Raw genomic sequence first — 72,089 nt, forward strand, 5'->3', positions numbered from 1 at the left:
ATTATTGACATTGTTACTAATAAAACTTTAGAACATAGCTAGTAAAAATTTAGAACATAGAAAAGAAAAACAACTTTAGAACATAAGTAGACTAAATTTAGAATATAGGCAAAAGAATTTAGAACATAGGTAAAAGAATATTTAGAACATAGGAAAAAAAAAAAACTTTAGAACATAGGTAGAAAAAACTTTAGAACATAGGTGTAGAATATACGAACAACTTTAGAACATAGGAAAAATTTGGAACATAAGAAAATGATTTGCAACATAGTAAAAATTTAGAACATAGGAATATAGAACATTGGAAAAAAAAAAATAGATCATAGGAAAAAAATTGGAAATTTAGAATATTGGGAAAAAAAATAAGAGCATAGAAAATAAGTTTAGAACATATACTAAAAATTTAGAACATACGGTGAAAAAATTTAGAACATAGTGTGAAAAAATTTAGAACATAAGGTGAAAAAATTTAGAACATAGATAGAAAAAATTTAGAACGTACAGAAAAAAAAATATTAGAAAATAGGTAGAAAAGATTTTGAACATAGGATAAAATTTAGAGCATACGGAAAAAATTTAGAACATAGGAAATAAATTTAGAACATAGACAAAAAAATTTGAATATAGGATATATATGTAGAACATGGACAAAAAACTTTAGAACATAAACAATAAAATGTAGAACATGGGAAAATAGTTTAGAACATATATATATTTAGGGCTTAGATTGAAAAATTTAGAGCTTAAGCAATAAATTATAGAACATATGCACATAATATTTAGAACATATGATAAAACCTATTAGCTCAATTGGATGAAAAATTTAGAGCTTAAGCAATAAATTATAGAACATATGCAAATAATATTTAGAACATATGATAAAACCTATTAGCTCAATTGGAAGAGCACTATGCAAATGCATAGAGGATGTAGGTTCAATTCCTACATAGGTTATCTTTATAAATAACTAAAAAAAACTTCAAATGTTTTTTTTTAAAAAAAAAAATCCAATAAAACAAATTAAATTAGCACTAAGTTATATGAGCAGAAAATAAGTAGACTAAATTTAGAATATAGGGAAAAAAAACTTTAGAACATAAGTAGACTAAATTTAGAACATAGGAAAAAAAAAATTAGAACATAGGTAAAAGAATATTTAGAACATAGGAAAAAAAAAACTTTTAAACATAGGTAGTAAAAATTTAGAACATAGGAAAAAAAAACTTTAGAACATAAGTAGACTGAATTTAGAACATAGGCAAAAGGTAAAAGAATATTTAGAACATAGGAAAAAAAAACTTTAGAACATAGGTAGAAAAAATTTAGAACATAGGAAACAAAACTTTAGAACATAAGTAGACTAAATTTAGAACATAGGAAAAAAAAAATTAGAACATAAATAGACTAAATTTAGAAGATAGGAGTAGGCAAAAAAATTTAGAACATAAAAGAAGAATTACAGAAATGCCATTACTAAAGGATTATTTTAGATGGTTAGATCAAAACTAATAAATGGCTGAGATTGGTTCTTATATAGAGGAGGGTTCTTATATGAGCCTTCCTCTATATATATATATATATATATATATATATATATATATATATATATATATATATATATATATAAGTATAAAAGTAATAACGATAATAGTATGAATATATATTATTGTCATGTAGCTTGGCTTAGTTCGTCGTGCATCTCAGTGAACGTAGATACAGAGTTTGAGACCAGCAGTGCACAATTTTTTGATCTTTATTACTATTGGATTAAGGAATTATTTGAACTTAAGGAGTTACGTATAATTAGTTCTTGTCATAGATGTCGAAAGTTAAATAAATTTAAGTTAATTCATAAATAAGTTCTAAAAAAAAAATCATTATAAGGTGACTTATTTCTTTCTAAAGTACTACAGTATATACTATAACCTTTTATGAAATCTCATGAAACTAGAAAAACAATTTATTAACCGTCGAAATATCAAGGAAGGATAGAAACAATGAACAATTAGAAACCGTTGTAAAATACTTCGTATTACCTATAATAGGAAATGAATTAAGTTGGGACATGATTGAAATCTACAAAGTGTAGAGAATAGAGATTGAGAGTGAGAGGGAGAGGGAGAGTGAGGATGAGAGAATTACAAAGTGTAGAGAATAGAGATTGAGAGGGAAAGTGAGAGTGAGGATGAGAGAATTATAATTGCAAGTTTTTTATAGCCTCGGCCTGGCCCCCAAATTCTGTTTCAATGAGCGATTATTTGCACATGAATTTATTAAAGAAAAAAAAATGCACATGAATTTGAGTTACTAAAATGTAAGCAAAGATCCACCAATTTTATATATAAATGTAAAATGACATCCATTTGAACTAAACCTATAAAGTATAAACTAGCTAAAACGCCTTTGAGTTTGAGTGTAACAAATTAACAACCAAGAACAAGCTGTCATGTGAATAAGTATGTAAGCTTGTTCTTGGTTGTTAGTTTGTTACACTCAAACTCAAAGAGGTTTTAGCTAGTTTATACTTTATAGGTTAAGTTCAAAATATCTATACATTTTTCAACCAAAATGAACAACTTGGTAGATGATGTACGTAATACGGAATATATGGGAATTCATAGAGGTGTTGATTATTATTGGGTGGTCACTCGGTCAGTAATGAAACTAGTACGATGTCGATCGATGGCTCATAATTGTAACATGTTAGTATGTGTCCCGAATCACTTTACCCCAATCAATGTATTGACTTATAGTATATGGTATATATCATGTATGATTTTGTTATAGGAGAAGCATATAAACTTTATATACTTCATCTATTTCTGAAAGTTTGTCTCACTTTGCATTTACGCGATCTTCAATAAACATCTTTAACCATAAATATTTTCGGCTATATATAAGTGAAAATTATAAAAAGTAGATATTTGAAATGGGCAAATTTTTCAAAAAAAAACCTTTTAAATGCACCATTTTGCGAAAAAAAAAAACCATTTAAAAGCTTTTTTGTTAAAAAATCCCTAACTTAAAAAATTTTTGTTCAAAGAAACCTAGTATCCCTAATTAACTCAATTAACCTCTAATCTCTTCTAATTACTCTCTAACACTCACTTAACTATTAAATAATTAAATTAATTTATAAATTAAAAAAAATAACAACCACCACCACTTTAACCACCAACCCAACCACCTTCCTTTCTCTCCCCTTCCCCTGGCAGCCACTCCCACCACCGGTGACCCAACTCCACTGCCGCCGACCCCCTTCCCTTTCCCTCTTACCACCTCAGCCACGAATACCACCTCTAAACGTCCTAACCCCCACCTACGACCGACCCCCTCTAAAAGCCTAACCCCGACAACCTTCCTACCCACCACCTCAGCCGCGAAAACCACCCTAACCACACCCACTCGTTTGTAATTCCCGAAATACCACCGCCCACAGACATCTATCTCGAATGGAATTCCCGAACGGACTGTGTTTTCTTCCTCCCTCTTCTACTTCACTTTTTCCCCCTTCTTCAACCACCATCAACATTCAACCATTTACAATTATTCAATTTTGAAAACCCGAAAATGTTGCTTGAAAACCCGAAAATGTTGCTTGAAAACATGGCGCTGAAGATCGGAAATCGCCATTGACGGGGTTGATTTGCTTAATTTGTGGAATTTGTTGTTGATTTGCTCTTTTTTTGCTTTAGGTTTTGATAATCTTAAGGTGGGTTTTCGGGTTTAGGGTTTCGAAAGGGGGTTGGCCGGACATGTAGGTGGGTCACCGGAGGTGGAAGGTTTAAGGCAGCGGCTGAGTTGGGGGAGGGGGCTGCTGCAGGGGAAGGGGAAAGGGAGGAGGGTGGCTGGTGGTTAGATACTTAGAGTGGTGGTGGTGTTTAATTTACTTCCGTTTTCTTTTACTTACAACACTTCCCTAAATAGGAAATGTCACAATACTTGCAACACACTATAAAAGGAAAGTTACTTTAGAGAAAAACTATACTATTTCCCTTATTTAAACCACATGGCCCACTAAATTACACTCCTAACAATCACTCATCCTATTTTAAAGTTTATTATATCATGTAAACCCCACCTTTCTTAATTACCGCACTAAAGGTGTAGGAGTTTATAAGTACTAACCGCGGAATAAACATGAATCATATTCATACAGTACATAATCCCAAGATCTAATGCATAACACATAAAGAACATATAATTGTACCTTTGAAGCGTGATTCCACGTGCGATCGAGCAATAACAATGGGAGATAAAGAACCCCAAGTGTGATTCCTCTAATTGGTCCACGGGCACGGATTAAGACCTCCACTAATGCTAGTTAGTTGCAATTGAACCCTTCAATTGACCTTCTACGGAGAAGAGCGAACAACGAACCAACCATGAACCACCACGAACACTAACGCGCCATTAGGAGTGGCCGGCCGTGAGTCCAAAGGGGAAATGAGAGATAGCCGTGAGTTTGAGAGAGAATTAGGGTTTTTGGGATTGGTTGCCTTGATGTCAATTCTGCTGTAAGTTGATTATGACTACTGTTTTGCAACCCTAGGCATGGATCTTATTTATAGATCTCATCTCTAAATAAGAGCCCATGTCAAAAACCCAAAACCTAATTCTCATCTAACTATGCTAGCCCAATCCATTTCATGATTGGTTAATTGCTCATGAGGCCCATTAATGGGCCACTAACTTGCTTAACCCAATACCCTTGTGTGTGACCTCATAGGATCCATTCTAGCGGGCTTTGGACTATTTGACTAGTTCAAAAATCATCGCTCATACTCTAGCAACAGATGATGACGACCCAAAAGAACGAACTTATTATCTCCATAATAGTGATCCTTGATATATCTAGTAATTGCACTTATCGAAGACATAATTCCTTCAATCTCCCACTTGTCTGAGATAAGTGCGCAATATTCAAATTCCTTAAGTCAATGTGCGTCGATTTCATAATATGATTGCATCTCATGTCGTGATCACATTAATCTACAAATCTTTTCTTGAAAACAGAGTTAGAATTATGATAGGCCGTAGTCGAGCCCTACCAATGATAAAGTCCTATCTTGGTCTCACTAACTAATAGCAAGGGTAAGAAAGGGTCGAACCCAATAGAGGCGTTGAATCAACCACCGAAATACTACCGTATAATTAAATAAGCTAAATGAAGTCGAAAATGGTTTGGTTTTATGAAACAAACACTACTTCAAGTCAACTAAAGCTAGGAGGAGATTAACAATATTTAGAGGATTCTAGGGCTCGGGTTATACCACTCAACTTCATCACAAATCACAATTAGCATTCACAAACAAGGTAAATTAAGGGATAAAATAGGGAAAATCATCTAAAGCACCCAACTACTCTCTCAAGCTAGAGGGATTACTTGAATCATGAATACAACCTACTCTCGTGGTTACAAAGCATAAAGCAAGTGTTAAAGCATAATCACGATGACATAAACATTCCCTTGACTAGAAATTCCTATTCTCATGGCATTTCAAGTCAATTAAGCATAAGGGAGCTAACTCAAGTTCATCTCTCGATCCTTTGTTGAGAAAGCTTGGATAATAGTTCTAGCAATGGCCATATACAAGAACTAAGCAATTAAACCACTTAAGCTCAACTAATTAGAACCCAACAATTACCAAATTAGCACATGCAACAAGTAATTAGTGACTACATTGAGGGTTTTACCCAAACCCTAGAAAATTAGACTACTCACAATCCATGGAGATTAAAACAATTAAGAATTCCAAACAATTCATGAGCAAAATCCAACTAAGAATTAAGCTAATTAACAATCTAAGCATACAAGAATTAAGCAAGAAAATTAACAATCAAAGTAATTAAAATGGAAGAGAAGAGTGAGAAAAATATTATTAGAAGCTTGAACTTGAATAACAATGGTGGAACTTGTCTTCTACAATGATTGAGAATGAAATTTCCAAGCTAATAATTATAATCTAACTAATGATTTGAGAATATTTGTGTTTCTACAATTACAAACTAAGAGGAAGCACTAAAAACTTGGATGTCGTACAAATGAGCAAAGGGGAGTATTTATATGACTCCCAAATAAAAAGGACGGAGAAAACAAGAGTTGGGCACGACTACAGGTCAGCACGGACGTGCCAAGATTGGCACGGACGTGCAGCTAGTTCAGCACGGACGTGTCACCATCTGCTACTGATTTGGCCAGGAAATTCTGCACGGACGTGCAGCTTTGAAGTGCAGAATCAGTTTTGAAACTGATTTGGGCCAAGTGCGGTGCACGGACGTGCTGGATGATTTGCACGGACGTGCTGAAGTCTTGCACGGTCGTGCAAGCTCTGGCAGAAGCGCAGGCTTGCTGGAACACTCCTGCACGGTCGTGCAGGACATGGCACGGCCGTGCAGGGTCTTCTAGGCCCTTTTCTTCACCCTTTTCTTCGGTTTTGCTCCTTTGTTACGACTTTTAACCTTGGTTTATCATCCATATTCTTCAAATGATCGTCTTTGGACCTAAAAACTCAACAAAAACACTAACAACCCGTGAAGCAAGGGATACACAAAAATTGCACGAAAATAGAGTAAAAGTGAACCAAAATGCCAATATACCAAGTAAACAAGGTTCAAAATCACCCTAAAATCATATCGAATAACAAGTTATCAAATTACAAAACAAATGATTACTATGTAATCCATTTGAGCACGGCCATGCTTTTTCTGAATTCTCCCTCTTCAAGGGGCCAAGACACATTCCTAATTAAATAGGTAGACTCAATCCAATCTTGTGGCAACCAAAGCTCCCACTCAGCTTTTGAAATAACCGGGAAGCACCCTTTATAATCTCCAGTTACGGCCAGACGTTTGAGTGCACCACAGCCATAACATCCATTGAATGAAATCAATGTTCCACTCATGTCAAAGGAATCCACTAATATATCCGGAAGCTCTATACTTGAACTTCAAAGTAGGTCTATAGTTCGATCATGCATCATTCATGCATATCCATGTAATTAACCGAGCATCATTACGCTCCTATAGCCCATGAAACTGCACTATCTAATCAATCTTAACATGCTAGTCCATTATTAGAAATCATTTATGTCCAGTTTAATGATTCCGAACTAGGAACTTAATAATGTATGAATTTAGTTCACCTGTGGGGTTTCATTCACCAGGTCATCAACCTGATGAGCCCATCAATTCATAATTATTTTGGACATTTTATTTAAATTCAAAAACCATAATTAAATAAGATTGAAACTTTGTTTCAATTGATAAACATAATTCTGCAAGTTAATGTATCACTTATGTAATATGTTTTCTCAAAACATACACAACGTAAATTATATAACTTGCTTCAATCCAAGAATCTTAATATGACTCTCATACCTTGGTCATGGAAGGGGTTTATTAAGTAGAGTTCATGAGACATTCTCATAAACATGAATTTTGCTATTTCTAAATCTTATAATCATATTCATCTCCATACACTAAGAATTTTCCTTCGTCCTTATACAAGGAACTTAGGAATTTCTAATTTGTATTCCAACATCACATTGGATTTCGATTGAAATCTATCATCACTTGTTCTTTAAAACACGTAAATCAATATAGACGAGTATAGTCCATGGCATGCATGATGCATCCTTTGCGAATTGCATAAGGATCATCACTCAAAACCTTAATTTCATCAACCTTTCTCAAAGCATTGAATCATAAGCAACGTGCCATGTTACATGGAATTGAAACTCCTTTCAATATAATGTTGAACCTTATAAGAATCTTATCAATATAAGTTTCTTAATTAAGCTCAAACATCATTCGAGACCTATCTTTATAAATCTTGAATCCCAAATGTACTCATCATCCTCTCCAAGGTTTTTCATACAAAATGCATTAACCATCACTTGACTATTCAAGCAACGAATAATTGCTCTTTGTAGTAGACCAAGAAGACTTCATAGCTCCCACTAAACATCTTGTATACACAAGACCTTTTCTTCATTTTACGAGAACATCAAACGATTTGAGTAACTCACAAAATTAAGAACACTAACTCCCTGATGCTATGCATCCCTAGGATTATTGGATCTTCAAACTTTTGATTGTATCATATACAAATCTTCTTTCATGAACAATTTCAAGAAAGTGTTTTGAAATCCATCTACCAAATCTCATAAGGTAGTAATCACTAAAATGTCTTTAATAGATCTTTGCAACGTGACTAATGTAAAGGTTTAATCTTAATCATAGTCATACTATGAATTTGTTGAATCCATTAACAAGTCTTTGCTTTAGTTAGAAAACACTTTTATTTCTTTTCTGCTTTTCTTATAATGGGTTTCACCCAGTTTAGGCAAATTATTCAAGTGTCATACACTTGCTTACAGAGTTAGAATCTATTTCAGATTTCCTAGTTTTAACCACTTGGAGTTATAACTTGTCAAATCATCTTCATTACTTTCATAATCTTCATGTTCCAAAATGAATATTTTAGAACTCTTAGTCAATATGAAATCATATTTCTTTGGCTAAGTTTTACATATATTAGTCATCATTGTGGGCTTTATGCAACAATTGAAACTCATACAACAACTTTGTTTAGTTTTCAATGAGAAACGACAATAGAGGATTTGCACTTGGAATGCACTACCTTCGACACATGGTTATTAATCCTATTACACTTAATGATACCATGCATTGTCATTTGTAACATGAGGTGAATCATGCTCATATTGTTGCTTTTATTCGATAATTTCTCAAATTTCTTTGAGATTTTCGAATTCATTTTTCTTGAACTCTTTCAAGGCTCTCAAACTTTTCGAGATTATTATACTCCCACTTGCCTTTTGAGGAGACACATTTAGCATAGGGTGAACAAACCATGGTTTGATCCATGTTTGTTTTTTGCTTTTCTCGAACTCTTTTGAGATTTACACTACTCCCACTTGACCTTTTGGAACAATTTCCATAAGAGCACCTACTTGAGCAACAAACATTTTGTGCCAAGTATGGTTTGTGTAGTAGTACCCCGTGCTCTATATAGGAATCGAACGTGCATCAAACGATTTAATAAAACTTTTATTCTTTGCTTTGTAGAAAGACTTATTAATAAGGACTTTTCTTATCCATGTCACATATGAAGCCTTTGCTACATTTTGATTTGACCTGTGTAGTTTGTTTAGTCTTGTAGCTTATCTTAAAAGTATATCCCTTGAACAATGGTTGGAAGATGGGTAATTTACATCCATTATCAAAATGTATCTCATATAGATTGATAGCTTCTTTTATAAACACTTCATAAGGTTTTCTTTCGGATTTTGTTGTAAAACGATTTCACAACTCTTGGATGTTTATCAAGGTCTTTGCTTAAATTCTCATTATTATGATCATATCACAATATTTTGAATGTGTTGCCAAGTACATGTCTTGACTTAAATTTTCACATTTACAATCATATTGTAATGTAATCATTATTTTGTCAAGTTGATTCTGAACTTCATACTGAACCTTTTGAACTTTTCAAAATTTCCATCTTATGCTTCAACTAAGCACAAGTAGTGATCATATCACAAATGAAGTTTCATTGTCCATCTCTAGCCTTTGAACCTTTGGTTTTCGTACATCGATATGTATTCGACCTCGAGTTTGCATCATCATTTCTCTAAATAGTGACTTTGTCAAAATTCAAATTAGAATGATAATTACATATATCAATAGATTCATAATCTAATGATATTGAAAGTCCATCCCTTTGGATCTTTCGCATGCAATGTTCATTTTCATTCGAATTAATTGACATTTTAGAGACAATTTTATATATAGAAATAGATTAATTAAATCTATCATGTAGAATTTTAAACTTATTTAGCAATTCAAAACACATTATGACTCAATGAAGCATTGAATAACATTTATTCCGTGTTTTTGAATCTCCGATACTTAGTCATTACTAACATTGAATGGTATTTTGATAATGGCAAGAATAAATAACATTTATTTAATTCTAGCCAATAACAAGGTAAGGTGAAATGTAAGTTCTATTTGTAAAGTTGCAATTTTTGCTTCCAGATTTGTAGATTCTACTTGTGAAGTAGCAATATTTGCTTCTAAACTTGTAGATTTATTTCTTCTTTAGCTATACTTCTTCTTTTAGTTCAAACACATTGTGCAATGAGTGATCTAAACAAGACATCATATGTCCAAGAAGTAGCAATATGCTAAATCAATTTCTATAATATACTTCTTAAATTGGAACATTTCCATTCTTATACCTTCCAACTATATGATGTAGTTTCTAATCAATTGGAATTGGTCCATTTAATTTGAAACATTTGTTGTTCATAACAACTTTTAGCATGTAAGTAGTTCTAGGTTTGAGAAGTAGCAACTTGTTTGCATTTCTTAGCGTATAACTTCTTAATGCAATCCTCATATATTCCTAAACATTTCCCATTTGAGCCACTTAGAACATTTCTCTTAGGTTCAAAATGATAATTTGCTTAACTACTTTAAGCACTTTTCATGATTTTGCTAAGTTTATTCTATCATTATTCATATAAGAGCTTAATCAACTATTTAAATCTTATATAAAGTGGATGAAAAATAGTGTCATTTGATCAACTTTTGATCATAGAGATTTCCAATCATTTTCTTATATTCAATCATATTGAAGATAAGAGATTTTATTGGATTTCTTTACTTGTCTTTTAGAGGATTTGTACCTCTCATCTCATTATATTCCTTGAAACACTTTTCTAAATGAAGATTTGTTGGCATTTTACTCAAACATTTTAAATAAAACCAACCTTAGACATGTGACATATGTTTCTAAAACTTGCCTTTTAGAACCATCTTAGCAAAATTGGAATGTAGTTTTATGGATTATCTTTTAACTTTTTGAGAACGTTTCTCAACTTTATTTTCAATTAAGGAGATTATATAATAATAAAATAAGAACGACATGTTACTTATAAGTAAACGCAAAATTCAATTATGTTTAATAAAAATTTAAAGTGCCATAAGCGAATTAAATTGGCAACTTTAAAGCATTTATTCAATTTTTAATTGATCCCTATTGAATTAAATGATTCCAAGATCCTTTATTTGTGCAATAATTGACCGGACTGAAGCCCTACCATCAAGTATTACATTTTCAAGGTGAGTAAACTCTTTACTGATTACAACTCTTTGTAATTCTTGGTTGAATAATTACCCATCACATGTTTAATTATTACCCTTAGCATCAAGGTTCTAAACTCTTAGATAACCTTGTCGAGTATAACCAATCAAAAGCGTAGAACGTGATCTACCCCCACTCCCCAAAGATATAATATGACACCCAGCTGAGGCATGACCCATCATAAATATCAAAGGTTTCATCGGGTTTTTAATTGGAAAAGCGACCTCAATATTACTGGGACCTAGATTCATTATGTTGTGATTAAATAGTGAACTCTAGTGCATCATCACAAACATCAATAAAATCTAACATGCATAATAAACTGCATGCGTAAACAAGACATAGCATGACCTCTAATCCTAAGAAAACTAATAAAGTAAATGCTCCCACTTGAATCATCATGGATTTCATCCACCTTGCTCCTTTGGGCCTTCACTTCATGGGCTTCTTAGATTATCTGCAACCTGTAATTCTACTCTATTCTATCTACTACTTAAATAAAATGAAATAAAATTACAAAAATACTTTATCGGTACGTAGACCGTACTAACATTACAAAAATACATCACGATGCGCAGATCGTATTTAGCAATCTACTGGGCCATACTAGTCATTATATAGCAATAAACAACATCATATATTATAAAATTGCCACATAAAAAATCACTCATCATGCTTTCCTAAACTACAACATCGAATATTCACAATTAAGGAAACATGGCATATAAATATCTCATATTTTAATTAATGCAATTAGATAATATCATATATTATTCATGACCATCAATAAAACATCGTATATTTTAAATTAGGCATGAGATAGAATCAAATCTTATTTCAATCTGAAAAGATAAATCATATTTATCCTCAAAGATTATCTTAACAAATTAGGAAACTCTATCCTAATTACTAGCCAATCACAAAATTTTAAATCAATTATTATCCTAAAATAATTCTGGGATAATCACATTATTTAAATCAATTATTATCCTTTTGGAATATGCTTAGAATATCTTATCCAAAATTAACCACTTTAATTATGGATAATAATCAAAATAACAACTTTAAACAGGATAATATCAAACTTAACAACTTTTGAAAGATTTGATTTTATCCCATAATAAACAATATTTATCCAAAATAAAACTGATTTTATCCCAAAATAATTTTGTAATTATCTTGAAATATTTTCAAAAACAGTTTTTTTTTTTTTTTTGAAAATATGCGCCAGCCACAGTGGTGTGGCCGTACACCTTGCGGTGTACGCTGCACGGCAGCGACGCAAGGGCAGCAGCAGCACACTGCACGCAACCCTTGTGCGGCACTGTTGTCGCTGCTCCTGCTGTCCGAGCTCCCTGCCCATCCCCGCCCTCCTTCTTGGACCACCTGGTGCGGCAGTTGCCGTGGCAGCGCCACCCAGCCGCGACTGTCGTACCTTAAATCCTTTTTTTTTTAAAATTTCAATTTTAATCAACAACTTTTGTTAAATAAAATTCATGTGGTCCATGATAAATTAAAACATAACTTTTTTGCTAATTCATCCAATTAAAATTAAATTCACAATCTAATTTTAAAATCTAGGGATCTTCATGAAAAATAATCCCCAATTTAATTTAACTCTTAAATTAAATCATAGATCATGCAAAATTCACAATTTACACATGAAATCAACTAGATTAAATTCATGAGGCATAAAACAATCAAAATTATTCAAAACTAAAACATAAAATCTAAATTTTAGGGTTTCGAAAAATTCGAATCTAGGGTTAGGGTTTTAAAATTTTCGATCATAATAGGGCAAAAATCGGATCTCTTCATGGCTATTTTGAGCATTATTAAATCACATTTAATCAATTCCAAGAGTTAAATCACATTTAATATAATAATTGACCCATAATTAAATTATTCTCCCTCCTAATTGAATTAAAATTGTGGATTATCAAAGAATTATAGTCAATATCGTAAATACAATAGGCTAACTGATACCATTGTAGGAGTTTATAGGTACTAACTGCTGAATAAACATGAATTATATTCATACAATACCTAATCCCAAAATCTAATGCATAACACATAAAGAACATATAATTGTACCTTTGAAGCGTGATTCCACGTGCAATCGAGCAAGAACAATGGGAGATAATTAAAGAGCCCCAAGCGTGATTCCTCTACTTGGTCCATGGGCACGGATTAAGACCTTCACTAATGCTAGTTAGTTGCAATTGAACCCTTCAATTGACCTTCTACGGAGAAGAGAGAACAACGAACCAACCATGAACCAGCACGAACACCACACGCGCCACTAGGAGTGGCCGTTCGTGAGTCCAAAGGGGAAATGAGAGATAGCCGTGAGTTTGAGAGAGAATTAGGGTTTTTGGGATTGGTTGCCTTGATGTCAAATCTACTGTAAGTTGATTATGACTACTGTTTTGCAACCCTAGGCATGAATCTTATTTATAGATCTCATCTCTAAATAAGAGCCCATGTCAAAAGCCCAAAACCTAATTATCATCTAACTATGTTAGCCCAATCCATTTCATGATTAGTTAATTGCTCATGAGGCCCATTAATGGGCCTCTAACTTGCTTAACCCAATACCCTTGTGTGTGACCTCATAGGATCCATTCTAGCGGGCTTTGGACTATTTGACTAGTCCAAAGATCATCGCTCATAGTCTAGCAACAGATGATGACGACCCAAAAGAACAAACTTATTATCTCCATAATAGTGATCCTTGATACATCTAGTAATTGCACTTATCGAAGACATAATTCCTTCAAAAGGGTGTGTTGCATCTAAAGAAAAACGGAGGAAATATTTTTTAATTTATATATTAAATAGTTAAGTGAGTGTTAGAGAGTAATTAGAAGAGATTAGAGTTTAATTGAGTTAATTAATGATACTAGTTTTCTTTGAACAAAAAATTTTTAAGTTCGGGTTTTTTTTAACAAAAAAGCTTTTAAAAGGTTTTTTTCTCAAAATGGTGCATTTAAAAGGTTTTTTTTGACAAATTTTCCTTTGAAATATTAATATTTATTTCTAGTGTATAAATCATACAATTTGGTCAAAGTTATTTTATTTTGACCACATGTATAGAAAGTGAGTTGAACTTTAAAAAATGGAGAATTACATGTTTTAACCTATCTAGCTTAAGGTTGCATTTCGTAATGGTCAAGTTTTGGGGTGAGACGGACTCATGTAAGTCCACTATCTTCATTTTCCTTCTTCCCCTTTCGATCTCTCTCCTCTTGCCCATCAATGGCGGCCAGATCTTCCACCACTCCCCGCCTTCTCTCCCGCACCTCCCAACTTGCTGGCGATGAAGAATGATCATATGCAACTTGCTTAGGAGATTAGTGCTTCGAATTTGGAGTTTCGAAATGATCTGGAGAATGACCAGATCCGTGTTGCTACTCTGTTGAGTTTGGGGAGGTCGAATTCTATTGATAATGGTTGAGATAAGGAGGATTTTGGTGAGGCGGCTTTGTGGCGGCGATTTTGGGTAAATTTTATTAATTTGATTTTGGGAAATTTGATTGTGGAATTGTTAATTAATGATAAAATGTAGGAGTTTGTTATAGATGATGTGAAATCTGAGGGTTGAGGAGAGAGAAAATATTGTAGTCATGGAAGAAGAAGAGGTCAAAAGGGTCAGTGGTGATTCTAGAAGGAGAAAATAATCTCAGTTATTAGATGTTTATTGTTTGGTATTTAATTGTTATTGTTTGGTATTAAATGTTTATTGTCAGGTATATATATTAGTATTGGTAGGTATTAGATTAATATTAATTGGTCTAATATTTGTCAGGAATTAGAAAATTTTAGTCAGGAATAAGATTATTTTTATCGGGAATATCATAAACAAAACAATATTATGATATATTATTCAGAATCACAAGGTTATTTTATGCACGAAAATAAAGATGTTAATCAGGAATAACATACTTCGTATTAATAACAATTTGTAAACCACAAATTTAGAGAAAATATCATAACTTTTACAATCAAAATCATAACTAATTTGCATATTTGACATAGCTCATACTCCACTGCTTCAAGCTTGACGCGAGCAAAAAAAATTATTTTCAATGTCTTTGCATCTTTCCAAGTTGAGACCTCCGCATTATGCGCTGGTTTTTTGATCGACTAGTTGATGACAAATCCCAGACCCATAGGAATCCAAATCACCTTCCCAATTATTATAAGAACCCTAAAAATAAAATTCCCATTCATGGATGAGAATCAAAATCCCAGAATTTTGGGAAAAACCCTGAAAATTAGAACAAACGCTCAAGATGGAGAGAACAAAACAAAACAAAACATAAAACAAAACAAAAAACTAAATTGAATTGAAGAAAAAAGGTCGGAAATAGTCTAATTTTCGAAGAAATTAGACTATTTCAAGAAAACTATAACCCTAAAAAAAAGAGGAGATAGAAGAGAGAAAAAGATTAAAAGAAAAAAGGGGATTTAAAATTCAAGTTACTCCATATGTTCTTGAATACTTGCAATAGTATGAATTTTTACTATTTATTCATCAACATTACCCAAACTTTCTTATTAATATATAAAAATCGAATACTAGATTAAATGCATTGTATATTTTCTAAATACCTTGTATCAATTTTACTAAGATTTGCTGATAAATTGCACATATACATGGTCAAACTATTGAAAGTATTCAGGAACAAAGTGTGTTATGGAGTAAAGCTATGTATCCTAACCTAACTATTAAATGAAGAACACCTAGGGAAGAACAAGTTAATGAAGTGTGAAATTTGAGAAGATATAATCGTTGTGTCTCACAAATCGAGGCCTTCCAAAGGGAGGTTTGATAGGTACTTGTATATACATATCAAGGGGCATTTGAGACATTTGAAGAAAGAATAATTAATGTATTCCATGAAGGAGTAGTTTATTGGAAAAAGAGGTTAATTGTTCTGTTGCACAAGTTGTGAAAAGAACAACAATAAAAGTTGTCATATATACTTCATTAATGCATTGTAAAACTAGTTATTAGCCCGAACAATGCCCCCCGGATCCAATTGGTGGTTTGTACACCCAGGTGTACCATGAGCATGGTACACCCATATTAAAGTGGAAAGAACATAACAAATAATTATAAAGTACATGATGAATTTATAAAAGAACATATCACTGAAATATAAAGAACATAGTATATTATGAGATACTTTTTATCAAAAAACTAAAACATAATTATGAATTGAGTTTTACCAATAATTTAATGTCAAATAATTTCAAAATAAGTATTACATTTGAATCAGAAAATATTCAGGTATTAAAAATTTCTCTATCTAAAATTAATTTTACACAAATATAGTTCAAAATTTCTTTCTTAAATTTCAAAAATTCAAAATTCAAAATTCAAAATATAAGAACATATTATATATGTAAAAAGAACATGATTTGTATTATTATACCCAAAAAACATAATTTGTATTATTATAACCAAAGAACATGATTGATATATATTACCTTAAAGAACATTGTTTGTATTGTAAAGAACATATAGTTTAAACTCAAATAACATATTGATCAGACTTAAGAAGCATACTTCATTGCAATTTAAAAAATGATAAAAGAACATTCATCAAAATAGGAAGAACATCATCTTCAACCTTAGAAAATAACACCAAAACATAAAAAATGATAACAAAAAAAATTTAAAAATACCTTTTCTCTCAACAACAAATTTGTCAATTACATCGATTTTTCAATTAAATGATTCATCAAAACGATAAAATCAACTCCGAAATAACATTAAATCACTTTGATATTCAAAATTTACCATAGTTTCTCTCTCTATAAACCCAATTGATTTCTCTTAACAAAAAAAATGAAATTTTGTTTATAAAAAATAATATGGTATGTAAATAATGAATCAAGGAATAAAAATAACAAATCAATCTTTAAAATCAAGAGGAGAATCGTTTTGATTTTTATTTATTTTTTTATTTTTTATTTTTTATTTGCTCGTGTACTATGTATTTGTATACAATGTTCTTTCTGCGTTTTTATACTCATGTATTTTGACCGGGTACCATGCTCATGGTACACCTGAGTGTATGATGAAATTTTCACCCCGGATCACTATAAAATTTGTAAGTTTGATTAAAATTAAAATTATATTTAAAAGGTTAGTGTTCAACAATATTTACAAGTGAATAAAATTATAATATAACAATAAATTTAAGATTAATGAGTGCTAGTTTTATTCATTTTACTCTAAATAATAAAATAATAACTTATTGCCAAAAAAACAATAATAATAATTTATGTAAATATTAGGGAGTATTTGTATAATTGCTTGACTAGTATTTTATCTAGAAAATTAGCATCCAAGGAATATAATCAACAACCATTAGGCCCCGTTCACTTCACCTTATTTTTGCTGAATTGAAATTATTTTTACAAAAACAAAATTATATTTGCTGAACTTAAATTATTTTTACTGAACTAAAATTAATTTTAGTGAACTGAAATTATTTTTACTGATTTTATATTATAATTCTTCTTTAAGAAGACTGAATTTTACTGAACTGAATTTATTTTTACTGAACTGAAATTAATTTTACTTTACCGAAATTAATTTTACTGAACTGAATTTATTTTTACTAAATTGAAATTATTTTCATTTAATAAATTTTTTTTTAAGGTGAAGTGAACAGGGCCTTTGTGTGTGATTAACGTTTTAATGTGCAATTATTTAGGAGTTACATTATATGGGAAAATTAAGTACAAAGGTTATACATACGAAGAGTTTTAGAGTAATGAATGATGACACATATCGCTCATGTGGCGCCAAGTCATGTGAAAGGAATGGTGACACATGATAGTAGCATGTTGTTCCTTTGAGTTTTAATAATATTATAGATGTGAATTTGGTGCATATGTTATTTGTTTTTTATAAAGAGGAGCTGAGATGCTTTTATCTCATTTTACCGTATAAATTGGAATTTGCATGATGCAATTGCAGGCCACCTTTCGATTTTATGCCTCTAAAGAAGTCTTTTACTTTAAATTTTTTTACGGCTATTTCACCAAATGTCACTGAGCAATTTAAAAATTTATCAAATGCCATCGGACTTTTCAAAATTCACCAAATGCCACCGAGTTTTAAAAAAATTCACAAGGTGCCATTATTGTCTAACGGAGTTAACTCCTTTAATAACTAGGGCTTAATCATGACACATGTGGACACGTGTCAGTCAGCTATTGGTTTTACAAAAAAGTAAATTAAATTAAAATTTATTATTTTTTTTTTAAAAAAAAATCTCTAAATCTTAACCCAAACCAACCCCCACTACCATAACCACCAGCCCAAAGCCAACCGCCAGAATCCACTAACCTCCTGTCGGAATCCGCCGGAACCCCCTAACCTCCCTCTTGAACCCATTGACCCCACCAAAACCACTGACCCCTCTTAATCCCCCTTTCCTCTTCCCGATAAATCACCCCAGCCACCGCAACTGTCTCACGCAATGCCCACAATTTCGCCTGCCCGACTCCAGCACCTTGACGACGACCTACAGAACTTCTCCTACCCGACACCCCCGGCGTGATCCCTACCCCAGCCCCGCAACCACCTCACGCACCAACACGACGCATCACCATAGCCACCGAAATCGACCATGGAAACCAAAAATAAAACCCGACTATGGAAACCCTTCACCCTCAAACGGCCGAAATCGACCATGAAAATCCAGAATGGTCGATTTTTATGGCCGATTTCATCGTTTCAAGGGTGGAGGATATGAGTGGTTTTGCGCGGTGGTGATGTTGTTGCCAAAGCTCGTGCTCGCTATTGGTTTTTGGGGTCGGGGCAGTTTGTGTGGGTGGTTTTGGGGGTCGGCGGTGGGTCAGGTGGGGCGTTAAAGGGACGGCCGGCCGATTTTTGGTGGTTAATGTGGTGGACGGCCATTTTCCGGCCGTTTACTTGTCTCTTTCAAGCTAGATTATATACTCAGTATTATTTTTTTTTATTTTTTTTTGACGAATATACTCCGTATTATTTGCTACAAGTGCTTTTGACACATTTTATACGGAGTTTTACAATATGGAATAACTTGGTATGGTGGAGAAGTTATTGTTGGAAGATTTATTATCGCACCATTTCTCGCCTTCACTTTCTCACCAAACCACCTTTGCCCTTAGGGCTAATGAAATATTCAAATCTATGAACATATTAGAATCTATTCGCAATTGCACATTATAATTCTCATTCAGTTTTTTAAAGCTAGCCCTTAAATCCTAAATTACTCAAAAACATCACAAATTTATAGGTGGACAATTTAACCACTTATTGTGTTGGGTTAACTAACACTCGTCAATCCACCACCGAGGCCCAGTCTTTCTCACAGTCCCGAACCCCTGACTCCCAACCTTTGCCCTTCCCTCTCTTGTAACTCAGTCTCACACCCACTTCTAACTCCCTCGTCCGAACCGGAAATCATCCTTTTCCTCGTCCCAATTTATCCTCCCAAAACCGCCTATTTCCCATCCACACTACCAGATCGTTGTTACTGAGAATTGTTGTCATGGTGTATATAAAGTCTCTTAAGGAAACTGACGCTAATGCGCATTTGTACCATGCTTTTAGCTAAAATAGCTTCAGGAGAATTATTAGTTGTGTAATTATTGATAAATAAAATAAACCGGTATTAAATGTTGTACCAACACAATAATACAGCTCATACTGTAAAGTTTCGATCAAATTTTGATACAATTGTCATAGTAGTTTCCACGAGTTAGATTAAACATTGAAATAAGGAGGAAATATTTGACGAAAAATGTGCAATATTGGACAAGATAGAGCTTTCTCTGAAAGCAGTACTAGCAATTTTGGCCAATGCCTAAACATTGATTCTTGATGTTATAAGTCAAAAATCAATGGTTCCATCATGTAGACTAGCAGCAAAACAATCAAGAGTTAGGCACTAAGCACTCCACACATCTGCACACACCCTCAGATTTTTGGGTTTACAGCAAGGTAACAACGCTAATGGCCATACTTCTGAAACTCCCACTCGCTGTTGTCTGGTAAATAAAATAACAGACGAGACTTAGGGAAATTATAGCAATAATAGACAATACGGAGTAATATATTGCAGAAAGATTATGCAAACAAACCTAAAGGACAAACTTGACGGGTTTTAAGCCATCGGCTGATGCAGTGGAAATGAAATGCATGATTGCACACTCCTGCAAAATAATTCCAAATTTAAGCCAAGTGAGAACTGATAGGCCACAACTGATAAAAGTTACAGATGTTAGGATACATCTGAATAATATGACAAACTATCGACCAAGATAAAACAACTGAGCTATGAACCAGGGAAAAAACACCAATAGACATCACAGAAACCAAGAGTTCATATAAAATATAACAAAACAGAATGTAGCAAGTGTCATAACAACTTAATCAAATTGCTACCTCAAGCATCTAACAAAAAAAACTATTATCTGCAGGAGAGATTTCAGACTGCAATTCAAACACTGAGAAGCAAGTTGTTCAGACTATTAATATTGACTTCACGGACCCAAAACTACGCTCGTGTATCACCAAGTGTCAATTTAAACAAGCAGCCATACTGGAATAAAAACATGCAGTGAGGAGTTGTTCAAGAGTCAGTCTCTCTATCAATTTTTCACTGCTGTTCAAGCCATATTATAGGATCCCTAGTGAAATATACGAAAGTTCTTCTAAACTGTACATAAACCTACATTAAACAAAGTTCTCCACAGAAATAGATATGTATCTATGAAATTTGAGTTTCAAAATTTGTTTACTTACTTTTTTATGTATTCTTTTCCCTATACTTTAGGATTGGCATGGGAAACAGATAATGAAAAGATTATTGAATATGGACAATCATGTCTATACAAATTACAAATTTAAAATGTGAAAACAAATGAAAAATATAACACCCAGAAATCAAAGCACATTAAAAGAATGGAAATACAGAGGACGAATACAAAAAAAAGTAAATTTTATAAACTAAAATTATAAAAAAAAAAAAAAAAAAAAAAAAAAAAAAAAAAAAAGGTTAGATTATGATACTTAAGGTGATTTAAAATCACAATGAGGATATCATGGTACTCTCAAGGTGCTTAAGAATCATAAAGAGAATAGCCTGTAGATACCCCATGCAAATGCTACAACTACGGGCTTACACATTCAGAGACCATGTTACGTGGCTACAGAGTGCAGAGAAATCACCGCTTTATTATGGAGTAGCTTCCAAAATAGTAGGCCCAACCCTCTAATTTATACCACATTATAAGAAATCATTTTTTTTCCCGGTTTCATCAGATAGCTTACGATCATCTTTAAAAACCATTTAACCCTCAAAACAATGTAATAAAGCAGCTACTTCAATACAAAAAAGTTCATAATTCTAGCAAGAGCTAAGACCGTACGAGCAAAAGTGATCTTACAGGATAAGTCCAAACATCTATAGTTTTTTAAAATATTTGTTCAGATGTTCACACTGCAGCATGCTACCACTTCAGCCAAGTATAAAATTTTCAGACATGCACACTTAACCCCACACCCACACCCAACCAAAAAAAAAGAGGTAACATTATCAATACCAAACCAATGTACTCCAACTCTATAACATATAATCTACAACAACACTCGTAACCAATAAAAGTAACTCTATGTAGTTTGTACTGTACCCTATTTCTTCTGAGCAGTATTGAATGCATCCATATCAACTCTTCAACTCACGAATTATCTCAAACACTAACATAGTTCTCAATCATTTATCATTCCTATACCAAATCAACCAACCAGTAAATAATTTTAAAACAATCCCCTTGCTCCACTAGTAAACACTTTGAAAAGATAGTCAAACATATTCATAAATCTTATCTGTAAAGGAATATTGAGATAACTGTGCACATTAATGACTAATTTTCCATATGTCTAAGCTCTTAGTAAAGAAAAGATTTCCTTGGTATCACCATAGCCAAAACAAGGCACCAAATACAAGCATGAAAAACAGCACTTAAGGCTCTACACAAAAAGGCAAAAGCCAAAAAGTATGATCGACTTCGAGGCTCTTGGCAAGGCAAGTTTGATAAGGCACAGTAGAGGCATCGTAGGCAGTTGAAACTTAAAGCAGACCCTTAGTACGATAACAATACAATATCAATCAAACTAACTGTAGTTATGGATGCCTAAATGCACATAGCTAAACCTATATTCAACACAAACTATAAGCAACACTGTTTTAGATAGGCCCACAGGAATGCATATAGACTAATATACCTTTCAATCATAGAAAAAAAGAGTCATTAACTTTCCAGTCCTTTATCTAAGATACATATATCATCATCACAGAAAATCAGCAACAATTTATAGAAATAAAAATAAATTAAACAACATATGTACATATATGCCTGTGCATGCCTTTGTCTCTGACCTCAATCACCTAGGCTCTAAGTGACTAAATCTCTATTTCCTTAATGTGTTTCATACTCTCATGCCTTTTAAGACATTTGTCCACAACCATCCACAGCATAGTCCTTAAAGTTGTAGAAATGTAACTTTCATTATTAAAATAAAAAATAAAAAAAATAAAAAAAAACAAAATCAAGTTCCAAATCTCATACGAAGTAACTCTTAACAGAAAGATCAACAAATATATTTGGAAATCAAATCTAACATGCTCACAACCAAAGCCTCATATTAACCAAAGTAACCAATTCCAATTTTAGAAACTGGATTGTAAGATCAAATACTATAAGGAGATAAGCTAAAACAGAAACCCTTGAGATAAATTTTTGCCCTTTTTCATCTTTATTCAGCCAACAGTCATTTAGAGCACCAAATTTCCTTGTTAGAACATTAACCAACAGCAACATTTTCTAACATAAAACAATCACAGTCAAATTTGTGACATCAAACCCAAATCTACTATTACCCACATTTATCCCAAAAGCCTCCATTCAGAATTTATATTAACATGCAAATCCCACAAATCACAATGGTTAGCCCTCGAGCAGATTTGCAATCCCCAAGCTACATTCATTCATCTACTTTTTCCTCATCAAAATAATTCTCAAAAACAATACTACGTACAAACTAACAAACTCTCAACCAGAGTACATCAGAACAACTGTATCTGTATCTCCCTTTCTCCAAGGCTCTAACTTCACATTTCTATCGAGGCTTCTAAAAGAGCAGCAATCAACTCCACTACACAATTCTATATAGGCTTCTAAAAAAGCAGCAATCAACTCCACTACACAATTCTCAACATCATACACCGTCCACTCTTAACAGCAATACGTCTCCTGTAATTGTTGTAAACACTGCCTATCCGATACCACACATTTTCAAAATTTGTGCAATGTAAACAAAATAAACACACCCTCTCCCACGAAGTATGCTCAATCGTAGATGTCAAGCATTCACATATCAAGCCACGAACTCAAATTCCGAAATTTCACAATCTTTCTAAAATTATATTCAATAACTCAATTCCAGCACAAACATAGAGCATATAATATCACAAATATTAAACATCAATAATCGGGAGAATTTATGAGAGTTCAAGAGAGAAAAAATTACCCCAAGCAACAGTACACTCTTCACTGGTAGCACTCGCCTGGTTAGCTTGGCATTCAATACCTATTCAAACACAACATCAAAAAACCCAAATATATTTCCCAGAACAAAAAAAAAAAAAAAAAAAAAAAAAAAAAAAAAAAAAAAAAGTTTAAAAACTCACAAAGATCCATGATGTGATTCCTGCAAATTGCGCAATTATCAACCACAATATCTGCAAAAAAAAAAAGAGCCCAAAAATCAACAAAAAAAAAAGCACAAATTATCCAATAAAAACAGAAAATTAGGGTTAGGGTTTATAAGAATTGGAAGTAAAAAGAGGGGTTTAGAATTACCCCAAGCCCAGAGAGAAACGGCATTCCATTTCTTGATCTCGAAACGTTTCGGTTTCTTGGATGAAGAAGAAGGACCAGGAGCAGAGCTGGAACCGTCGCCTGCAGGAACCATTGCCACGTCAGTCGCCATTGATGGAGTTTCTTTTTCTCTCTCCTTGTCAAAGAAAAAGGTTGGAAAGTAATGGAATTTTTATTTGTTCCTTATTGTCAAAAAAAAATTGATTATAGATTGGGTTTTTTGTGTATATGTTTAGCCCAAAAGGAAGTAGATTATGGATTTTTACGAGAGCCCAAAAGAAAATTAGTGTAGATTTGGGGTTGGAGGGGTGCTTCATCAGCCCACTTTAGAGAGTTGTGCTACCTTTTAATCAAAGACTTGGGTATCCGACCATGAGATCGGGACTGAAAATAATTATAATATTATATAAACCCTGGTGTATGGTGCACTTAGAGGTAATTTTTTGCTCATTTGATAATTAAATGAGCAATAATCATCAAAATGAATGAATAATACCCTTGGGTGCATCATGCACCCAGGTGTCTATAACAATCTCTCGATTGGGACCGTTGTCACAGTTTCAGGTATGTCAGTGGATAAGATCTCTAAAATTGAATGGCCAACTAGATTGTTTTGCCATTTTTTTTATCAAAAACTTTTGTATACATCCGGTTTACACTAATATTAGTGTACATCGAGCAGTATAAGGGTAACTTTTAGCTAATCTTAGGGTAACTTTTTGTCTTTTTTGGGTAACTTTATACATAATACAATTTTTATATAAATCAACAACAAGAAAAGTTTTATAAAGGTAATTTAATTACATTCAATCACTTATAATTGATTTTTAGTCATTTAAAATGTGATTATTTACTAATAAAGCGTAGATAATTTTTATTTGAATTGGGTTACTTTAACGCGTATTGGGGTAACTTTTATTCATTTCAGGGGTAACTTTTAATCACTTTAGCTTATCTTTATAATGGATGTACAATAATTATTGTACACCCGATTTTTTTAAAAGTTTGTGTTTTTTTATTTATTAAAAAGGGGTTAATAGTATACTCCGCATAGAGTCATCTTATTCTAGGCCCTATTTATAGATAGTAAATTTTCTTTATCTATTTATTTATTATCATAATTAAAGTATAGTCTTGAGAGAATATTATTTTAATTTCTTGTTTACCTTTTCTTTTTGATAAAAAGAAGGTAATTTATAAGTTTCTTACTTCTTCAATTTTAGATTGGTTTATAACGTTTAGATTAGTTATGTATGAATAAAAATTCATTTTATTATTTAACATGTTTTACCAACTAATATTCAGTTAATTATTATTGTGTGCTTATGAACGCATATTACTACATCAGTTTTAATCTCATTAACTACAATGTTCGAATATCCCACTAAATTCTCCATGAATTAAAGATGCTAAAAACATGTGTCAATATTATATTATATACAAAGTACTTGGTATATTATTACATTGGCTAGACAAAATTAAGTAGGTAATAGATCCGCAAGATATACGACAGAAATGTAACACAAAAGATATTGTATGTTGGCTAGGCCAGCTCAATTGATAGTTCATATTATTTGTATGTGTTTGATAGTTGTACCAATACCAATTCCCTTGGCTGTTAAAAGCATGGACGTGCAAACAAACAGCCAATTTATTTAGTGGTGCTACCAAAGTTAATTGATCAATCGCCGTTGCTCTTTATTTGTCCTTGATTTGCTGCTATTTCTTAGCAATGGACGAAAGAGACAAATTACATTATTATTATTACGACTAATTCGTATTTAGAAGCTTAATTGGTCGATTAATATAGTTATATATTTGCTTCACTTTGATTCTTGTACTTAGTAATATTATTATTATTTTTTTTTATAATTGATATACACTTATTTGACATCCATTGATATTGATCTTTTATACAGAGTTTATGGAATTATTTTGACAAAATTTATTATCTATAGTGAAGTTTGAGGGTTTTTTTTTAAAAAAAAAAAAAAGGAACCTTAAGTTTTATCTCACCCGAATGAAATACACTTTAAGTGCAAAGGCTCATCGGTTGATATGTAGAATGATAGTGAATGAATGGTATGTGATGCGTGCATGAAAAATTAATGAAAGTAAAACAAATTAGTGTATAGTATATATTGACACACCAACAAGATACTTATTCAGTGTGTCAATAAGAACTTCAGTGTGTCAATAACAGCTTAAAAATGAGTAATACACCGACACTTAAATGTGCAATTGTGCAACGTTACGATAAATGACAAAAATAATTAATAGGCTCAATTGAAAAACAAGGGAAACATGTTGTTTAACTCCCCTATCCAAAAGTCGAAAGTAGGTAAAATTAATTGTGAAAAGATTTACTTAGCTTTTTTTGTGGTCAAGTAAATAGTCTTACACATGTTAAAAATGCCATCTTTTTTATTTATAAAAATTGTATTCTTTAAAAAAAAAATTATTATTATTATTATTAATTTTTTTTTTTTTTAATCCAAGTAATGAGTATGCCAGTTGACATGCAAGAATTTGATTTGTTAGAAGTCACTAGGAGACGCATACAACTTTGTAGTACTTAAATAAAGATATGATACACATAATTATAATGAACACCACTAACACTACAAATTAATCTCATCTTAAAATAATAATTTAGGAGTAAATCAATTAATCAATAAAAAATGTAACCATTCGGCTTTAATTTTCATGTCAGCATATTGAACATATTGTAAAGGGCACCTCATCTCTTAAATTAGCTCATCAATCATGTCAATATATAAAATGAAAAGGACATCAAATTAAACATAAGTATATAAGAAGGCAACTTGAAGTATCATTAACATATTCTTCTAATCTTCATTATAATAATAATAATTTGATACAACTTTGTAACAATTCCAAAAAATATGTATATATAATTTTGACAATATAAACTAATCAATTAAAAAAACCCTCATAATTCAAAGAATGTAGAAAAAAATAAAGACAAACGTATATTGTATCCCTATTCTATTTATCTAGACATTTGATATTTTTTGCAAACTTTGTATTTACAAATGTGAAGTTTCCTTTTTTTTTTGTCCCCACTTTTGGGTGTGTTTTTTTTATCACATGCAAATAATGTTACTAGTAACATTTTTTTGTTTTGTTTTTGCATGGTCTATGCTCCTCTTCCCATGTGATGGTGGCCCGGAGAGTTAAACCCATTTCTAAGGTTTCTTTGTACATTAGGGTCCGAGTTCACTATACTTGAAGGTTTTGGTGCTCTTATACGGTTTATGTCATGGCGACGTTGAGGACGTTCTTGATGGTTGTTGTGGTGGTGGCCATTTTCTTTCTTCGTCTCACCTCCCATTTTATCATGGGCGGGACTTTGGTCACTTGGGGCGGTGTAGACGAAGGGTCCGGTTGGGATATCTTGGGTTAGGTTTAACAAGGGTTCCAAGGTTTTTACAACAACGCTCATTGTGGGCCTGCTTCTGGGCCGATGGCTTAGGCATTGGTAGGCTAGTAGTGCAGCCTTTTGGGCCCCATCTTCGGAGTATTGATCCTCCAATCTTGGGTCCATTAAACGTGGAAGTCGTCGTTGGCTTTGTAATTGTGGTCTAGCCCACTCGGCTAGATTTTGTTCTCTTGGAGGACGGTTCTTGTCTAGTGATCGTCTACCCGTAAGGAGTTCTAAGAGTACTACTCCAAAACTGTATACATCACTCGCGGCTGTTAAATGACCTGAAAATTGAAGCACATATAACATTAGTACATAATTCCTATAATACCTTTGGAAATAATTTAGAAAGGCTTTATTTCAACTAATGTCTAGAAGGGTTTATTTGTAACTAGTCAATTTCGACTCTTCTTACAATTTAATATGTTTTTTGTCAATATTCTTCGTCTATGTCATAGAGATATCTATTTTATAAATAAAAAGAGTCTCTTGACTACCTATTAATTAAATATAAGTAGTATTTTTTAAATAAAAAATTTAATTCTTGCTTAAGAAGAGAAGGGAATTATAAATTTGTTATCATATTGAACAAGTTACACTTAAAAGAAAAGAAAAGAGTTTAATTTGAGTTATTTTATTTTTCTAATATCTTGCTTATTTGGATAATCCATCTATACCCGTCAAGTTAGAGGAATATACTTTGTATAAGTTACTTGATTAGTCAAATAACGTTCTAAAATGCATATACTATCAAGTAAAGTTTGGAATATAAATTTAAAAATTACAATGTTAAACTATAATTTTGTCTAATAATTATTAACAAAAATATGCTTTAAATATTTTACTATGAATGAATTGAAGTAAAAAAAAATTACCAGTCATGATGTACTCAGGAGCAGCATAACCTTGTGTGCCCATAACTCTAGTAGAAACATGGGTGTCATCTCCCTCAGGACCTTCTTTCGCCAAGCCGAAATCAGATAACTTAGGGGTAAAATCCTGTAGAATTGCATAATAATTTTGATGTATTAGTAACATATTAGTGAATTATGTGTATGTTTTGCTACTTTGTTGTAATGTTTATGATGGGAGATTGTTAACAAGGACATAATGTACTTACAGAATCCAATAAGATGTTTGAGGCTTTAAAATCGCGGTAGATGACTGGGTTCTCTGCTTCATGAAGAAACGCGAGCCCTTTAGCAGCTCCAAGCGCGATCTTTAGTCTTGTTAACCATGGAAGTGAAGCTGAAAATCCTGTAATTAAGATGAATTATGATATTAGTTTGATGAGTTTTGGTTGTTTTCTTTGATGAACACATTTTTACAATAAAATGTTTGTAGAAGTCAAATATAATGTAATGGCATACTAAATGTTTCTAGAAAAAAAATAAGTCCTTGACAAAAAAAGGACATTTCAATTACAATGGTAGGTAATTTGAGATTTTGAAAGCTCAAACATATTAATGTGATTTGTACAACTTTCTTGAGCAGTTAAAAGACGCGCAAACTAATTAATCATGTCAATGCTTCTCATACGTTAATGCTAAAGGAATTTAAGGTTTAGACGATAAAATGTTTCTAAACTTTTCTTCAATATAACTGACTCATGCTCCTATTTACATTGTTACACTTGACAAATTTTGTTTCAATCATGGTTGCAAAGCCATATATGAGCAAACCTATCTCATTACCCCTCATATCCAAAAAATCATAGGTAATTCAACGCGAAAAAGTCAAATATAATAAGTACTCCGCAATACTAATATGATACGTGCGAATATTAAGGACTACCACAAGAAGACATCAAAAAGATTGTGTACATGAAAACAACCATCAAATTTGCTTCCTTTTGCTTTCCATCCTTTCCAAATAAGGTATACGCAAAAATCAAGAAATCATGTAAATAAGGCGTCAATATCATTCACCTAATGCACACCTAATCCTCTAGACTCAATATGTGTCAAAAAGATAAAAATGTTATGATCATGATCATGGTAGAAAATTTATGAAAGCTAGCCAACCAAAAAAAAAAAGAAAAAAATTTAAAGGTGTATTAATTTAGTACTTGATTAAATTAAATGAAATAGTAATTAAGTTGGTGAGCTTACTTCTAAAGAGTTGATTTTCAAGACTACCACGAGGCATATACTCGTAAACTAAAACTCTGTGTTCATCTTCACAGCAATATCCTATCAACTTTACCAAGTGGGGATGTCTTAGTTGTCCAAGCACCTTCACTTCTGCCTGTAATCAATTATTTTTAAAAGGACAATTTTAATTATTATTTTGTCTCATAAAAATACAAAAATAAAAATACAATAATTTTATTTTAAAAAATTAAAAAATGAAATTTCCCCCCTCCCCCACCAACATTAATTGACCATTTCAAGAATCCAAAAATTATTCAAATATTTGTACATGCAAGTTAAAAAGATAAAAAAAATTAACCGTGGTAATCTTGAACTACCCAATAATTAAAATTCGATGAAAAGGATATAGATGGATAAGAAGTTCGTACCAGCCATTCGCGATGACCTTGGGGACCGTCAAGGTCAAGAATTTTAACTGCGACGGGTTGAGCCTTTAACCCGGGTCTAATTTTATCGTCGATGAACCCTTTATGGACCGGGCCAAACCCGCCTTCTCCAAGGAAGTTAGTAGAGGAGAAATTTTGAGTAATCAATCTTAGCTCATTGAGATTAAACTCATGAATGTTAGACCCGGCTAAAGAAATGGATAGATCCTCCGATAAGGTAAGCGAATTCGGGTCGCTTAGATTATTTCCAAAACCATTTCTATGAAAGAATTGATGTTGATCTGAAGCTGCTATTTTCTTTTTTGGTTTAGGAGCATCAACGGAATTTTCATCAAATATACCACAACATGGCATAAACGTTCTCCAGGAGATCTTGTTATCGACTGTCATTATGTTACGCGTATTGTTTTTATGTATAAAAATGGCGGATATAGAGTGATGATCTTGTATGAATATGTTATGATGAATGATGATGATGAGGTAGCTAGCTAGTTGAGCATTGAGATTGTCATGAAAGAATATGAAGAGAGAGAAAGAGAGGAGAGAGAAAGTTAAGAAGAGGGTGTGTTTTAGAAATGGTGAAAAATGAGAAATGGAAGGCAAGACTTTTAAAGGAAAGAGGAAAAGTTAAGAAAAGTGAGGAAACATCCTATTTCTTGCCCTCTAATATTCAAATCAACAACTACCCTCCACAATACAAACAATTAGATAGAGGTTTACAACTCCTTTTGAATATTTCTCTTTTTTTATTGATTATTTTCGCGAATTATATTTTTTAAGAAAATAATTATATTATATTATATTATATTATATTACAGTGGGTTGATTTTTGAAAAGGAGTATAACAAATATTGTGGAAAATTTCCTTATTGGATCTAGGGAAATATGTGGAAGTATCTATTATGATGTACTTGTATAAAATAATGAGATAAGGAAAGTCTTAAGTCTAATGTATTTGGTTGTAAAGGGACAATGACAAAGATACCCTTTCCTTGACTTTGGCTCTCATTTTACTATTTGACGTTTATTAGTGTCAAGCATTGCTTGCCCACAAAGTTTTTAACTTATTTGGTAGGGCTTAATGGCTTATGTAGGGGATCAATGATGACAAATTATTACAATTCTACATAATTAGACGTCAATTTATCACATAGCTTGTTTTAGGCATGATAGATTGACCCAATCAATTATCGGATTTTAATTTGAAATGTATTGCAAAATCGGATAACTTTGACTTGATTTTTATCATAACTAAAGGTTGTATGATGAGCTTCTTAGAAATAAATGAAGATTTAAGTTAAGAAATGCTTGGGGGTAGCTTCAAGTTTTAAAAACTTTGGTTTTTAATTTACCCTTTAGAGTATCCAACTTTATACTTCTTACTAGCTTAGCTAGCTTGTAAGTCGTTGTTATAATGTACTTTGTATAAGAAGATGAAAATTGACATAGAGATTAAAAACAGTTATACGACAATATGAGTCTAATTAACATTGGATAAGATATACATTGGTCTACACCATAAGTTTGGGAAAATAATATATAATTGTATATTAGGTAAATAATTTCAGTTTACTTGTCATTATGTATTACTCCGTATTAGCTTAAATTGTGTACATATGCAAATTGACTTTAGAAAACATGTAGAATTTTTACTTAAATGAAACATAAACCAGTTATTTAATCTTCAATCGAATTTATTTATTAATTTATTTTTCAAACCAATCTGAATTTTATATTCATAGATTATCGTGTTTAAGATTTCAATTAAAATAAATAAAAGAAAAGAGCTTATTAAGCTAATTACTATAAGTGTACACTATAGTGAGTACAACATGCATGTTATACTTATTTCTGTGTCAGCTTGTTCTTGGTTGTTACACTAGAAGTAGGGGTGAAAGTAATTCGGATTAAAACCGAACCGAACCGAAAACCAAACTGAATTAGTAATTCGGTTTGGATTTTTTTTGAATTCGGATTGGATCAGATTGGAAAAACTAAAAAATATGGATTACGGATTGGATTCGGTTTGGGGTTTTAAAAAACCGAAAACCGAATTACAAACCGAATTTTAACCCAATACTTTAAGCCCATTTTCTTTTTCAAAGTATCCAACCACTTTCCCCTTTCATATATAAACTTAAAAATAAAGAACCTAATTCTCAATTCTCCTTTCTCGATATCTTACTCTCTCACAAAGAATGTAGTTAACAAGAAATGATTGTAGGAATTTTCGGGTAAAATTTGAGTTTCGGATTTGAATGTTGCAAAAGAAGGGAACAAATTTCGGTTTGGATTGGATTCTAATTTGAAAAACCGAATTAATTCGGTTTGGATTGGATTGGATTGAATCTTAATTCGGTTTGGATTCGGATTGAGATTTCCGAAACCGAATTAATTCGGATTGGATTCGGTTTTGACTATAATCTAAACCGCAAACCGAACTTTCACCCCTAACTAGAAGTAAAAATGTACCATTGGATGGTTGGGCGCCGCAGTAGCTAGAGTGGAGTGTTGTGATGATTAAAATTTTAATAATAATTTTTTTTTAATCATTATTGATAATTTCAAATAACAAGCTGGCACTTAAATGTCTAAAGATATGTTTAAGATTAACAATGTAATAAACTACAGAATACTCAGCTACTTGTAAAAATTAAATTAAGACAATTTTTTGCATATGAAACTTAATAATGGATATACATCAATCAGTAATTCCAAAATTCTCTCACAAAAACCAAAATTTGAATTATCTATTATTATTTCCAACAAACTTCAATGTTATTAATACATAAAATATGTCTTCCTCCATTTAAAAAAAAAATTGCAACACTGTGGCTAGAAATGTGAAAGCTTTATTTTTGAGCAAAATGTTGCAACTTTTTTTAGATACGAGGAAATATTTTATTACCTTTGATATATAATGTTGAAATACAAATTCAAAATTATAACTAAGAGATACGCCTATGTGGTCTAAAGTATGTGATTGCAACAAGTTAAGATGTGGCAACTAAATAATACAAACTTTTTAAAAAAATCGGGTGTACAATAATTATTGTACATCTATTATAAAGATATCCTAAAGTGATTAAAAATTACCCCTGAAATGAATAAAAGTTATCCTAATATGCGTAAAAGTAACCCAATTCAAATAAAAATTATCTACGCTTTATTAGTAAAGAATCACATTTTAAATAATGACTAAAAATCAATTATTAGTGATTGAATGTAATTAAATTACCTTTATAAAATTTTCTTGTTGTCTATTTATATAAAAATTGTATTTTGTTTAAAGTTACCCAAAAAAAGACAAAAAGTTACCCTTAAATTAGCTAAAAGTTACCCTTATACTGCTCGATGTACACTAATATTAGTGTAAACTGGATGTATACAAAAGTTAAGGCTCGTTCTATATATTCAGTTCAAGAAAAACAAGTTATGATACTGGCCTAACCAAGTTCAAATTACAACTAAAATACGTTATAATATAGTCTAATAGGTTTAGATAAGTTTTATAAGTTTAAATAAGGTTTGATAAGTGAATGAAACATACACATCCAGAATAGCTAGATACAGAGTATAAATTAAAGGAAATATATCAAATTATTGATGCAAGACTAGATAATTACCAATATTAAATAATTAATCATGCATATTAACATGTAATATATCCCATTGTAATCATAAAAATGTGATGAATAGCTAACATTTTTATCAAGTGTGAACTTTGAAACGTATTTCAAGCTAAGGACGGCAATATAACAATTGACAACTTATCTATTTTGGTATAGAGTCAAGTTAAGGTGTCATTTGGCTTATATAGAGAGTATAGTGTCCCTTGATATTCTAACTCTAGAACCAATTTTATTAGTATCCATCACATAAACTATTGGTATTTAATTTGTCTTACATGCATGAATAAGACCCTCATATACCATTTTTAGATGTGAACCATGCCATAATGTTAGATATAAGGACTTTTCATATTGAAATTTAATTTGGTTTTTCTATATAGTAAACTTGTTTTTTTTCACTTTTCTACGTTGTGCTCCAACATATATCACTTTCTACACTATAACCCTAATATATTTTTTGTTTCCATACGGTAACCTTGCTGTTATCCTTCCGTTAAAAAATTTCGTTAGTGGGGCCCACTCTCCATTATTAGTATTTTTTATCGATTTGCGCCTTGAAAAATATTCCGTCTTAGGTTTCGGCGGCTATTTTGGCCCTTAAGGATCCAATTGAGCTTAGATTTGGCAAAAAAATAACGCAAATGCCTCGTTTTGCTTATTAAGAAATGTCTCGATTTACGTGTTCACATGTTAACACACAAAACGAGGCATTTACGTTTTTCTTTTGCCAAATATGAGCTCAATTTGGCCCCTTAAGAACCAAAATAGCCCTCGAAACCTTTGACGGAATATTTTTTAACTCACAAATCGATAAAAAAAAATATTAATAATGGAAAGTGGGCCCCACTAACGGAATTTTTTAACGGCAAGGTTGCCATATGGAAACAAAAAATATATTGGGGTTACAGTGTAGAAAGTAATATATGTTGGGACACAACGTAGAAAAGTGAAAAAAACAGGGTTACTATATAGAAAAACCCAATCTAATTTGATTACTTCTTTTATGGCAAAGGTGGAGGCTAGCAATAATCATTCAATTATTACCAAAATATATACTACTCATTAATTAGATACATACTTCATCAAGTTATCAACTACGTCATTCAACCTATTAAATTTAAGAAGAAATGACAAGAGCGTGCATGGATAACCCAATTAGGTAGGAGGAGAGTTTCCTTGAATTGATTCAATCTTATAAATTGATAATTACTTTTCTATTTCTCTAATGTGAAACAACTTGCATGTGAGTACATGACAAATATTACAAATTCTTAAATGGATCTGGTTCACACTAATTTATTGTGGACCACTAACATTAGAGAAAGTATGGTTGTTTTATTAATAAAAAAAAAGTCACTATATTGAAATAAAAATCATTTTGGTAATATATATGCCTAAGTGGTTATTTTTGTAATGAAATATTTTATATACTGATCAATATGAATAATAAAGGTCACTATGTTAAAATTAGGGTAATAGCGTTATATTTCAAGTTCACAATATTATTAAACGTTGTAGTAGTTTTAATAAAGGTTACTAGGTTAAAAATAAAGTCACTATGTTAAAAATAATGGTCACTATGTTCAATATAACGTCAGTTGCGTGTGTATAAACCTCGGGTCCACGATAATATTATTGTGGACCAGGTCCACGCAAGTCTTTTTGGACAAATATATGCTCAACATTACCATCCAAATATCCAATTATACAGTTATGTATCAAGTACAATACCCTTAATATATATATACTTATATATAACTACAAGGACATATATAAACTTTTTTTTTTTTTTTGTGAAAGATACAAGGACATAACAATTAATTAATAAGAATTTATAAATTTGAGAGTCTATTCGATCATCGATTAGGCCAATGTTATATCTCTACTTGCAAACATTAAATTTAAAATAAATTGAAATAAATATAAACTTCATGAAATTTCTATAAATGAGAAAATAGTTTAAGATAAATAATGCAATCCTATACCATACTAATTGTCGTGTAACACATTAAACTATGTCACTGTTAGGGCCTGTTCCGATTAACTGAACTCAGCTGAACTGAACTGAACTGAACTGAACTGAACTGAGCTGAACTGAACTGAACTGAACTGAACAAAACTTATTAATTAGTGATTTTTAACTACGGATTAGTGATCTTTGATTATTTATTGATTATTTATTACTATACATATGTGTATATACAAATGTACATATTAAAATATTTACGAAAAATATACTATATAATTATAATTATAAAATGTATGGAAAATATATTAAAAACTTGAAACCTCTAAACATTTTAAACACATATACTATTTATTATTATTATTATTATTTATTGATTATTATTATTATTATTGTTAATAATAATATTATTATTATTATTATTGTTTATAATAATAATAATAATAATATTATTATTATTATTGTTTTTGTTGTTGTTGTCGTTGTAATAAGAGTTTAAAAGAATGAAATTTGGTTTTATATCATTAACAATATCATTAGACATAAATTAAGAGCTGAGCTGAACTGAACTGAACTGAGCTGAGCTGAACTGAACTGAATTTCAACGGAACAGAACAGGCCCTTAGACCAACTAATAATAATATTATGGCTCTTTTTATTGGTGTAGTAGGTAACATTATCCATAATTTGGATAACAATCTCATTAAAGTGCAAACTTTATATAAATAATTCGTTCAACAGGTAACTTATACGCATTAGCCCAAGGTTTGTATACAATTATGCATTTAGACTAGTATAGTCAACTAATTAAGGCCCGCAGTATCTATATATGAACAAAATACAATTATAAAACATTATTAGTATAAAATTTTATAATAATTACGCGATTAATTTAATATACGGAGCACCATATATTTGAGTTGAAATGTCCTAGAGTTGAAAGACACGGTCACTCTCTTTTTTGTTTTTATCTTATTTTTAACTTATTTTTTAACTTTTTAATTTAATATTTTTAATATAATTTTAATTTTAATACGAAGTAATAATTAAAGATGACTAGGGTCTTAAAAAGAATAAAGAACACGGTTTCGCTGGCAAACTGGGCCTGAGAATTAAGGCCAGGTCAGAGGGGTAAAATTGGAAACAAAATTAATAAAGTGGTAAGACTGAGCAACGGATATAAAATTATAAAAACAAGTTGGTAGGTTGAAATAGCACTGTTGTTGACTTCTAGAAGCTTTTTAAGGGTGGTTTTTGTTCTTCCAATTATTTTTATGATTTTGTATTCTATTATGAAAGTCAAAAAAATAAAATAAAATAAAATGTAGCCTATAAATGGAATTACATTACACGAACGCAAACACTACTTATCTTTCTACTTCACAGTTCACACCATACACTCAAACTCAAAGGGGTTTTTAGCTAGTTTTTAGGTTAAGTTCAAAATATCTATACATTTTTCAACCAAAATGAACAACTTATAGCAATATAGGTAGATGATGTACGTGATACGGAGAATATTGGGATTCATAGAGGTGTTGATTATTGGGCGGTCAATAATGAAGCTAGTAGCGATGTCGATGGCTTATCTAATTAATACTTCCTCAATCCCCTTTTGTTTACACCATGACTCCATGAGCCCACTTGTCGTGAGAGTTTTGGTTTAAATGGTGTACAACAGATGATGGAGGATGTGTAGTTGTAACATATTAGATTACGTTTCGAATCACTTTGTCCCTATGAATGTATTGAGACTTTGTCTATATATATATATATATATATATATATATATATATATATATATATATATATATATATATATATATATATATATAGTACATATCATCTATGATTTTGTTTTAGGAGCTCATACGTTTCTTAAAAGTTCGACTCACTTTGCGTTTACGCGGTTTCAAATGAACATTTTTAACTATAAATGTTTTTAGCTATGTATAAGTGAAGCTTATAAAAAATTGATATTTAATTTGGAAAACTTATATAAGAGGAATATAACAAGATCCACCACATGTTAATTAACAGTACGTATTAGTCATATGATAATGTGTTCAAACGTCAAAGTTATTTTATTTTGACCACATGTATAGTAAATGAGTTAACCTTTTAGAAATGGAGGCAATGCATATGTTTTAACATATCTAGCTTAATATTGTATTTTGTATTACTTCATTAATTAATGATTTTTTTTCCTTTTGTTAATCTTTACGCAAGCGACATCATAGAATGATATGAATTTGTTGCAATGTCGTTTACCATGTATAATTTATGAATGTGCTGGATATTTATTTTATTTATGGTAAAATCTATAAATGAAAGTTTGAAATTAGGATTTGTATGTGGGATGATTTATCAACTCGATCAATATATTTTAGTATGTAAAAAAGTTCACATTAACCACATTGATTAGACTCACTTGATATGGATATTTTTGCCATCTAAGTACTTTAAACGCAAGTATAATAATCTTTCAATTCCTTTTGTATCATTTAAAATCATTAATTCAAAATATAGAGAAAAACCATGAATATTAATTCAAAATATATATATTCAAAGAAGATTCTATTAGCTTAGCTTTTTTTAGGTTTAATACAAAATATCTAAACATTTCAACAAAAATGAGCAAAATTTAGAAATTTATATAGAGATATATATAGCTAGGTAGATATTGTAAATGATACGATGTAATTGGGAGCTCTTAGCGTTGTGGATTACTGGGTAGTCAATGAAGCTAGTAGAGATTTCGTTAACTCGTCTACTTAATTAAATTTAGTTGCTTGTAACATGCATGGTATGTCTTGAATCGTTTTGATTGCCCCTTTCTAGCAAAGTAAAATATTTGCTTAGTTCATTTTTCTGTTTGAACCTAATTTGATTGTTGTAGCATATAAGATATAATTTTCTAGTTTAATTTCTACTCCGTATTTGATAACCTATCCTGATTATGTAATATCAACGTATTATGTAATTCCTCAAGATACCTATGTAGAAAACATATTTAATACTTGCATAAATATCATTACCATATATTTGTTTTAAATTTTAATGTCATGAAAGTTGTAGAAGTTGATACATCCTTTAAATTGAAAGTGGGAGACCATGATTTGTATCTGGGATGAAGAATAAAGCACTCAATGCATAATATCTTAGTTGACCAAAAAAACTTCACATTAACCACGTTGATATGACTCATTTAGTCATTTGAGTGTGAAGTGGGATAAATGTAAAATCTAATTTCTATATATATGACGCAAGTATAATACTTCAATTGTTTCGTTTTTGTTTGTTTTGAAATCCTACAATAGAAAAGATTTCTTATTTAATATTTACTACGTAATAAAGAACGTTGATCATCATAAATATATATCAGTTAATATTTATCCAAAATCTTATTAAATTTTTAAAATGTTATATTTTATAATTTAATTATATCATGTAATTGATACTATTCGTACACAAGTGCACAAACACATGAAACACACAAAAAGAATGAGGAGTACTATGTTAGCAACATTTTCTTGCAAATTTGTTAGGTAGTGTGCGTTTGAGTGAACAATAATTGATAATCAATAATCAAAGAATTGCATGTACCATTGACCATGGTGTCACTAAAATCAAATTAATACGTAACAATATTTACGTACCAATAATTATAGATTACTAACATTCATTCTTTTTAAAAAATAAATAAATAAATAAATAAATAAATAAAATATTTCCACTTGTATTTTTGTTATTCAGAATAACGAGTATATTTAAAAACTAAAAATCAGAAATGTGGGTCCAAAATCGAAAGAGGGCCATTAGGTGGGGTAGAAGTCCAACATTATGTAAATAAATTAGCCATCTTTGTTGGTTTTTTTTGGGCAAAGGTCAGCGCAGAAGATTCCTAGCTAACCTTAGCTAGGGGTGTACATAAACAGGACCGGACCTGAAAACCGACCTGACCCGGACCTGTTTGGACCGGACCTGACCCGGACCTGTAAATTCAGGTCCGGTCCCGGTCCTTGAAAATCAAGGTTCCCGGTCCCGGTCCGGATCAGGTCCAAACCCGGGGTTTTCAGGTCTGGACCTGAAACCCGGTAAAAATGCCTTTTTTATTAAAAAAAAAAAAAATCCAAATTTCAAAACAAGTCTGTTCATTTTTGTAACCCACTAACCCTAACTCACTCCTCACTCACGCACTCTCTCTCTCAGCCGACACCACACCAACACTCACTCCCTCACGCAGCAGATCTGCACAGACACCAGTCGCCACCGCCCAGACACCAGTCGCCACCGCCCACCAGACCAGCAGCACGGAAACCTCTACACGCTGCATCAGCCAGACTACCATCTTCGTCCACCTGCACGAACTCCTTCACGTTGGGATTTGTAAGTTCTTTTTTTTTAATTAAATCGAATTATATTTGAATTGGATATTTTTTAATTTGAAATGTTGAATTAAATGTGAGGCATTCATATGTTTATTCATGTTTCAATTGCTAATAATGATTGTTTGATGTTTGCATGTTGAAATTCTGTTTTTTAGTTCATTTTTTTCGAATTCATGTTTTTTTTTTGAGTTTTTTATTTATTTAAAGTAATTGTTTTTGAATTTTTTTAGTTCAATTGTTTCGAATTCATGTTGAATTTTGGTTTCTTTCGATTTGTGAGTTTAAAATCTGTTTATATTGTGAATTTGCTGGGAGTAGATTGATAAATCAGGGATAGGCTACTCTACTTGTTGTATAACTTATGGAACAGTTTAAAATCTGTTTATATTTTCAGAATATATGCAATGTAGTATTCTGTGAATTTTTGTAAATTTGTTGGACAGTGTACTAATCAAATGGTGTATTGCACGGTATTTACCTGGTATTGATATTTCTAATGTGTATATATGGACACTTTTTAAGCTAACTTATACTTTAAAATTTGTGTTTATTCCCGCTAGGCTGCTAAAAGTATGGACTCAGATTATTAAGATTAAATAAGTTGGCTAACCTGTGTGTAGTTTAGGGGTTCTTATTTTTGTTTTTATTCTTGCAGGGAGTGAAGGAAGTCAAGGAACCACGGATTCTTATTCTTGCAATGTAAGTTGCTCTTAAATTTTTTTATAAAATGGTATGTGTATATAATTGTTACTTTAAAATTACTTATATTGTATATAATTATATTGTAGATGGAGAGCTCTCAATCCAAACGGTCTGCTTCTTTTTCTGAACAAACGTCACATCCACTTTCTGAAAAGGATTTGGAAGAATTGCAATCTACTTTGCCTCCTGATAAGAAGCTAAAAGCGGGGCGGGAATATATATGGAACAGAAAAAGTAAGAGGAAAGCTGAGTATTGGAAATATTACTTAGAGTACGTCGAGAATGGAAAACTACGAGCTGAATGTAAGTTCTGTCCTAAAACTTTTGCTGCTGATGGTAATCTTAATGGTTCAAAAAATGTTAAAAACCATGCAGAATCATGTCTCGGTAATCCTATTAATATAGAAAAAGAAAAGGGCAAAGAAAAGCAAACTAAATTGTATTTTGATCAAGAACATGAGAGTAGTGAATTAAAGTGTGGGAGTAGGATTATTAACTTGAATGATGTTAGAGAGGCATTGATTCACATGATTATTGTTGATGAGTTACCATTTAAGCATGTGGAAAAACCCGGTTTTAGGCACTTTGTGCAAGTTGCATGTCCACAATTTCACATTCCATCTCGTGTTACCATTGCTCGTGATTGTTTAAAGTTGTATTATAGTGAAAAAGAGAAATTGAGAGAAATGTTTAAGACATGTCAAAGAATTTCTGTGACCACTGATACTTGGACTTCAATACAAAGAATTAATTATATGTGTCTTACAACTCATTTCATTGATAATGACTGGAAATTGAATAAAAAGATCATAAATTTTTGTCCAATTTCTAGTCATAAAGGAGAGGCTATTGGAAAAGCAGTTGAGGCATGTTTAGAGTATTGGGGTATTGATGATAAAATTTTTACTGTCACTGTTGATAATGCTTCTTCAAATGATGTTGCTTGTGCACACTTGAGTAGAATGGTTAGAAGAACAGGATGTATAAATGATGGAAAAAATCTTCATGTTAGATGCATTGCTCATATCATTAATTTAATTGTGTGGGATGGTATTAGAGAACATGGTGTGTGCATTGATAGAGTTAGAAATGCTGTGAAATATGTTAAGGATTCCCCTGCAAGAATACTTAGATTCAAAGATCTTGTGCAAAAAGCAAACATAGATTCAAAATCTTCTTTATCCTTTGATGTCCCCACTCGTTGGAACTCCACATACATAATGTTGGAAACGGCTTTGAAGTTTCGACGTGTTTTTAGTGGGTTATCTCTTCCTGATGGAGAGGATTTGAATGACAATGAAAGGCCTCCCGAACCCGAAGATTGGGAAAAAGTGGAGAGGTTGGTTTTGTTTCTAGAGGGGTTTTATCTGTTAACTAAACGAATTTCTGGTTCCCATTATGTGACAGCTAATAAAGGTTTAGGAGAAATTGCTTCTATGTATGATATGTTGAATAATTGGGAACAAAGTGAGGACTTGAATTTTCAAGCTATGGCCATTGCAATGAAAAAAAAAGTTTGATAAGTATTGGGGGGATGTGGATAAGATGAATAAGTTCATTTATGTTGCTCTTCTTCTCGACCCTCACTCTAAGATGGTCATTGTTGAATTGACACTAACGGATATGCATGGACCGGAAAAGGGTACAAAACTTGCTAATGATGTGAAGGAGTTCGTGCAGGTTATTTAATCTTAATAATTTATACTTTAAAATTTGTGTTTATTCCCGCTAGGCTGCTAAAAGTATGGACTCAGATTATTAAGATTAAATAAGTTTAGTGAGAAAATTTCACATGTACCCCTCAATTAATACATAAAAAGACGCATATACTCCTCCACTGGTACTTCAAAAGACGATTATATCCCAGATAAACAAAAAAATTTGTTTATTTGGGGAATTAACTAGGCACAACTCATTAGGAATAGGGCGACGTAATAATAATGGGTTTTTCTACATAGTACCCCTGAGGTATTCACTTTTCTAAGTTGTGTCCACCCATTTTCAAAATTCCACACTGTAACCCTAATGTACCTTTAGTGTCTACGATGTAACCCCCACTAATCCTAAAGTTAACACCGTTAACTTTTGTTAAAAAATTAAAAAATCTGTTTTAAAAAAAAAACCTCCCTCCTGCAAAACCACCCACGCACCACCAACCCTTCCCTCCTCCAAACCCACCCACCCAGCGAACCACCCACCGAACTTCACCCAAGCAACCGCACCCACCCTGCGAACCGCACCCAGCACAACGCACCGCCGAAAACAACAACAGCAATTCGCCGCCGATTCGACCACCAAAAAGTTGATGCGTGAACCCTAAAGGACGAAAAACTCCAATCCTTTACCCTTTCACCCTTAAATGGCCGGAATCGACCAATGAAACCCGAATGGTCGATTTGGCAGTTTAAAGGGTGAGGGGAAAGGGGGGTGAGTGGTTTTGCGCGATAGTGGTTGGGACTGAGGTGTTTTGGGTTGGGCTAGGGGGTGCGTCAATCGCGAGTTTGGGGTTGGGCTAAGGTGGTGCATCAGCTGGAGTAGGTGGGGATGGGAGTGCCGGCAGTGGCTGTGGTGGGGCTGGTTAGGGTTAGGGTTGGGTTCAATTTTCTTCGTGGTTGTTGGTGTGTGGCGGTTGTGCTAGGTGTGGTGGTTGTTGGTGTGTGGCAGTGGCTGGGTGCGTTAGTTAGGGTGGTTAAGGCTGGGTCGTGAAGGTGTGAGGGAGGCAACATAAAACTAACGGTAATAGTTAACGGCAACTTAACGACAGGGTTACATTGTAGACACTAAAGGTACCTTGGGGTTACAGTGTGAAATTTTGAAAATGGGTGGGCACATCTTAGAAAAGTGAATACCTTAGGGGTACTATGTAGAAAAACCCAATAATAATTCTGTCTTGAATTCAAATTCTTTGTATTGAAGCTCATACACATGCAAAATGCATGCAATGTATGTGTATGTGTGATTACATTTGTGACATTGGATCGGTGAAGAAGAGAAAATAGTGACCAACTATAGCTTAATGAGTTGAACCGTTTATTGTACATGGTTTTGAGATGAAAAATCTTTCTTAATTTGTAAGTTTAGCTAATCAAAACTTTTATCCATTTCCAATATATATATATATATATATATATATATATATATATATATATATATATATATATATATATATATATATATATATATATATATATATATATATATATATATATATATATATATATATATATATATATATATATATATATATATATATATATACTTGTATAATAACAAGCACAGGAGGATATTATTGTTTAATTGTTTGGCCCAAAAAGATGGGATTGGTGGACTTAATTATTAGAGATATGAAGAAGATTTGAGGATCTCTCTGAAATATGAAGCTCAACTAAATTATATTGGTTGCCCTAAAAGGGGCAGAACCACACAATTGGCACGCATAAGGGGAGGAAACCCATTTTAAATCGTCACGGAGCTAACGTATAAGTGTACCAAAACATTACTGAATTGCTATTCGTCGCTCCCTTTTTACCAGGCATCGCTCCCAATTATGACTGAAATGACCATTTTGCCCTTAGGTGATTTTGTGCTATTTAAAGGTTCACCGAGTAGTCATAACGAATCACGATCATATTAAAAATATTATTGAGCGGTTTCACTCAAAGTTTCTTTTTCAAAATTCCCGAGTCCCCAAATCCCGAGTAGTCGTTTTTTTTTTTAAATTTTCTTCACAAAATTTTTCTGGAGGTGAATTTACCGGCTTAAGATGTGGAATGACGGCAACGATCGCACACCGGAGGCATCGTCGGAAGATTCAGTAAGTTTCGCTAAAATTTTTTTTTTTTTTGTTTTATGTAACATCCGGACAAAATTTCCGGATGATCCATGGAAGATCCGGAAATTTCATCCGGATCCTCCATGGATCATCCGGAAATTCCATCCGGATCCATGGAACTTCCGGAAATTTTGTCCGGAAGTGACATCCGGATGGAATTTCCGGATGATCCATGGAGGATCCGGATGAAATTTCCGGATCTTCCATGGAACATCTGGAAATTCCTTCCGGATGTTACTTAAAACCGTTTTTTTTTTTCTGTTTTTTTTTAATATATTAGTGTTATTGTTGATGTTTTTGATTATTATTATTAGTATTATTTTATTATTAGTGTTGCTATTATTATTATGATTATTATTATCATTATGGTTATTATTAATGTTTTTAATTTTTTGTGCATTAATGGTTATTAGTATCGCTATTATTGTTGATATTATTGTGTTTACTATTATTGTTTTTATTATCGTTATGTTTAATTGTGTAATTATTATGATTAATTTTGTTATTATTGTTATGGTTATTATATTAGTGTTATTGTTAATGTTTTTATTGTTTAAATTATTTTTAGTATTGTGGTTATGATTATTGTTAACTTGTTTTTAGTATTGTTGTGTTTATTGTTAATATTATGTTTAATATTGTTACTATTATTGTCTATACTAGAATTAGAAGTAACGTGTTTGTGTTTTATGTGTGTCTTCATTTTTGTTTATAGGGTTCGGAATACGAAGATGGTGCCGACGATGTGAATTATAGTGCGCATTTTGCCACAGACACGTTGTTTCCAACGTTTGATGAGGCAGTTAATTGGGCGAATGCTGTTGCCGTAAATTTGGGTTTTCTTTTGGTTAAATCGTCTTACAACAAAACCAGAGACGGTCGGTCGTACCGGTATTTGAGGTGTGATAGGGGCCGAAAGAGCCAGCCGAGAGATCTTGAGAATGCAATTAGGAGGGACACCAAAACCAAAGCAATTGGTTGTCCTTTCTACATCAAGATTTATTATGTCTTCGTCACCGACAGTTGGAAGATCCGGGCCAAGAATGATGCAACTGGGACCCATAACCATCCAATGATTGTCTATCCGGAAGGTCATCGTAAGATCAGTGGCTTGAGCCCGGATGCGAAGAAGGTTGTCCAGGACATGACAAAGTCCAAGGTTGCACCGCGGAACATCATGGCGACAATTGCTGAGCAATTTCCCGATGACCATCCAAACATCCGACATATCTACAACTGTCGGAATGACTTGAGAGCGGAGATGTCTGATGGGAGAGGAGTTGTTCAGCAATTTCTGCATTTGGCGAGAGAGAGCCGGTATATTTACTGGGTCATGTCTGATGATGTCAGCGTTCTGCAGCATGCGTTTATGGTGCACCCGATCACGGTGAACATACTACGGACGTACCCGTATGTGATCGGCATGGATTCGACATACAAGACCAACCGATACGGGATGCCGTTCTTTGAGATAGTCGGTGTGACACCGACAAATCAGAATTTCCTCGTCGGTTATGTGTTCATGCGCAACGAGTGCACGGGAAGCTACCGGTGGGTTCTACAGAGATTAAGAGAGTTGATTGGGTATGATAAGGAGCCGTCGGTATTTCTGACAGACCGTGAGCTTGGACTTTGTGCGGCATTGAGAGAAGAGTTTCCCGGGACGTCGCATTTGCTTTGTCGGTGGCACATTAACAAAGATGTGAAGGCTCGGGTCACTAGTATGTTCAAGAACAAGAAGATTGGGGCGCAATTCAAAAACGGTCCTTGGAAACGTATCATGGATGCCACGACTGAGGCGGATTATAACTCAGCTGTAGACAGAATGAAAATCCGGTGGGCCAGTTTTCCAAATGTGATTAGTTATGTCGAGAGAACCTGGCTTTGTCATAAGACCAAATTCGTCACATTCTGGACGAACCAGGCGAAAATTTCATCAGCATTGATCTAGGCGAAAATTCACCTCTTCCCCCGATTGCCGGATGGTGGACAGAGAACCACGAGCCAAGTGTCGGTGGATGGGATCAGCTATATATCGCTAGAAGGAACATGTGGGATGCATTAATTGCCCAGTGAACAGATTCATGTAATTAGGTTGAAAGATGAATTTATGTAGTTAGGTTGAACAGATTTATGTAATTAGGTTGAACAGATTTATGTAATTAGGTTGAAAGACGAATTTATGTAATTAAATTAGGTTGAATAGATTTATGTAATTTTGGTTGAACAGATTTATGTAATTACGTTGAAAGACGAATTTATGTAATTAGATTGAACAGATTTATGTAATTTAGGTTGAACAGTTCTAGGGATATAATATACAACTGCGTCCTGCCCAAACAGCGCAAAACATTACGCTCCTGCCCGCCCCATATATACGCAGCCACGTGCCCCCCAAAGCTAGGGATAACCGTCCCATCCTCAGGACCTCCTGGCATCGCCTCATGCACTACCCATGCCTCTGTTGAGCTGGTGGAACGCTGACTGGTTTGACTACTGCTGACAAATCTCCCAGTCTGACCCCTACGCACCGTATGATAATCCCGAGGGTCATACTCTTCATCGCGGGAAGCCTGACTTGCCTCGTCGTCCTCATCGTCAGATGAAGGTGAAGGCACTCCACCCGACGAGTACATGGGGATGCTGCGTTCTGGCTGCTGCTCCCCGGACCAGTTACCAGTATACCCATACTGCTGCTGGTGATCAAACGGTTCGACCGTATTTCCTAAACGGCCTGACTCCCGCCTAACTGAGGCGTTCAAACGTCTAGATATTGCGTGACGAGTTCCCGAACCCTCAATCTATGTTAAATACGTACATAATAAAAAAAAATCATAAACAAAAATAAATTTTCCCAAGCAAAACCACAAAAACAAACCAAAAAACAATAAAAATCACAAACAAATTAAAAAAAATTAACAAACATAAACAAATTACACAAACAAAAATAAAACCTCACAAACATAAAAACAAAAGGATAAAAAAAAAACAATACACAAAAACAACACAAACAAATCAAAAAAAAATTAACAGACATAAACAAATTACACAAACAAAAATAAAACCTCACAAACATAAAAACAAAAGGATAAAAAAAAAACAATACACAAAAACAACACAAACAAATCAAAAAAATTAACAACCATAAACAAATTAAAAAAAATTAAAAACAACCTCACAAACTTCAACAACAACAACAACAACTTCAAGAACAACAACTTCAAGAACAACAACAACTTCAACAACAACTACTACTTCAACAACAACAACAACAACAACAACAACAACAACAACAACAACAACAACAACAACAACAACAACAACAACAACAACAACAACAACAACAACAACAACTCCAACAACAACACCAACTTCAACAACAACAACAACAACAACAACCAAAAAAACAGAAAAAAAAAATGTGCAAAACAAAACTAGAAAAAAAAAAAAACTGAAAAAACAAAAAAAAAAAAAACTGAAAAACAAAAAAAAAAAAAACTGAAAAACAAAAAAAAAAAAAACTGAAAAACAAATAAAAAAAAGGCGAAAAAACCCAGATTTTCTGGAAAATCCGGGGACATCCGCCTGAAAAATCCGGATGTCCATGGAACATCCGCCTGAAAAATCCGGATGTCCCAGGAACATCCGGATTTTTCAGGCGGATGTCCCCGGATTTTCCAGAAAATCTGGGTTTTTCCAGATTTTTTCCAGAATTTTTTTTTCGGTTTCGATTACCTGTTCGCCGGAGAATCCACCACCGCCACGACCACCATACGTCACCCTTATCCGCCTCCGGTCACCCATTGCAAGTCACTTGGGATTGTGGTTTTTTTTTTTTTCCTTGTGAATTTTCAAATTCTGATTTTCAAAAAAAAATCTGATTTTTTTGAGAGATTACAGATTTTAGAGAGAGAAAATATTAGAGAGAGAAAATTCAAGTGTGAAATGTGTAGTTCGTGAGTCTCGTGGCTATTTATGACCAAGGGGCAATTTAGGAAATTCAAGTCAAAAATGCGAGCGACGCCTGGTAAAAAGGGAGCGACAAATAACAACACCCAAACATTATTGAGTTCCTATTGCGTTTTTGAAATATGTCTCGACCACTAGTATGTGTTCAAATTATTCTCTAACACGGTCGAGTATGTATCTGGCCCATAAAAAATTAAGAACTATGGGTGTAGTAAGCTCAAATATATTATCACATGACTAATTATTATTAGGGTATTTTGATTTTTACCACCTTCAAATAACGACTTTATTGAATTTACCACCTCCAAAAAAAAAAGATTTACTTTACCACCTCATAAAAAAATAAAACATCAGTTTTACCACCAATCACCTCCAACTAACGGATTCCGTCCATAAATCCGTTAGTGGAGCCTACCTTGCACACGTGTCGCCATATTATTGGGTAAGTTTAAAAAAAAATTAAAAAAATCCCCATTAATCAACCGGTGTTGCTGCCACCGTCAGGACCCCCACCGCCGACCGGCCACGACCAGCCCCCACCACCTAACCGCTACGACCAGCCCCCACCACCTAACCGCTACGACCAGCCCCCACCACCTAACCGCTACGACCAGCCCCACCACCGCACCGCACAGCCACAACCACCTTTCCACCAATTTATATTTATTTTTTTGCTCTGTTTTCTCGAAAGCCACAACAATGGCGTCTCTTCCAATGGAGTTAATCACCTCCATTCTTACCCGATTACCTGCAAAATCACTAGCTCGCTTCAAATGCGTTTCTAAAGATTGGAATTCCCTACTCAAAACCTCCCATTTCCTCAAACTTTACCTCGCTCAATCTCTCTCCTCCAACAATCGTCTCCTTATTCTCAACTATGGCAGTCACTTGGAAACGACGCCATTAAAGCTGAACTCCGAGTTCGACCCTTCAGCTAATGCTACTACTTACTCCAGGTTTGATCTACCCACTTCATTTTCTGGTTACGAGTTTTCGATTTCTGGGTCTTGTAATGGATTAGTAGCTTTGAGTTGTAGAAATGTTGATAATCCTCAATTGTTTGAGATTATGTTATGGAACCCATCTACTAATACCCATATCATACTTCCTCATCCCCCTGATAATGAAGAACTGGCTCCGGATTTTATCAATATCAATTTTGGTTTTGGGTATGCTTTTGATAGAGATGATTATAGGATTGTGACTATTCTTTTCGATTACCCACTAAATCACTACTTCGCTTCAAATGCGTTTCCAAGGCTTGGCATTCCTTAATCAATCAACAACACCCATTTAATCAGACTTCATCTCGCTCATTCTCTCTCCTCTGACCGTCGTCTTCTTATCCTCAACCATGGAAGTCACCTGGAATCGACTCCATTGAAGTGGGGTTCTGAGCTTGATGCTAAAAACGATTGACAAGGTTTGATTTACCCAATTCTTTTTCTGGTTTTGAGGTTTCGATTTGTGGGTGTTGTAATGGATTAATTGCTTTGGTTTGTAGAAATGTTGATGATAATCGATTTGTATCCTTGTTGTTGGTGATTTGGCTTCTTAGTTTTTGGCAGCCACCAAATCCCGACCACCCATAAATCCCCTTCTAATTCCGACCACTCTAAAAACCCTAGCCACCACCAAATTTCGCACTCCTAAAACCCTAACCACCACCTAATTCCGACCACCTCCCTAACCCACACACCAAATTCCGGCCCCTCCTTAGTCACACACGAAATTCCGACCAACCGAGGTAGTTGATTTCGTTGCTGGTTGGTTTACACGGAAGATCGGGGAAGATGAAGAAGAAACGTCAAAAAGGTGGGCCCTACTAACGGATTCGTGGACGGAATCCGTTAGTTGGTGGTAAAATCGATTTTTTGGAAATTTTGTTGGTGGTAAAGTAAATCTTTTTTTTTTGGAGGTGGTAAATTCAATTAAGTGGTTATTTGAAGGTGGTAAAAGTCAAAATACCCTTATTATTGATAAAGAAGAAAAACCAATCAAGAAATCTGGCAAACACCACCTTTGCAACTCTAATTTTTTTAATGTTAAAATAGAGATGAAAAGTAGCAAACAACAAGGCTTTACGAAAAAGAACCTCATTTCAGCCTCTCATAATATAGTCATATAATAAAATATTTCGTGTATAATTTCATGCGTGATAAAATCTTGGCCTAATATACGTCACATCATTCATCTTTATATCACATTTTGGAAAGGGAATATTATATTAAAATAAAATCATAAGATAAAACAATTTTAATACATATATGACAAATGGATAACGTTTACAATGGGTACCTTAGATCGCGGGCTAGAATTGCAAATTTACAAGCTAGCATGCATGACAATGGATCAAATAATGATAGTAAAAAAAGAGAATAAAGAGTATTATTAAGATTTTATTTCACTTAACATTTAATTTTGCATCATGAATAATAACCATACCCTTGAAATTTTAATCTCAATTAATAATTATATAAATTGAATGACATACACAGAATTAATTTGATTCCATCTGCTTTTAAAAAATACATCACTTGTCTTATTCGATCGATAAGTGATCAACATATATATACTCTGTTTGGGTCCAATTTAGTCCAATTGGGCCTAGTCATTAAATGATCCAATTAAAAGCCCAAGGTCAAGGTTCAACTCTCTAATTGTGCTAAAGTCAAAATCAGTCCACAAGGCAAGTCAATTGGGCCAAGGCCCACATTCTCCACATATACAAAGGTATAAAAACCATCAATATTACATTTGTACAGACATTCACACAAAGTCTCAAGCAATTAATTCTGTTGCATAGCTTTCTCTCTCTACACACTGTACTGACTTTAGCATCGGAGGGGCCTTCCTCGGCAACACCCCCGAGGCTAGTTTACGTGTGTTTGCTGTGCAGGAAACCTTCGGCCCAACATCACTTGGACCGAATCCAGTCTTCACCACTTCAGCGGGCCTTCGGCAAGGCCCCATTGTTTTCACCCAAAACAATTTGGCGCCGTCTGTGGGGAAGACTTTCAAAAATCTTTAAGCCAAATCTCTAATCAAAATCATCTTGCAATCATCTTAGTAGCAATGGCTAAGAACCGCAAGAGAAAAAGCCTCCGTCAAGGAGCAGGCGAAAAGCCTAAAACTCCTACACCATCACCCTCACCGGACCGGAACTCTCCCAAGGGTGCCAGCTCGGGGGGAGGATCATCATAGGCCGAGTCCCTCTCGGTCTAGCAGAGGTCAGTCCGATCATAGGACTCATTCAGTGCCCCAAAGCCAACTGATTAGGGGATTTTTATCCACCAATCGCCGTCTGACAAGTGGACCAACCAGGTTCCGCCATGTGTCCTCCATGTGGGCCAATAGGAGCCTGCCACGTGTCAGTCACAGATATGTCCTTTACGGACCAATTGAGACACGCCACGTGTCCACCCATGCCAAATGGGAAAAACGGCCACCAAGGCCCAATCCGCATAATGAGGCCCAGTCAGCCCTAGGTTTACCCTAAACCTAAGACTGGCACGCTTCTCGAGGTTATAAATACCTCTCTTAATCCTCATTAAGAGAGAGAGAACTCGAATAACAGAGATTACACACATTAAACACTCTCACCTAGAGAGACCTAATCACCTTTATTTCCGCACTTATTACTCCTTAATCAGGTACTAATTTGACCGTTGGAGGCGGAGCTCCTACCACAAGGAGTCTTCGTTGTTTTGCAGGTACAGGCGTCCGGTTCCAGTCTCGGTGTTGTAACTCTCCCGAAGGACATCAGAAAACCCCGAAACATTTTGGCGCCGTCTGTGGGGAGAGTACTTCTGAGATGGCATCCACGTTTGTACCGACTTTTGAAGAGAGGCGTCCCCTAGACGACCCTCAAGTCCAGTCGGACCATGATACTGACAATGAACTTGAAGTTGAAGCTCACACAGCTCCAGACGGGACCCTAAGGGCCCGACGCACCCGTCCTACCGAAAGGAGGGAACGGGAACATTTCCAAACTGTTTAGTGAGCCAACAGGCGCAACCATCTGTTCGGGCAGCAGCGATTGATGGGTCTGCTCCCATCACAAAGGAACGAACTCATGACCTTCATGAAGGAATTCAAGGGAGAAATTCAGGAATTAATCACTAAGAAGACGCCTGCTCTGGACAAAGAGCAGTCGGCTAAGAAACCTTCCTCTTCACGGAAGAGGGAAACCGGTTCAGGGGCGAGAGGCAACCCCTCATCCTAAATCAAGGAAGTGGGAGCCATCTGCCCTTAATTCACAAAATACCATTTTCCTACTCCAGGAAATAGGAAACCTGTTCGTCACATTCAGGCGGACGGGTCGAAGAAAACATACACAGACGCTCGTCTGCTGTTAGAACAGAAGAAGAGTGACCGACTGTCAGAGTCGGCCTCTACTTCAAATTTTCAAGAAAGTTTACAAAATGCCTCAATAAGGCATACCCAGTCGTATCATGAGAGTCAGTCAGGCGGCACCTCCCGTCGGTCAGGCTTTCATAGCGACCAGGCGGTACCAAACTTACCGTTTGTACCGCAACAACAGTATTTCTTGCAGCCACCTCCATTTGGTGGATCTGCAGCAAAAAATGTCCAACCTATGGACTGGCAGCTACGGTTGCTTAGGCTTGGTGAACAGCCGTCGGCCTTCTCCAAGGAAATTACTGAAGCCGCTCAGCCGGCCAAGGTAAAAAATGTCTTAGTAGGCGCCTATGACGGCACTACTAACCCAGAAGACCATTTGATGGCATTCACCAACCTGATGTACCTTCAAGGATTGGATGATCCCACCTGGTGCAAGTGTTTCCCAGCGACTCTCAAAGGAATTGCACAGCAATGGTTCGGCAACCTGCCGACTGGTTGTGTAAACAACTTCAGGACGCTTGCTTATCTGTTCACCTCCAACTTCGCCATGAATATTCCTGCGAAGAAGACGACCCTTGATTTGGGAACAATTCAGCAGGGTGAGAAGGAGGGGCTTCGATCCTACATCAGGCGGTTTAACCTGATGAGAATACAGATTCAAGGGTTACCGGATGAGGTAGCTTATACTGACTTTTTTAGGGGTCTCAAGGATGGGTCGACCTTCAAATTTGACCTGGTTCGAAAGAGGGTGGCGACTCTTCAGGAGGCCTTGATTGAAGCAGAAGCCTATATACAGGCGACTGATCTTTGCAATACAAAGCAGTCGGACTGGAAAAAGTCTGACAAAAGAGAAGGACGACAGAAGCAGTCGTCCAACAAAGATGAAAAAAGAAAAGAGGTCTGGGCGGCTGATTCCTCTAAACAGCCGGCCCAGAAGAAGAAAAAAGAATTCAAACCATACTCCCCAAAGTATGTGTTTAACAAGGACAGCCAAGCTATCCTAAAAGAAATCAAGGACGGATCTCAATTGAGAAGCCGGTCCCCATGAAAGGTTCAGCAAGCAACCGGAACCAAGATAAATTCTGTGACTATCATGAAGATGTTGGTCATCACACCAAAGAATGCATCAGCCTCATGCGGTATCTGGACCGCCTGGCTGAGCAAGGGGATCTTGACTCTTATATCAAGAAATCCACGGGGAGCACTTCCTCGAAAAAAACAGTCGGCCAAAAAGAATCAACAGGCCGACAGCTCTGATACGGATGATGCAGTCGTCTTCACCATTGCAGGCGGCTTCTCAGGAGGCGGCCCCACTATTAGGGGCAACAAAGACCATATCAGGCGGCTGGATGTAAATTCTGTTCACCCAGAACGGCCCTCCAAAAATTCATTTCCTGAGATTGTCATTGCTGAAGAAGATCTAGGAGGGGTCAGGGGGCCGCATGACGACCCTATTGTCATTGAATGTAAGGTGGCCAATCAGAGAGTTGGCCGAATCCTCATAGATACCGGAAGCTCTTCAGATCTTATCAGTAGCAATGTCTGTCAAAATTGAAGTACAAAACTGATTGTATACATCCGGCCTCCCACCCTTTAGTAGGGTTTGGGGGAGGAGTCGTCCATCCTGTAGGACGAGTAGATCTACCCATCCGCCTGGGTGAAAAAGGGGAAGGACGACACATGGTAGTCCGGTTCCTTGTGGTAGAAGAACTCTCGGCCTACAACATGATTCTGGGACGACCAACCCTGAATAATTCCAAGGCTGTGATTATCCCATCTAGAGAAAGGGAGGGTGACATAGGAAGAGGAAGAGAGAGAAAGGGAGAAGGAGAAAGAGGAAGACAGAGAGGACGCAGACCACCGCCCCTCAACTGCTGCACCGCCGCCGGTAAGTTTGCAATTTGTGGTTTAATTTTTTTTTATTATTTTTTTTTCCGGAAAACCCTAACCACCACCTTTCACCTAGAGCTTACCGGAGTTGTTACTAACAACCACCAACCCCAAAGCCTCACTCGCCGGCGGGTCTGCAACCACCACGCCCACCAGCCGCCGCCGCCAGCAGGTAGTTTCCGTTTTTTTTTTTTTAATTTTTTTTTATTTTTATATAAGTTCACATATATTATTATTTTTTTTTATACATAATGCAAGCATAAACTTAAAAGGTTAAATCATAAATGTAGTTTATACTTTTTATTTTTTGTTAATTTTTTGTTTGGAATTTGAATATTTGTAGGTTTTGTAGATTGAATTGATTCTTTGGCAACAACAAACTTAGATCTACAGGTTAGAGAGTATTTTAAAGCTAAATTTATAAATTTAGTTTATACTTGGCATGTTAGATCCTAATGGTGTGTAGATATATGTTAGTTTATTATTATTTTTAGTTACTGTATTTACAATTTGTTGTATTTATATTTTAATTTGTTGAAGTATTTGAAATGAATGTGTTAGTGTTATAATATGTTAGATTAGTTTAGTTTATTTAAGTTTACTTTTTAATTACTGTATTATAACACGTTAGTTTAGTTTTGTTTAGTTTAGGGTAATAATGTATGTTACTTTAGTCTATTTTAGTTTAGTTTAGTTTAGTTTATTTTAATTTAGTTTAGTTTATTTAAATTTGGTTTAGTTTTGGTTAATACAGTGTATGTTAGTGTATTTAGTTTAATATTTATGTTTGATATAATGTTTAATATAATATTTAATAAGCGTGCTTATTTATTTGCTTAGTTTAGTTTAATTATGATATGTCTCTGTTTAGTTTAATGCATGTGTTCTTCGCTTTATATATATATAATAAATGAATCATTTGCATAATCATATGCCTAAATACCCGTTCAAGGCATAAACATTAGGAGTATGTCTTGAATAGTCCCCGGTTGGGACTGTCCTTGTACGCTTATTCTCACTTAGGTGGTGAATGTAAGCCTTGTTTTTTATTCTAGGGAAAATCCTGCCTTTTCATGCATTTCTCTACCTTGTTCTCTGGGTACATATGTAGGTGTGTTTAATCGCCTACATCGTGTACTTGGAGAACTGTAGGGAAATGCTGGCGGATTTTCCATAGAATTGAAAACCTGGGTTACATTCACTAGTGAGAATAAACGTACAAGGATGGGTTAGGTTGGAGTGATAAGGACCTTTGGAAGCATTTCAAATCTCATTTGCATTTCCATAACGCTTTGGTGGATAATGACTGCGAAATACCATTCATGACTAATGTGATTGCACATATGTGTGAGCTGTGTAGAAGTTGTAATCATGAAACAAAGAGAACGTAGCTGGATGTATAAAAGGATGATTAGACAAAGTACTAATCCAGATTTCGTGAAAGGAGTTGATGAATTCATTCAGTACGTCACAGATCATCCCGAGAGTAGTAACCCGAATGAGGTTAGGTGTCCATGTGTCAAATGTAAGAACAAACACCTTTGGAATGCGGATACGGTTAAAATTCATCTGTATGGCAAGGGTTTTGTACCTAACAACTATGAGTGGATGTGTCACGGGGGTATCCGGGAGTTCCCAAACGGCGGTCTAATGAATATCGTGACATGGTTTTGGATGCTTTTGGTCATAGTCAAGATCAGGGGCACTCCGAGGAGACTAGTGTTTCATCAGAGGAAGAGCCTAATGCAACTGCTAAGCATTTTCTGGATTTGTTGAAGGCTTCTGAAAGGCCATTATACGAAGGGAGTTCTTTGTCTGTGTTAGAGATGGCTGCTAGAATCACTAGTCTAAAATGTGAGTATAATTTGCCTCACAGATGTGTTGATGGGTTTGCTTCTTTTCTAAGTGAAGCAATTCCGAACAACAACCATATGGCCGACACTTTCTACGAGGTAAAGAAGATTGAAGGGGTTGGAACTGTCCCATCAAAAGATTCATGCATGCCCGAAAGGGTGTATGTTGTTTTAGAAGGATGATACTCAGTTGTCTGAATGCCGGGTTTATGGGAGCGACCGATACAAGCAGACTTCCAAAGGTAGTCTTGTGCCTTTGAATGTTCTATTTTATTTCCCGATCACACCCAGGTTGTAAAGACTGTTTGCAACGAAAAACATTTCGGAGGAAATGACATGGAATTCGAAAAATCCCCAAGTTCAAGGCACAATGGCACACCCTAGTGACAGTGCAGCTTGGAAACACCTTGATTGTCGGTTTCCAGAGTTTGCTTCTGAGCCTTGTAATGTGAGACTTGGCTTGTGTACAGATGGTTTTGCTCCTCATGGTAAGTTTGGGGGACAATATTCTTGTTGGCCTGTCATCTTGACCCCTTATAACTTGCCTCTTTCAATGTGCATGAAAAGACAATTCATATTTCTTTCGTTGCTCGTTCCTGGTCCGAAAAACCCTAAGGGCAACTTGGATGTTTACATGCAACCGTTGATAGAGGAGTTGAAACTGTTGTGGGAAGTTGGCGCGGCTACGTATGATATTTCGAAGAAACATAATTTCAATCTTCGAGCAGCCATCCTATGGACCGTTAGTGACTTCCCGGCTTATGGCATGTTATGTGGTTGGGCCCACAGCTGGTAAGAAAGCTTGTCCACATTGCATGGAGAAGAGCAAGCATTTTGGCTTGAACATGGTGGTAAAGTTTCTTGGTTTGATTGCCACCGAAAATTCCTTCCGACAGATCACCCTTTTCGGAACAGTAAAACAACATTATGTAAAAACAAAGTAGAGAAAGGAGCCCCTCCACACATCATGTCAGGAGAGGAGCTGTGGGAATGTGTTAAGAACCTTCCGAAGGCTACAGATGGACCCGATTCAATTAAAAAGCTGAAAAATGAAAAGAAGGGGTAGTTTAAGCAAAGCACCTTGTGGGAGCTCCCATATTGGAAGCATCTCCTCAATCGTCACAACTTAGATGTCATGCACATTGAGAAAAACTTCTTTGATCAGTTAATTCACACTGTAATGGATGTAAAAAAGCATATGTGTGACACGCCTTCAGCTCGGAATGACATTGCTAAATATTGTAAACGTCCCCAGCTTCATCTTCAAGAGGATGATAGAGGAAAAGAGGTAATGCCAAAGGCTCCATTCGCTCTTGACAAGGCTCAGAGAAAAGTTTTGTGTGAGTGGGTTAAACAGCTGCGGTTCCCTGATGGTTACGCCTGATGCATGACTGTCACGTGTTCATGGAGAGGATGTTGCCCACAGCTTTGAGGGAATTGCTCCCTGGCCATATTTGGAATGCAATTACAGAGATCAGCCAATTCTTCCGCGACTTGTGTTGCTATACAACATCAGTTAGTGACATGGAGCGATTGGAGAAAAACATACCTGAGATCCTCTGTAAGCTTGAGAAGATCTTCCCCCCTGCATTCTTTAACTCCATGGAGCATTTGCCTATACATTTTCCGTACGAAGGGAAGTTATGTGGTCCTGTACAATACAGATGGATGTATCCCTTCGAAAGGTAAATCAAAGACTCTTATTTCAGATCCTTTGTCGTACATCCTAATCACTTGTTCATACATTTACATAACTATAATTGCAGGTTCCTCAATCATTTGAAACGGAAAATTGGGAGCAAGGCTCGAGTTGAAGGGTCCATATGCAATGCTTATCTCACTGAAGAGATAGCAAACTTCTGCTCCAATTACTTTCAGTCGACAGTTGACACTAAAACTCGAGATCTTGGCCGAAATGTGAGTGCCGACGTCGAGTCCACATTGGACGACGTCGGAATACCAGAGTTGTTCAAGGAGGATAGAGGTCGTGTGTCAAATGAGGGAAAAACTCGTTTCTTAGATGACAAAGAACTCGAGTGTGCACATTTGTTCGTGTTACGAAACACCGGCATTCTTGGCGAATACAAAAGGTATATTAAGTTTAGGTATTTAGTGTATTCGTATTGCCGAACAATTATAGTACTGACTTTGTAGATTTGCATCGTGTGTTTGGCCTCGTAGGAAGTTTGAGGACTACATTCTTAGTAGACCTTTCCTGCGTAGAGAAGAAGTTATGGAGAATTTCAAAGCTGAATTCTCTAATTGGTTTCATCACAAGGTGATATACGCGCTCTAACCGTAAAATAATTATGAATTTTACATATTGCACTTCAATTCATTCAATTCATGAACCGTTATGTTGATATTCAACCACTTTATAGGTGGTCGAAGAGAATCCAAACTCGGATGTCCTGCGAGCGTTGTGCATTCGTCCCTTCAGGCGAGTTCGTACTTGGGGCCAGATTTTTGTAGGTGGATTTAATTTCCATACACATGCATATGGCAAGCAAAAATTCACCATGAATTATGGTGTGTGTGTGTCAAGTGAGGATGGCGGAGAGTACTTCAGTATTTTAGACGACATCATTGAACTTGTCTACACGGGTCCCAAGAGACAGTACAACACAATTTTGTTTAAGTGCAATTGGATGGATTGTGGTAGGGGAATGAACATACACGAACAATACAAGCTAATCAAAGTAAATCATACTAAGAAATACCCCAAGTATGATCCATTTGTCTTATCTTACCAAGTGGCTCAAGTGTAATACGCGTCATACCCTAGCCTGAAACGGGACCGAGTTCAATGGTGGTCCGTGTTTAAAACACAAGCAAGGTCAGTGGTTGATGCTCCGGTGGACTTAGAGTTTCTGCAATCACCATCCCCAACAGTACATGCAACGCTCTGCCCACCGAATGACATTCCAGACTACGCCAGGGATGATGATGATGAAGACGCTGACGATGGCTTTGTGATCTCCAGCGATGAAGACGATGAATCTAGTATCGGCTCTAATGAGAGTGACGATGATGATGACATCGATGTAGTATTAGATGATAGTAGTGATGAGTATAGTAGTGAAAGTAGTGATGAGAGTACTGAGTAGGTGAATATGTAATCTCCTTTAAAATTATGCTTCTTGTTGTAAAATTAAAATATTAATTAGGCTTATGTATAACTTTTTAGTGTTTGTATGAAAGGCATATTACATTGCACTGCACTTGTTATTTATAATATCTTGTCATTTTACTAACATGTGATTCAGGTAGTCATGGCAGGTGGAAAAAGTGGGCAATCGTCGAAGAAAGTAAAAGGGAAAGAGAAAATGACCGCTCACGCCCTTTTCAACGACGACCAGGATGAGGAGATGTTCGATGCGGAGGCACACGATTTGGGTGAGGATCAAACGGGCCCATCCACTCCTCCAAAAGATGGGCCACGGGATGAGTCAAAGGACGAGTCACAGGATGAGTCACAGCTCCCGTTTTTAGACCCTACTACGCTGTGGTACGTACATATTATGATATGGATGATGAGATACAAGGTTTATATTACTATTTTCGAACTTGTTTAACATTGTTGTTTCCCGTTTGTTATAGGTTTGATGATCCTAAGGTTCGGAGTGCGGTATCCGGTACGATTATTGGATACTACCGAGCCCCTTGGAGGAACTTTGGAGAAGTTCCTGCAGCTACGAAGGAACACTGGTTCAACTTGTTCAGCGTATGACATTTCTGGTTCAATTAGGATAATATATGTTTTAGTTATTGTACGGATTTAGTTTTGTGTAACACTTTTGTATTTTATCATTTGCAGGCACAATTCAGATGGGCACCTCATATGGACGAGCTAGTGAATCTCACATTTCGAAGGAGGGTAGCCACACGCTTGAGTGACATGTTCCACACCATCACGCACAAGATGAATGGCGCTAGGACAAGTTGGTTGAGTGAGGAGATCCACAAGGAGATGATGGTCATTGTTGCCACGGATCCAACTTACAAGGAGAGGTCGGCGCAGAACAAGAAGAACAGAAGGGGCGATTTTATGGAAAATCCCGTCCGAGGGACCCACTTTCAGGGTTCATTGTCTGCTATCCAACATGCAAAAAGGATGGTAAGTTTATTTAAAAAGATCTTATATTAGAAGACTTTTTTGTGTATTTCAATGTAACAAGGGTGTGACATGGTTAACGTTTATTTCTATTTTTTGTATCAAAGACGTCGAAGAACAAGGGCCAGCTAACAACAGCTCCAAAGCTGTTTCTAAATACACACTTCAAGGAGCTGCCTGGGAAAGGCACGGTGCCAGTAAACCCCACAGCTCAGGAAATTGCGGTAACACTTTCCCTAAACTTAGTTCCTTGGCTCAATTTGCTTGAATATGGTACTGAAAAATTAGGGACATGTAGTTTTATTTGATTTCAAGGCATGTACCCCTTAGAATAACTACAATATACATGTTTAGAGAAAGAAATAGTTCATTTGGTCACAAACTTAGAAAATGTGCAAATAATAGATCATATAGGCAAGTCTTTGTTCATTTTGGCTCCAAATGCGTTCCAAAACGTAGGAAATTGTAGCTTTTTGTGATTTCAAGTCTCGTATCCCTTAGAATAACTATAATATACACGTGTAGAGAAAGAAATAGTTCATTTGGTCAAAAACTTAGAAAATGGGCAAAGAATAGGTCATATAGGCAACACTTGGTTCATTTTGGCTCCAAATGCGTCCCAAAATGTAGGGAACTGTAGATTTTTGTGATTTCAAGTCTTTTATCCCTTAGAATAACTATAATATACATGTGTAGAGAAAGAAATAGTTCATTTGGTCAAAAACTTAGAAAATGGGCAAAGAATAGGTCATATAGGCAACACTTGGTTAATTTTGGCTCCAAATGCGTCCCAAAACGTAGGAAATTGTAGCTTTTTGTGATTTCAAGTCTTGTATACCTTAGAATAACTATAATATACATGTTTAGAGAAAGAAATAGTTCATTTGGTCAAAAACCTAGAAAATGTGCAAATAACAGTTCATATAGGCAAGTCTTTGTTCATTTTGGCTCCAAATGCGTCCCAAAACGTAGGGAATTGTAATTTTTTGTGATTTCAAGTCTTTTATCCCTTAGAATAACTATAATATACATATTTAGAGAAATAAATAGTTCATTTGGTCAAAAACTTAGAAAATGGGCAAAGAATAGGTCATATAGGCAACACTTGGTTCATTTTGGCTCCAAATGCGTCCCAAAACGTAGGGAATTGTAGCTTTTTGTGATTTCAAGTCTTGTATCCCTTAGAATAACTATAATATACATGTTTAGAGAAAGAAATAGTTCATTTGGTTGAAAATGAAGAAAATGGGCAAAGAATAGGTCATATACGCTATACTTGGTTCAATTTGGCTCCAAATGCGACCCAAAACGTAGGGAGTCAGTTTTTTTTGGCATTCCAAGGAATTAAACCCTTAGAATACCTATAATAGACATGTTTAGAGAAAGATATAGTTCATTTGGTCGAAAACTTAGAAAATGGGCAAAGAATAGGTCATATACGCCATACTTGGTTCAATTTGGCTCCAAATGCGACCCAAAACGTAGGGAGTTAGTTTTTTTTTGGAATTCCAAGGCATTAACCACTTAGAATACCTATAATAGACAGTTTTAGCAAAAGAAATAGTTCATTTGGTCGAAAATGAAGAAAATGGGCAAAGAATTGGTCATATACGCCATACTTGGTTCAATTTGGCTCCAAATGCGACCCAAAACGTAGGGAGTTAGTTTTTTTGGGCATTTCAAGGAATGAACCCCTTAGAATACTTATAATACACATGTTTAGAAAAAGAAATAGCTCATTTGGTCGAAAACTTAGAAAATAGGCAAAGAATAGGTCATACAGGCCATAGTTGGTTCAATTTGGCTCAAAATGCGTCCCAAACCTTAGGGAGTTAGTTTTTTTTGGCATTTCAAGTCATGTACCCCTTAGAATACCTAAAATAGACATTTTTAGAAAATAAATAGTTCATTTGGTCGAAAACGTAGAAAATGGGCAATGAATAGGTCATACAAGCCATAGTTGGTTCAATTTGGCTCAAAATGCGTCCCAAACCTTAGGGAGTTAGTTTTTTTTGGAATTTCAAGTCATGTAACCCTTAGAATACCTACAATAGACATGTTTAGAAAAAGAAATAGTTCATTTGGTCGAAAATGTAGAAAATGGGCAGTGAATAGGTCATACAGGCCATAGTTGGTTCAATTTGGCTTAAAATGCGTCCCAAACCTTAGGGAGTTAGTATTTTTTTGGAATTTCAAGTCATTTACCCCTTAGAATACTTATAAAAGACATGTTTAGAAAAATAAATAGTTCATTTGGTCGAAAATGAAGAAAATGAAGTCACCTACGTCATATTACTTTGTTTATTTTTCATGAATATGGTACCCAAAGCTTAGCTTATTTGTATAACTTACTAACTTGTTGTTCCTTTTCATATGTTTGTCTTGTAGGAGGCCTACCAAAAGAGGGTTGAGGTGGCTAGCACTCAAAGGATTCAGAAGAGTCCGAATGAGCTGTACTGGGAGACAGTGGGTGGTCGGAACAAAAAAGGACGTGTGAAGGGACTAGGCGAAAGTGTTGACCTTTACATGGCAGCCAGATGGGTCGACTTTCCACCTCTTCCATGCAGTACACACCCTCCCTTGTTTCTTAGATGCAGGACCAGATGGAAACCAGGGTGTAGGCTCTTCGGGAAGAAATGGAACTCGAGATGCAAGCCTGAGTTCAAGCCTCAGTAAGAGCCCAAATGGAAGAAATGGAGAAGAGGTTGGAAGAGAGGATGATGGGTCGTTACGCCAATGACCTATGTTCCACCGTGCGACCTCCATTTCGAGATCCCAGAGACGACGACCCGGGTAGTGGTGAAGCTGGCCAAGGCACTCGCTCAGTTGGTTAGCATTGATTAACTTAGTGTTTGTTAGTTCTAATTTTAGATTAACTTAGTGTTTATTGTAGACATTGGAATTAGTATATATATATATATATAATTATTTTGCACAAAAATCAATAATTTTATTCAATCGTTAATATAAGAAGCAGGAATTACAGGTAAATAGTCAAACTAGTAAAAGTGTCGTCGTTATTCCGTCGCAACTTTCCGACGGAATTATATTCCGTCGCAATGGTGTAAGGTTGCGACGGAAAATTCCGTCGGTAGCTTGCGACGGAAAGTATTCCATAGGAACGTTATGACGGAAAAGTCCGTAGGAACAATGTCTGTTACCTACGGAAAAATCCGTCGGGGGGTGGTAGCTACCGACGGAATATTCCGTCGGAAGGTGGGCAGGTACCGACGGAATTTTCCGTTGGAAGCCGGGACGATTCCGAGGGATTTTTGTCCGTCGGAACCTTGCGACGGACTTCCAATTCTGGTCAAACTCAGGCTCCGACAAATTGTAATCTGTCGGAAATTCCGTCGGTAGCAACTTTTCCGACGAAAAATCCCTTGGTATAAGCCAAAATTCCTACAAAGGGGTTTCCGACAACGTGTTCCGACGGTAATCTGTCGAAAACAACCTTTTCCGTCGTAAATAAGGTGTTTTCTAGTAGCTAGCCTAGATATTTTAACAAAAATGAGAGCTAATGCAACGGTATGTGTTGTATGATAAAAAATTTAGAAGCGCGCATTTTTTCCCTCTATTTTTTTCCCAAATATTTTGAACATTACAACACATGTTACTTCCTTCAGCTCTGTTCACAACGTCACAGTACCCATTCACACAACACCCATTTTCTCCATTTTCCCCAATTCTCTATTTTCCCCATCTTCTCACATTCTCATATTTGCTTCAGTTCTCCAGAATTACTACAAAATTTGAGAGGAAAATCACGAAAAAAAATTACTCAAAAATTCTAAGAGGAAAATAAGCAAAGAAATATGAGGAAATAGACGAAGGCGGCAGTCAGGCGGTGGTGGCTGATAGCGGCATATAGGCGGTCTCATTCTCATCTTGCATGTCCCTTCCTTGAGCTGATTGCTCGAATTTCTGTTCAAGGTATACAATGAATTTTCGTTTTTGAGATTGGTTAATTAAATTTGAAGTTTTTGCTTTTGTGTTTGGGAATTTGTATTTGATGCCATGGAAGATGAAGTTTCTCCTCTGGTAACTCTTGGAATTAAACGGCTAATGGGTTTCGTTTAGCAATATTGATTTTCTTATTTTATTATTTTTGAAACGTAGCAGTACTGAATATTGTATTTGAGTAGTCTAATGGGGTTTTTTGGGGGAATTTTCATATAATTGCATGTGTATATGTGCGTTGTTATATATGGCTCATTAGCTAGCTGCTTTGGAATCAAATCTTTGTCTTTTAGGTAGGGTGGTGGTTAAAATGTCCATTGAGAGTCTAGATTCATAGGAGTTTCCTTTAAGGGTCTATCTTTGGTTTGAGTAGCATATATTTACTAGCTTAGCAAAATTTTCCATTTCGTTGGTCGTTTATGCATGAGTTTGAGAGGCGTTATTCTCTCATCTTTTGATCAATATTTGTGATTACTAAAGGGAAGTGGAAGCTCTAAAAGTGCTTATAGTCATCGTTAAATTGCTAATATCGAGATTTGGAATATTGCCTTACCTCTTCTCTTCATTTCTCTTCCTTTTATGTTCCTCCCATTCTATCTTGAAGTGTTTAGGTCTCATTTCCAATAAATTATCTACTCAGTAAAAACTAATGAGTGGCAATGATCATGATTTTTTGTCTTTATGAATTATTCATGGTCAAATTGATAATGGTGTCACAAGCATATTGCGGTCTTGAAAGGTTTTCATCAATATCTTAATTCATATATGTTCTGATCTAAAGAGCCCTTTGAAGCTAATTAGTTGTGAAATTATTGTTGCAACTATACTCTATCGTTTTCTTGTATGTGATTGAACATACGTGAAAGTGTTGACGGTGTGAAGGATGCTGCCAGCACTGTGTCTCGTGCTGTTTCTAGAAGGGACATGGCAACCCAGATGAGCCCTGAAGGTAGCTGCCATTCCTCTCCTAGAAGGTCTTCTTTCTCTCCATCTATCCTTTCCATCCTACCAATTATGGAGGTCCAGAGTTCTAGTACCTCAAAACAAGAATTGAGGGATGTGCAGATTGATGAGCGAGTCACAGTGACACGATGGTCCAAGAAATATAGGAGGCGCAATACAAGTAAAGAATCTAAAGTTGTGGATGAGTGGAAATTGAAAGAAGTAGAGCCACGTTCTTCTGCTTGGGAAGTGTCAAAGACGGCGAAGAGCCTTTCAAAGTGAGTCATTCTTACATAAACTGTGGCCTTTATTGAAATAGCTCTGTAAGAAAATAAATCTCATTGTAAGCGAGTTTTCCCTGCAATATCTTGAACAGGGCCAGGAGAGATGAAGCTAAAATCTCAGCATATATGGGAAAATCTGCAGAAGGCCAAAGCTGAGGCAGCCATACGAAAACTTGAGGTTCTTACTTTTTATTGTTTTATGTGCCATGTGATTATATTGTGTGATAATATCTCGGTAGTGTTAGTCATGATGTATAATTATAAAGATTTCTCTGAAATGTGATCAAGTAGTTCATGCATGATGCAACTAGGTGATTGAAATATCATGACATTAATAGGCTTGTGCTGTCTGAATTGCATGATGCAGATGAAGCTGGAAAAGAGGTCATCATCAATGGATAAGATTATGAAGAAGTTGAAATCTGCTCAGAAAAAAGCTCAGAACATGAGGATCACAATACTAGCCAATCAGACACTTCAGGTGTCTAAAACGAGCAATAATGCAGTGTCTTTCCGGCGTCATATGGGTTCCCTCAGTGGTTGTTTTACATGCCATGCGTTCTAAACTGAAGGTAAATTATTTATATACTAGGGGAATGCTAATAAATTTAATGTCATTAGATTATCAAAAGAGTTGTCTCTGTTTCTGCGTTGTATTGTCCATATGAACTGTATGTTTGCAAAACATTGACATTTTGTGCGTGTGAATTATAGGGCATCTATAAGTATATATTTGCTGTCAAATTTTGATAAGGATTCTATTCAATGCTCATAACCTTTTATAGAATAATATAGGTAACCTTATCATACTCGATGGTGAGAAATAGGGCTCAAATTATTTAGTCCGATTATTAGTAGCCTAAGACATACATTCTTATGCTTAAGGTCCTTGCTTTTGGAGGCAACATTAATCAACATTTTATCTATCAATTGACTTGACCAATTATCTACTGCCACTCTTAACATTAATCAACATTTGATTTATCAATTGACTTGACTAATTATCTACTGCCACTCTTCATTTCGAGGGAAAGTGTAAGCTCAAAGATATTGTAAATGAACTTTTCTCGACCATTCTTTTCACGATATCCTTCCTTTTCCTTGCAACATTTCAATTTATTTTCAGCAGCAAACTGACTGATCAATTTTGCAAGCTCACAGCAGGACTCTTTCAGCTGGAACATTATACAACTGGTACATAGCACGCTGCATGCTTCATATACAATGCTACAGCGGGTCAGCCGGATAGCCGGTGCCATTTAGCTGAGTACTTGAAACACTTGTTCGACCTCTTTGAAATTTTGTTTCGTTCACTCAGCTCTGGGGGTAGTGGTAAATAATTCATCTCATTTCTAGGCAATTTTATTATCTTTATTTTACAATCACTACATGTACTACATGAGGCTTTCACCCCTGTCCTTTAATTATTTGTAATAATCACTTTAATTTTATGTATTATGTTTCCACAACAACAACAGGATCCTGATAAGCAAGAACCTTCTCAAGCAAAGGTCTATAAGGAGTCAAGAAAGAGAACAGTGGGAAGGAAATACCTTACCAACCATGAAAAAATAGAAGAGAATATTGTGAGTTAACATTTTAGATGTATGTTATATATACATATATATATATATATATATATGTATATATATATTTGTATATGGTTGATGCTTTAGTTGTTTGCTGCTTCTTTTTATTGTTGTATGTTGTTGTTGTTGAGTTCATGCTTTTTATAGCCTGCTGCATCTCTAAATTATCAATCAATAAGGACATGATTCTTGACTTAGATCTTGGAACTGCTATATAAGTGACACAGAATTCAGTTTATCTAGGAAAAACTATATGGGAAGATACCCCTGAATAGAAGATTGCTACTGGTGAAATTTGTGTGTTGTCGAAATAGTAAAATTGATATGTTCCTTACTACTTGTGTAGTTGTGTGTAGGCTGATACACAATCGGGTGGATTGAATCAGAATTAGATGGGCCATGTTAATCAGTTTTTGCTTCATTGATTAGTTACTACTCGTACTTTGCTAACTCCTTGTGTTATTGAAAATATACAGAGTACGAACTTGACCATATTTATAATATACTCTTTTAAATCCGTGTGTCCAAAAGAGATAAAGGGTTGTATTTTTAGGGACAGAGGGGAAGGAGAACCCATTGAAGCTCTGAGGCAGATTAACGTTACTCCAGTCATGGGTGGGAACATAGGGGAATTGCTGGGAGCCGTGACAGTCAGCACCCCACAACTTAAATGAAACTTTTGGTCCCCTAGAATACTTTTCTGGTTCAGGGCCTGACTTCAATTCTTGTTAAATTAGTTTTACTTGTTAAATCTTGCAGTAATTTAGTGTATGAAGGCAATATAGACAATGTGAATGTGATAGCTCTCTTTAGAGAGGATGTTGGGATGTTAGTCTTTTTTTTTTTTGTTAACATGTGTTTCGTTACAGCTAGTACCCTTTTCCATCCCCATATTTCTAATTTTTGGTTGCATTTTACTGAAATTTATGATTATAGTTGATCTATTTGGAGATTTATTTGATTGTGTTAGAGTTGGTTCAATGAGTTTTTATTTCTTGCTCTAATTTTGTCGAAGTTTATTGTATAGCTAAATTTATATATTAGGGGGATGGGTTTGTTACTTGTGGGCTACTGTGATTTGTTGTCAATATAAAAGATTAAGGTCATTGATTATAGAGTAAATTAACCTTGAATTGATTGGCATATTGAAACACTGGGTGATTCTCGTAATTGCGAAGTATGTGCTAGTTCCGATTGTGGCCTTGAAGGTTGGTAATATGAACCATAGGGTGATTCTCCGTGCGTTTTGAACTTTTCTCGTGTTGATTTTGGCCTTGGTCTATTATAATTTATAATTTAGTTCTATTATATTTCTATTATTTTATTCTATTTTACGTGTAGGTGCATGGGGAGCTAAATGGAGCTGAAGTATAGTGACTAGTCATCTAACAAATGGTGCATATATGTTGGCGACTCTTATTCAAGTTCAACTTTGTGAAGGTTTGGAAATTCCGGGTTATATATATGTTGACAATTTGTATTTTGCACAATTAAATTAATTATATAACTTTTATTTTTTATAAGTAGGGTGTCATACCAAAAACAAGCAAGTAATATTTTGTAATGTACGTATTTCGCATTATAATTATTATATACAAATGATACTTTGTTTCTGTAAGTATATTTAGATTTGTGCTGACTAATTATACATATATTATATTACCGTTCCATTCCAAAAAAAAAATAAAAAAAAAAATACAAATGATCAATCTGTTGCAGTAGATACGTACTCCTATCATTGTATAAATTGGCTTCATCCGTTGCATTAGGTGTCAATTTCATCATAATTATTAGTCAGTAATCTATTGCCACGGATAATTTATGCCGTTGCATCAGGTATTGATCTAACGCCACGGATCATTGATGCCATGGCATTAGGTGTCATATGCCGTTGCATTAGACCTACTGCAACGCCAGCAGATGCCACGGTACATGACCGTTGCATTAGGCCTAATGCCACGGATTTTGACGCCTAATGCAACAAATTTGGGGGTTGCAATAGATCAAAAATGTAGTAGTGCAATTTTTTGTTATTACGTAGTTAAATAAATTAATATCTTAGTAAATGCAAAAAAATTATTATCTTTTGCTGAAACGAACATTTGATTGAGATAATAAAATTCAACATTATAAATAAGGTGCATAGTAAAAGACACGTCGAATGTAAAAACAAGTAACATCTTCTTGTATATCCATTTTTTCGATAAATAGTTATCATCTACAAATAAACTTTTAAGGTAATAAACAAACAATGATTAAACTACAATTATTGGATAACTTCAAACACATTTTTATATAATAACAAAGAGCAACGATACCATGTAGAGCATCAATTCTTTAACTGAAAATGTACTATTAATAATACAGGTCAATGTTGCCTAACTATAGATTATTATTGTCTTTTATGATCCGAGTAATATTTATTTCCATAGAAATTATTTTATTGGATATAAATATGATATATTATTTGAATTTATATATTTACATGTATGTTGTGCTAATAATTTTACTGTAGATTTTATTCGATCTGTTGTTTGATTAATATTTTCATGTTTGTTAAAATACAATTATAAATAAGTCTTTAGTCATATAGTCACTAGATTGTATAGTTTTATTGGGAAATAACTGTAGGGATTTAATTAGGTACTTTAAGCGGAATTTCATGAATCATATTCATACGCACCTAAAACAAGATCGCATGCATAACACACAAGAATCACATAATTATACCTTTGAAGCGTGATTTCCACGTAGCAAGTTAATTGATAATTAGGGAGAGAATAGAGCCCCAAGCGTTGCTCCTCTACTTAGTCCACGGGATTCGAATGAGCCATCCACCAATACTAGATTGGTCGGATGGAAGGGAAACACCGCGATCACCACCTCTATGGACAACCGGCCACCACAACGAACACCACCACGCACACCGACGCAAGGAAGGGAAATAGACATGTGAAAGAGAGAGAGAGAGGTTAGGGATTGTGTATTCTAATTAGGGTTTGATCTAACTGATTAGTGAATTTTTATTATCCAACCCTAGGCATCTAGTCTATTTATAATCATATTATAATTAGACTTGGAAGCAAAGCCCAAACCCTATAAAGTACTCCATATGATCGGCCACCTAGAGGGAGAAGGCCCATCATGGGCCCCTTCCTCTTATGCTCAATCAAGGCCCTTTGTGTGACCTTATAGGATCCGTTCAGTTGGGCTTTAGACTATTTTAGTAGCCCAAAGATCATTAGTACCTCTAGCTATGATATAACAACGACCCAAAAGAACAAACTTAATCATCTCCATAATTTGATCCATTTATATATCTAGTAATTACACTTGACGAAGACATAAAACCTTCAATCTCTCACTTGTCTGGGACAAGTGTGCAATATTCAAATTCCTTAATTCAATGTGTGTCGATTTGATAATATGATTACATCTCATGTCGAGATCATATTAATCTACAAATCATTTCTTGAAATCTGAGTTAGAATTACTAAACAACTGCTTACCGAGTAATACATTTGAGCACGGCTACACATTCTCTAAATTCTCCCTCTTCAAGAAGCCATGACACATTTCCTAATTAAATAGGTAGACTCAATCCAATCTTGTGGCAACCAAAGCTCCCACTTAACTTTTGAAGTAACCAGGAAACACCTTTTATACTCCCCTTTAACGGAATGACCTTTTGATGTACCATAGTTAAATCAATCATTGAATGAAATTAGTGTTCCACTCATGTCAAATGAATCCACTAATATATCCGGAAGCTCTATACTTGAACTTCAAAGTAGGTCAATAGTTCAATCATGCATCATTCATGCATATCCATGTGATTGACCGAGCATCTCTATGCCCCTATAAGCCATGAAACTACGCTATCAAATCAATCTTACACGCCAGTCCATTTATTGAAATCATTTATGTCCAAGTTAATGATTTCGAACTTGGAACTTAAATAATTTATGAGTTTAGTTCACCTGTGGGGTTCCATTCACCAAATCACGTATTTGATGATCCCATCAATTCATAATTATTTTGGACATTTATATAATATCAAACCACAATTAAATAAGAGAACTTAAAATTTCTTGATTAAACATAATTCTGCAAGTTGATGTATTACTTATGTAATAAGTTTTCTCAAAACAAACACAACTTAAATTACATAACTTGCTTCAATCCAGAAGTCCTAGTGTGACTCTCATGCTTGGGCTGTGGAAAGGGTTTAGTAAGTGGATGAGCGATATTCTCATCCGTATGAACTTTGCAGATCTTGACATCCTACCTTTCAACGATCTCTTGAATGAGATGATACTTCCTCTCAACATGTTTGGATTTGTAATGTGACCTTGGCTCCTTTGATTAGGCAACGGCGCCATTGATGTCACAAAACAACTTGATCCAAACTGCCTCCTTAACTGCTTCTTCCGTAGTCAAACACTCAGATTCCATCGTGGGGTCTGCGACAGTGCTTTGCTTCGAACTCTTCTAG

The 72,089-nt window shown here is 34.6% G+C and overlaps 5 protein-coding genes across 5 annotated transcripts; 2 read left to right on the forward strand and 3 right to left on the reverse strand.

The window, feature by feature from the left end:
* Positions 1-19,803: 19,803 nt before the first annotated feature.
* On the reverse strand, positions 19,804-24,314 carry LOC110733846 (RING-box protein 1a-like). Its single transcript, XM_021913923.1, has 5 exons — positions 24,107-24,314; positions 23,935-23,985; positions 23,775-23,834; positions 20,324-20,395; positions 19,804-20,230 (listed from the first exon to the last, which is right to left on the reverse strand). The coding sequence occupies exons 1-5, from the start codon at positions 24,234-24,236 to the stop codon at positions 20,193-20,195; spliced, it is 351 nt and encodes a 116-aa protein (XP_021769615.1). The 5' UTR covers positions 24,237-24,314; the 3' UTR covers positions 19,804-20,192.
* A 2,790-nt stretch (positions 24,315-27,104) lies between these two features.
* LOC110733847 (serine/threonine-protein kinase RIPK-like) lies at positions 27,105-30,798 on the reverse strand. The gene is made up of 5 exons (XM_021913924.1): positions 30,091-30,798; positions 29,681-29,816; positions 28,690-28,826; positions 28,445-28,568; positions 27,105-27,853 (listed from the first exon to the last, which is right to left on the reverse strand). Exons 1-5 carry the CDS (start codon positions 30,496-30,498, stop codon positions 27,285-27,287), a joined length of 1,374 nt encoding a protein of 457 aa, XP_021769616.1. The 5' UTR covers positions 30,499-30,798; the 3' UTR covers positions 27,105-27,284.
* An 11,546-nt stretch (positions 30,799-42,344) lies between these two features.
* Positions 42,345-46,582, forward strand: LOC110733960 (protein FAR1-RELATED SEQUENCE 5-like). The gene is made up of 2 exons (XM_021914027.1): positions 42,345-42,479; positions 45,347-46,582. The coding sequence occupies exons 1-2, from the start codon at positions 42,345-42,347 to the stop codon at positions 46,580-46,582; spliced, it is 1,371 nt and encodes a 456-aa protein (XP_021769719.1).
* Positions 46,583-46,889: 307 nt separating this feature from the next.
* LOC110733961 lies at positions 46,890-48,467 on the reverse strand. Its single transcript, XM_021914028.1, has 2 exons — positions 48,367-48,467; positions 46,890-47,432 (listed from the first exon to the last, which is right to left on the reverse strand). Exons 1-2 carry the CDS (start codon positions 48,433-48,435, stop codon positions 46,890-46,892), a joined length of 612 nt encoding a protein of 203 aa, XP_021769720.1. The 5' UTR covers positions 48,436-48,467.
* Positions 48,468-49,299: 832 nt separating this feature from the next.
* LOC110733962 (F-box/kelch-repeat protein At3g23880-like) lies at positions 49,300-49,875 on the forward strand. The gene has a single exon (XM_021914029.1). It carries the CDS (start codon positions 49,300-49,302, stop codon positions 49,873-49,875), a length of 576 nt encoding a protein of 191 aa, XP_021769721.1.
* The last annotated feature ends 22,214 nt before the right edge of the window (positions 49,876-72,089 follow it).

This window comes from Chenopodium quinoa, unplaced genomic scaffold, assembly GCF_001683475.1.
Source record: "Chenopodium quinoa cultivar QQ74 unplaced genomic scaffold, ASM168347v1, whole genome shotgun sequence".
Taxonomy (NCBI): domain Eukaryota; kingdom Viridiplantae; phylum Streptophyta; class Magnoliopsida; order Caryophyllales; family Amaranthaceae; genus Chenopodium; species Chenopodium quinoa.

Coding starts and splice junctions, on each gene's coding strand:
- LOC110733846 (XM_021913923.1), bottom strand. CDS start 24,236: ATGGCGACTGACGTGGCAATGGTTCCTGCAGGCGACGGTTCCAGCTCT. Junction 23,835..23,934: donor GAATCACATCATGGATCTTT/GTGAGTTTTTAA, acceptor GTGTTTGAATAG/GTATTGAATGCCAAGCTAAC. Junction 20,396..23,774: donor AGAGTGTACTGTTGCTTGGG/GTAATTTTTTCT, acceptor ATTATTTTGCAG/GAGTGTGCAATCATGCATTT.
- LOC110733847 (XM_021913924.1), bottom strand. CDS start 30,498: ATGACAGTCGATAACAAGATCTCCTGGAGAACGTTTATGCCATGTTGT. Junction 29,817..30,090: donor AAGGTCATCGCGAATGGCTG/GTACGAACTTCT, acceptor AATTGATTACAG/GCAGAAGTGAAGGTGCTTGG. Junction 27,854..28,444: donor TCCTGAGTACATCATGACTG/GTAATTTTTTTT, acceptor TTCAATTTTCAG/GTCATTTAACAGCCGCGAGT.
- LOC110733960 (XM_021914027.1), top strand. CDS start 42,345: ATGAATAAGTTCATTTATGTTGCTCTTCTTCTCGACCCTCACTCTAAG. Junction 42,480..45,346: donor ATGTGAAGGAGTTCGTGCAG/GTTATTTAATCT, acceptor TTTTGTTTATAG/GGTTCGGAATACGAAGATGG.
- LOC110733961 (XM_021914028.1), bottom strand. CDS start 48,435: ATGGGTGACCGGAGGCGGATAAGGGTGACGTATGGTGGTCGTGGCGGT. Junction 47,433..48,366: donor GTGGATTCTCCGGCGAACAG/GTAATCGAAACC, acceptor TATTTAACATAG/ATTGAGGGTTCGGGAACTCG.
- LOC110733962 (XM_021914029.1), top strand. CDS start 49,300: ATGGCGTCTCTTCCAATGGAGTTAATCACCTCCATTCTTACCCGATTA.